We start from the raw sequence: 72,089 nt of genomic DNA, 5'->3' as shown, positions 1-72,089 counted from the left end.
CTAAGTTTGGAAAAAAAAAATATATTAAAATGTACTAAACAGTTATATGAGAATAATGTATTTTTTTTTAATTTTTAACAATATTTTCATCTTGATTTTTATTCTATTTTTCCAATCGTTCTAATGGTTTATTAATCCATTATTGACTAATTAGTGAGACTAACGCTGAAGTAGTTGCAGCCTTTCATGATTCAGAGTTGTTTGCCTGGGTGTCTGCTCAGCTCGTTTGTAATTGTCATTATTAAGATACAACGAAGGGGGAAAATTGCACAGGGAAAGGGCAAAATATAATGAAATCAACAAAAGAGAGTTAAGCATTTAAATCTATAGCAACAGCAGAAAAATTTCTAAATGTCTTATAAATGTAAAAATCATGCTGCTGTGCTTTTCTAAAGGCAGGATAAGAGAAGGGAAAAACATACCAACTGATGAAATGAGATCAGTGTTATCACTTGTTGTTACAGATTATAAATCTGGTTGGAACAAAAACCTGAAGCCACAGTGGGCCCCCAGGACCAGCTTTGAGAAACCCCTGATTTAGAGGGACAAGGAGGGGGTGGCTGGGTTGGTCTGACTTTACTTATCACTCTGAGATTTTCTTGTGACCAAAAACTTAAATAAATTTCCAACTGGAAAAAGGAATCAATCATGGATCTGAATTTTCCTTTGATGATGAATGTGGTTCGAAGGAAATTCAGCAGGTATCATCCTTCAAATAATCAAGGATAAGAGACATTAGCCAAGATGCAAAGCTGTCAATCTGTTTCTTTTTTTAACTGCTAACCTACTCCTGCCCTGGCTAACTGCTGAAGCTGTAGATGAGTATGGTTTCCTATCCAGTAGCGGGTGTCCTTGGCTTAAGGAGCACTCACAGTTCAAAGCGATATGTAAGGGCATACAGACCCCACTGTCTTACTGTAGGGTGATTACTGTTGTTAAGAAGATTATGAGATAATTGCCTCAGACGCCATGGCTCACTGCCATTTGCTTGTATTGTTCCTCCCTTGATTGATTACATCCATCGTCTCTTTTGACACCTTGTAACATTCGCTTAACCAATAATGACCAGTTTGAAAGGCTGTGAGGTCCAGACAGTTGGTGTATCAGCTAATCATCAGTAGCTTAACAGGATAACCTCAGAGTGGCCAATCCCTTCTCACCAATCAAAGTGCTGTAGTATCTGTCTCAGTGGCCAGGTTCATGAACGTTTAAGAGCATCACTGAAAAATTGTTCATTGAAATTTGTTTATTGAAACAAACAGGTAATTGCTAGTTTTTGGAATTTCAATTATCCCGAACTGCGGTGGGCTGGTGCCCTGCCCGGGGTTTGTTCCTGCCTTGAGCCCTGTGCTGGCTGGGATTGGCTCCAGCAGACCCCGTGACCTGTGTTAGGATATAGTGGGTTGGACAATGAATGAATGAATGAATTATCCTGAAGTGGGACATATAAAGTGCATTATGGTGAAGCACTTGTATATATAGTATACAAAATTGGCAACTCAGAAACAGATAAAGAAATAAAACTTAAACTCTTAGGAGAACATGGCAATTGTCTGTTTTTACATGACTTGCAAAAGAAAAACAGCTACTTTTTTTGTGTAATTCATTTGTCCATTAACTGAGACAAGTTAAGTAAGTTTCTATGGTAGGGTCATGAGAAACTATAGTCTGCCCAGGCAACCATTACAGGGCACAATCACACTTTGGAGTTACCAACTGACATGACTGTTGGAGCTAACCAAGACAAAGAAACTGGGAGGACACATCATTTAGGAACTGAACTGGGGTCCAAACACTGTAAGATGGAAATTCTATTCCTGTGGTACTGCTGTTATCTAAGTTAACCGTTCTCTAAGTTAAGTCCATCCATCAGTTCTCAAATGCATTGAATCCAGTTCAGGGTCACGGAAGGGTGACATCTCTCATTCAGCAGTACTGGACAAAAGACAGGACAGGGAGCTATAAATCGCAAAGCACACTGACAATGGCACCCACACTTAAATCAAAAGGATTGATAATCAACGGGAGACCAGAGAATATTAAACATAATAGAACACAAAACTCCAGCTGTGTGTAACATCGGGTGCAACAATCAGCATCTTTTACAATCCTTGGGTTAGATTTCCCTCTGGAAACTTAATGTGAAGAGGATGCAAACTGACAGCAGATTTCTTCCAGTCCTATGCAGGAATCTTCTCTTGTCATGCATTAGTGTGTGGAATTTCTCCTGCTCTAATCCTAGTTCTTAATGACTTAGAGTAATTACTTCAAATGGACAATTTAAACCTGTGAGGCACATTCTTTCCCCACCCTGTTGGCACCTGCTTACTCTCATTGGTACTTGGCATAGTTTCCTCTTTTAACACATGGTCCTCGGTCCTGTGTCACTCCTCTACCTCAATAGCTTGATACAGCCTTTTACCGCACAGGAAGTAAAAGACATTTCCGCATTAGTACTCTATTCTGAAGAGTGCAGTTCTTTCTGACCATGAGCAAGTCATTTGAGCTGCCTGTGCTCCATTTGGAAAACCAAAAGAAAAGAAAATGTTGTAAGTTGCCTTGGACAAAGGTGTCAGCCAAATAAGTAATTGTAAATGTTTCTTTTCTGAACCTTGACCTACATGAGACCTGTAGATGGAATCTCAGAGCCCTGACCCCAGACATAACCACACAGACACAACAATACAGATTAAAACACAGGTCTCTGCCAAACAGATAGCAAGGAAATCCTTGCATTTATGCCATTTGTAAATTAAGACCAAGCCTAAAGAAATGAACGTTGGACTCCAGCTGAACGGCTAATTAATCGCAATGTCCAAAGGACAAAAACTGGGCACAGTTGTGGCAAGAAAACAGCCACCGTTTGCATTTGTTTGCTGTTGTTCAGAGCTCCAGTCTCCTCAGAATATGGACCATATACGAATGTCAACAGTTGGTTGAAACTGCTGTTTTGGTTAAATACTACCATGACCAGAAGAAATGGGGTTTTGGTCTTACTGGACATGACCATAGTGGTTCCCCAGGGTTTTCTCTTCCTCCACTTCAAGGAAACAGAATGAACAAATGTCACTGGCATTGTAACATTTAATTCCTTCACCGTATTTGTCTAGCCTAAAATTGTAAAATGCTTCTGATTCCCAAATGTCCCACATGTCTGACATACAACAGAGGAACATATGGCATTACCTCTGGCTCTAGCATCAGAAGGAATACTGAATGGCAACCATAAAACTAACACTAAACACTCTAAAAAGTTCAGGCTGCGCACAGCACAGGAATTGGGACAGGAGTAAAACTTTCTCATTCCGTTTGACTTTATTGCTGGAACTGTGTACATTGCAGCAGATCACATGACAGGGTCAGACAGTAAGTCAAAGGTGGAAATCAAACCCTCAGTGACCATGTCACACTTCTTGCCTTGATCTTTCTTGGAAAACTACAGGTTACTAGATGTTTATTTTCTTAATATTTCATATTACCTCTCAGATCCAGTTCCTATCCTATTGAATGACCTTAAACATACTATAACAATAAGAGACAGTGGCTGGAAAGATAGAAACAATAGGATGAAGTCAGTTAATAGAATGCTGAGCCACCACATATCACCAAGTGAGTCTACATGTGCCCTGGCACACCTGCATCTAGAATCCTGCACTAGAGACATGGCAACACATTAAGCAATGTAAACATCAATCCAATCATGCCTAGAAAATGCCACCTTGGAGGTCTCAGAATCTCCAGTCATTTGGGTTCATTTGGTGGATAGTGCATAGCTTTGTCATGATTAAAAGAGCAATGGATTTGTGCATGTGTTCTGTCAATAAGGACATTACCTTCCTCTTCTTGCTGGGTAGTAATGTTTCAGCATGGAAAACAGATGATCACTTAAATAATTTTAAGCAGCAATAAGCACTGAAGTTGTCTTCTAACCCAGTGGTCCTTAAATTTCAGTCATGAGGACATCAATAACTGTACAGTAGTTTTGTTTTTTCCCCAAACAAAATGTAAACATCATTCTTACTTGTAATTGACCTCATTGTTTAGTCATCTAGACAACAGATATGTCTGGGGTATTCATAAATATTGGTATTCTGTACTATGGCTTTAAATACTTAATGTTTCTTGTTGATGTTTTTGTTTTCATTTACCCTTTTCTGTTGAGTGTGCTCCCTTACTTCTACCCAAATGCTGATGATTAGCAATGAGCAGTGAAGACTCAGGTACAAACATCATTTAATGCTAAAGGGGAGCAATTATTTCTCTTCCAGATTTCCTTGTCTGCTTGTTTAGAAACATTTTTTACAAATGACAATATTGCACTGAAGTACAGTAACTGAAGATGGACTGCTCTCGTAACATGGAGGAACTAGATAAGAAAGGGCAGAGAAGACTCTTTTTTTCTTAGGAGACTGCTTTCCTTCACTGTGGGAAGTGACATCGTTCACATCTTCTACAACTCTGTGATGGCCAGTGTGATTTTCTATGCTGTGGTGTGCTGGGCTGGTAACATCACTTCAAGATCCACTGAATCAACAGCTAATTAAAAAAGGCAAGCTCAGTTATAGGACACAATCCAGACCACCTAGAAATAAATACTGCACATCCTCTCTCTGACACACTAGCACTGAGAACCTTCAGCCAATGAATTGTTCAGAGGAAGTGTGTTAAGAGACACTACTGGGGCTCCTTCGTACCAATCGCAATACGCATTTAAAATGTGTCACAGTGGCCAAGTCAGAAGTTTCTTTTTCTTTTTAGTTTCTTATAATATTTCTTGAGCTTTTGTAAAACCTAAAATTTACCTTGGAAAATAAAATTCTGTCTTTCTATCTAAATTAATAATTGGATTTCATGTTATCAGCATTTGGATACAAGTAAGAGAACAAACACTGTAGAAAGAGTAAATTAAAGTTTATCTTATGAGAAGAATCTAAGAGTCACAGTGGATTCATTACTGTCCATACCCAGACAGTACAGCATCAATCAAGAAGGATAATAGGATGTAAGGTTCTAAAGCTCAGTGTGTGGAGTGCAAATCAAGGGAGGTTATAATTCATCTTTATAAATCCCTAGTGAGGATTCACCTGGAGTACTGTATGTAGTCTTGGTCTCCTTATTACAAAAAAGACATAGCAGCACTAGAGAAAGTCAAGAGGAGACAGACTACGCTGATGCTAGGAACTGACAGGTATGAGCTATAAGGAGAGGTCGAAAGAGTTAAACTTTTTCAGTTTTATTATTTACTTACTAGCTATGCTAGAATAATTTAAAAATATTTGCTATATCTTGCCCGATATATACATTCAGCACCTTTCCTCTATGTCTGTATGTGTCTGAATGTCTCTTCACAGTTGCTTCCTCTCTTGAGTGCCTTCTCATAAAGCCTGCTTAAGAGACTGTGTCATTATTTTTGAAACACCTATCCCACTTCCTGTCCAGTTTTATACATCTTTTCTTTGAAGACAATGCTCTTAGTGTGCCTCCTATTCTGTTTCTCCTCCTCATGTCTTAAATACGCCTTTTTTTTTGATTGCATCACCAAAGCCAAACTGGCCAATCACACTAAAGTCATACTGACCAATCATATTGCTGTAAGGAACAGGACATACACTCAGGCCATAGTGTTTAATTATATATTTGATGGCTCTAGGGGTTATGAAGGTCAAGGACTTCTATTGACAATATTTTTTTTTTTTTTTGTTTCCTTGTGTTTTTACAAGTTGTAAATATGATTCACATTCTCCTGTGGTGCTATTTTGATTTTCTTATTGGCGCCGCCATTCTGGAATACTTTTATTAATGGTTGTTATGCCTTTGGTAGGTATGATGACCGGTGCAATGTGTAGTATCTTTACCACAATGACAATAAGGTCAGTGTTTTATACTTCCTAGGCATTCAAGATTTGGATTCAGGATCGAATGACCTTTAACGCCTTTCTTAATGTTAGCTTCTGAGTTACTAGTTATAACTACTTTTTCTCCCCTCTGACTACAAATTATATCTCCCATTTTTTTGGCTCTGCTTAAGTGTTGCTTTTATGCCTTGTTACTTACCACTCTGTTCTTTTGACCCAATTCTGGCTTTACATCCTGATCTTTGTTTATGTAAGTTTAGTCTTCCCAATTACGACCCCTTGAATTCTAATCTCTCAGTGTCATCTCCTGAATCCATTCTCTCTCTTTCTCAAAGCTGTTGTCACCTTGTGCAAGCTGTACAAATCCTAATATTATTTTAAAATGAGTTCTTCAACATGAACTAAGGTTCACAGGCTTTGGCAAATGTTAGAAAGTTTGTGATAGGCAACAATACTTTGAGGATCTTAAAAATCTGAATTGATTATATTTTGAAGAAATTAAGTGAACTTGGTCAAAAAACTCCTTGGTGGCAGGGCCCCGGGGGTGGATGAGATACGCCCGGAGTTCCTCAAGGCTCTGGATGTTGTAGGACAGTCTTGGTTGACACGCCTCTGCAACATCGCATGGACATCAGGGACAGTGCCTCTGGATTGGCAGACCGGGGTGGTGGTCCCCCTCTTTAAGAAAGGGGATCGGAGGGTGTGTTCCAACTACAGAGGGATCACACTCCTCAGCCTCCCTGGAAAAGTCTATTCAGGGGTCCTGGAGAGGAGGGTCCGTCGGATAGTCGAGCCTCGGATTCAGGAGGAACAGTGTGGTTTTCGTCCTAGTCGCGGAACAGTGGACCAGCTCTATACCCTTAGCAGGGTCCTGGAGGGTGCATGGGAGTTTGCCCAACCAGTCTACATGTGTTTTATGGACTTGGAAAAGGCATTCGACCGTGTCCCTCGGGGAATCCTGTGGGGGGTACTCCGAGAGTACGGGGTACCGGCCCCCTTGATAAGGGCTGTTCGGTCCCTGTACGATCGTTGCCAGAGCCTGGTCCGCATTGCCGGCAGTAAGTCGAACCCGTTTCCAGTGAGAGTTGGACTCTGCCAGGGCTGCTCTTTGTCACCCATTCTGTTCATAACTTTTATGGACAGAATTTCTAGGCGCAGCCAGGGCGTTGAGGGGGTCTGGTTTGGTGGGCTCAGGATTGGGTCACTGCTTTTTGCAGATGATGTTGTCCTGTTTGCTTCATCAGGCCGTGATCTTCAGCTCTCTCTGGATCGGTTCGCAGCCGAGTGTGAAGCGGCTGGGATGAGAATCAGCACCTCCAAATCCGAGACCATGGTCCTCAGCCGGAAAAGGGTGGAGTGCCCTCTCAGGGTTGGTAGCGAGATCCTGCCCCAAGTGGAGGAGTTCAAGTATCTCGGGGTCTTGTTCACGAGTGAGGGAAGAATGGAGCGTGAGATCGACAGGCGGATCGGTGCGGCATCCGCAATAATGCGGGCGCTGCATCGGTCTGTCGTGGTGAAAAAGGAGCTGAGCCACAAGGCGAAGCTCTCAATTTACCAGTCGATCTATGTCCCTACCCTCACCTATGGTCATGAGCTATGGATAGTGACCGAAAGAACAAGATCGCGAATACAAGCGGCTGACATGAGTTTCCTCCGCCGGGTGTCTGGGCTTTCCCTTAAAGATAGGGTGAGAAGCTCAGTCATCCGGGAGGGGCTCAGAGTAGAGCCGCTGCTCCTCCGCATCGAGAGGAGTCAGATGAGGTGGCTCGGGCATCTGATCAGGATGCCTCCTGGACGCCTCCCTGGTGAGGTGTTCCGGGCACGTCTAACCGGGATGAGGCCCCGGGGAAGACCCAGGACACGTTGGAGGGACTATGTCTCTCGACTGGCCTGGGAACGCCTTGGGATTCTCCCGGAAGAGCTAGAAGAAGTGGCCGGGGAGAGGGAAGTCTGGGCATCTCTGCTCAAGCTGCTGCCCCCGCGACCTGACCTCGGATAAGCGGGAGACAATGGATGGATGGATGGATAAGTGAACTTGTAGGGCTCAAAATTGTCTAATGTTATCAAACAACAAGAACCACAGCAACAAAGCCCGCACATCTATATGTTTCTTTTCTATTTATTGCTATATATTTGGCTGACACTTTTAAAACATCATGGTGCTGTGCTCTTACAGTTGGAAGAGGCAGACTAAGAGACATGCTAATAGTCACACAATGACTTGGAAACAGGTATTGAGCCGGCAATTGGTGTAAAAATCTAGTGCCTTAACCACTGCACCATAGAGTCTGCCATTTAACATACACTCATCTGTTTTGGAGATCACAGTGAAGGATTATTTACACAGCCAGTTCACATTTACCCACAATTTGACACTCCTTTGCCCCATCTCTTTGCACCACTGTAATCTCAAACATGTGTTGCCTTTTCCTTGATTTGTAGAGTTCTTTACAAACTTGTTGATGACACATCCTAATTTTTGCCTAGAATGAAGTCAGCTGATTAGCCCTACTGTTTTGTTGTATAGCTCCAGAGACCAGTGAACCATTTCTGGCTTGGTCATCTTCTGTGTGGAATATGTATGTCTCCCTGTGTCTTTCTGGGTCCTCTCTGACTTACAGGTTAGGTTGATTATCAACTGTCAACTTCTTTGCATTAGAGAAAATATTTATTTGTGAATGTGTCACATGATGAACTGGTACTTGTGCTGAGCTCCATTTCAAGTGGGAAGTCAAAAATTCCTGAGTTCCTAGAAAGAATTTTCAACCGGAACATCCCCTTAAGTCAGTTTTCCAACTTGGAAACTATGGACTGGTATGTCAAGTCCAAGTCTGTCTGACTTCAAATCATGATGCCGGTCCAAAAAGGTTACATAAACCGTACACTTTGGTGAAAGAGCTAGTATTATACTGTTTATTAGCACTCTGCCTATTTGTGTCTCATTAAATCAGTCATACACAAAGTACCTCTATCTGTGGACATGTTGCTGATGTTTGGATTTGCAAAATACTGTGTAATGCATTGTTATCAATTGTTGTTTTTTCACAAGGTGGAAGCATAACAGAGGTTTTCCTGGACGAATCCATATTGTTTTTTTCCGAAAAGTTTTACTAGAATGAAGTCAACTGAGGTGTGATGTCATTCCAAAATCCAACTTCCGAGGTAAATGGAGCACATCATCAATCGAGGGTTTCCTCCTGTCATTCCTCCAATACTACCAGCGCCCTTCAAGATTCTGTGCTGAAGTAAACAAGTTTGGAAAATGAATGAATGAATGATTTGTCAATGGTTAGCACTGTCATTTTACAGCTTTAGTGGTTCAATGCTCTGTTCTGTCAATTTCTGAAAGATACTTGTATATTCTCTCTTTGTCCACGTAAATTTTACTTACCCCATACCTAAAGAGGTTAATAAAAGGTTAAATAAAGACACCAATGGGTGTTGATGCATTGGTGACCATGTTGTGGGACAGAATGACAATTCATCCAGCTTGGGTTCCTGCTTTGCACCCAAAGCTGCTAGCAAAGGCTACACTTTCTTTTTAGCCATATAATGGAAGAATTTGATTATTTAGCCTTACTCATGTGTATTCTTCATGCTGATACACAAATCTTATTGTTGAAATGACATCACTTTAGTGTTCATTTCTCATGAAACATCAGCAAGTTAATTTGTCCTCCCTGTGACTAAAGCTCTTGCCAAATGAGCCCCTTAGTCAGAGAGACCTCACCTTCTAATCAAGTTAGTCATACTTAAGTAACAAGATCTGCCCAGCATTTCACACATGACCTTGGGCATTATCAGATATTAATTGATGAACCACATGAGCGGGAAAACACCTGAACTCAGCGTCCTCTGTGCTGCACATTTACACATTTGAGTCCTCAGGCTGTGCCTTCTGATTCTTTAATTTTGCTAAGTGTTTCCATGTGCTGCTGTGATTTTGAAATTTACAACCAATTATTATGAAAGGTGCTATATAAATATGAATTGAATAGGCAGAATGCCAGGTGGTGGCTGGATTGGTCTTTTGGCCTGGAACCCCTATAGATTTAGTTTTTTACTCCAGCTTAACTGGATTTATTTTCCTCCCCACCCTATTCAACTGAACTTAAAATTGGACTGTAATTTAGAGACTTATAAAAAATGTACATATTTAAGGACTCTATTTCTCTATGTTATATATCTATGTTTTGTAAGTGTGCATTTTTTTGTATATTATGGATGCATTATTATCCTTATTTAATTGTAATTGGTTTTTCTTTGCATGTAACTACTTCTTTGACATCTTGTAAAGAACTTTGAGGTACATCATTTGTATGACAATGTGCTATAAAAATAAATGTTGTTGTTGTTCTCCTTCATTGCAGATGGTGATTTGGAAAGCATATTTGCATATTTGTGTATTTGCAGGTCTAGTTATACTGTTAAGTTAGAACACTTGGAATTATTGTTTCCAATAGAATTCCTGGATATACAGTTAGGTCCATAAATATTTGGACAGAGACAACTTTTTTCTAATATTGGTTCTGTACATTACCACAATGAATTTTAAATGAAACAAATCAGATACAGTTGAAGTGCAGACTTTCAGCTTTAATTCAGTGGGGTGAACAAAACGATTGCATAAAAATGTGAGGCAACTAAAGCATTTTTTGAACACAACCCCTTCATTTCAGGGGCTCAAAAGTAATTGGACAAATTAAATAACTGGAAATAAAATGTTCATTTCTAATACTTGGTTGAAAACCCTTTGCTGGCAATGACAGCCTGAAGTCTTGAACTCATGGACATCACCAGATGCTGGGTTTCCTCCTTTTTAATGCTCTGCCAGGCCTTTACTGCAGTGGCTTTCAGTTGCTGTTTGTTTGTGGGCCTTTCTGTCTGAAGTTTAGTCTTCAACAAGTGAAATGCATGCTGAATAGGGTTAAGATCAGGTGACTGACTTGGCCATTCAAGAATTTTCCACTTCTTTGCTTTAATAAACTCCTGGGTTGCTTTGGCTGTATGTTTTGGTTCATTGTCCATCTTTATCATGAAACACAGCCCAATCAATTTGACTACATTTAGCTGGATTTGAGCAGACAGTATGTCTTTGAACACCTCAGAATTCATTCGGCTGCTTCTGTCCTTTGTCACATCATCAATAAACACTAGTTTCCCAGTGCCACTGGCAGCCATGCACGCCCAAGCCATCACACTGCCTCCACCGTGTTTTACAGATGATGTGGTATGCTTTGGATAATGAGCTGTTTGTTATAATATGTTTTGTTATTAAGTTTAATGTCACTGTTCTCTATGCCCACTGTTATGGACTCATTCATACAGGCAGACCAAGTATGGTACACAGGGGCTCAGCATCAGCATTTAGAATTGCCGAGCCAAGCACAGGACTAGAGAGCCAAAGACAACTGGAGAATTGAATAGTCAGCCTAAAGACAGACTAGTATATTTCTGTCTTTTGTCAGCACACCATCCTTTTTCCTTGTTGGGAGAATGAGAACTGTATGAAGGCATTGCGCTATTCCTGTATTTTTGAAGGTGGGGTTTGAGTCATTTCCTGTCCTTGTTTGGATCCAGGGAAAGAGCCTGCACATGGAGCAACCCGAATATAAGGAAGGACCTACGGCCAACACTTTGAAGCTGCTGGGCGGAAGATTATGTCTTCCGTCCGGTGAAAATCCTTTCAGCGTGGCGACGAAAGATGGCAGACTGCATTGATCAAGACCTCCACATTGCTTGATAGAGTCTGTCATAAGCTTCCCGTCTGTAATACCGCATGAACCCGTCAGTAAAGTGAGCTAGATTATCCTTTGTACTTCTCGTGTAATCTTGTAACCGTCATATTGCATGATGGGTGGGGATAATACCTTTTTTATTTATAATTATTTAAATTCAGGTTAATTAAAATGCCGCAATTGAAAAGAACACATTTCCAGAGAGCTAATCCCTCTTAAGGAAACACTGTTCCACGTCTTCTCCATACTTTTTTCTTGCCATCATTCTGGTAGAGGTTGATCTTGGTTTCATCTGTCCAAAGAATGTTTTTCCAGAACTGTGCTGGCTTTTTTAGATGTTCTTTAGTAAAGTCCAATCTAGCCTTTCTATTCTTGAGTCTTATGAGTGGCTTGCACCTTGCAGTGCACCCTCTGTATTTACTTTCATGCAGTCTTATCTTTATGGTAGAATTGGATATCGATACGCCTACCCTCTGGAGAGTGTTGTTCACTTGGTTGGCTGTTGTGAAGGGGTTTCTCTTCACCATGGAAATGATTCTGCAATCATCCACCACTGTTTACTTCCGTGGACGTCCAGGTCTTTTTGCGTTGCTGAGTTCACCAGTGTTTGCTTTCTTTCTCAGGATGTACCAAACTGTACATTTTGCCAATCATAATATTGTAGCAATTTCTCGGATGGGTTTTTTCTGTTTTCCCAGCTTAAGGATGGCTTCTTTCACCTGAATGGAGAGCTCCTTTGACCGCATGTTGTCTGTTCACAGCAAAATCTTCCACATGCAAGCACCACACCTCAAATCAACTCCAGGCCTTTTATCTGCTTAATTGATAATGACATAACAACGGACTTGCCCACACCTGCCCATGAAATAGCCTTTGAGTCAATTGTCCAATTACTTTTGAGCCCATGAAATGAAGGGATTGTGTTAAAAAATGCTTTAGTTGCCTCACATTTTTATGCAATCGTTTTGTTCACCCCACTGCATTAAAGCTGAAAGTCTGCACTTCACCTGCATCTGAGTTGTTTCATTTAAAATTCATTGTGGTAATGTACAGAACCAAAATTAGAAAAAAGTTGTCTCTGTCCAAATATTTATGGACCTAACTGTATATATTGTAAGCTTGACGCTTTATAGCACCTGACACGACACAGATTGACATGGAGGCATGTGTACAATACAATAAACTATTTATTTTCTTCCCCTGTGGGCACGCGTCTTCCCCGTGGCCCACAAATAATACACAGTCCCAGCACTAATCACAGCAATACAACAAGCACTTTCCTCTCCTTGGCACCACCACTCCTCCCAAGCAACCTTGTCCTCCTCCACCCAACTCTGGCCACTGAGTGGTGGTCGCTGGCTCCTCTCATAGTTCACCCGGAAGTGCTTCAGGTGCTTGATCACCGAGTTCCTACTGCACTTCTGGGTGTGATGCATCTGCTGCCCACACAAGCTCAGGAGTCCCAAACACAGCACCCCCTGGTGGTGCCTGCGGGACCCAACAGGGCTGCACCCAACTCCAATATCCAGGGAGCCCTGCGGGAAACTGAGGCACTGCTTCACCCCAAGGGGGTGGCTATCTAGCATCCAGGGGGAGGTATTGCACTGTCCAGGGCTGCTCCACCTGAATATAGAGTGCAGGGGCCTCCCGGCTGGCACTATATATATAAAAGATCAGCCCAGCTGCAGACAGAGACACAGACCCACAATTTACAGAACACACACTATTTATTTTTCTTTTCTCCTACACACAGCACAAATCACCTCCATTCAGGTTCAATTCCATCTTTCTTTCTTTCTCCACCACTCTTTCATTCTTCTGCCGCCTTCACTCCGCCACACACAAGCTCCGTCCTCTTCCACCTGACTCTGGCTCGTCTAATGGAGTGAGGCGGCCCCTTTTATAATGCCCCGGATGTGCTCCATGTGCTCCATGATGATCTTCCAGCAGCACTTCCGAGTGTGGTGGAAGTGCTGCAATCCAGGACTCCACAATCCTCTGGGCTTACCCTAGTGGTGGCCCCCATGCAGACCAGGATGGCTGCCCTCTTGTGGTCCAGGGGAGGTATTGTCCCTCTCCCGGTCCTTCCAGGCATCCCGTTCTGGGCAGACTCCCCAGCCATCTGCCACAATACATATATTATTTTTGGGAATTCAAAGTAGCCAGCTGTTTCCATCAATATTAACTAAAGAGTGACTCTCTGCAAGCTATCTTCATCAATTTCAATCAACTTGATGACTTTCAGAATTTGAAAGTAAGTAATTTCTAGAATATAAAGCATCATGGACAACAGCTTGGCTGATTTCATGCTTCAAGCAGACACTCAGCTGCCGTGATGGGTGATGAGGACTATTACCAAAAGCAGAAGGAAAATCATAGGTGCGCTCACTTTTAAGAAAAACATGAGCTGCAGCCTACATGGAGGAGTAAAATCTAACAAGTTTTCTTTCTCTAGAAACAGGTTAGCCAAGGACAACACAACATATCATACAACACACAGGCTTACACACACTAATCAAAAAGGTAGAATCAAAACAAATAATGTCCATGATGAGCAAGCAGAGCACAACAAGTCTTCTTGCTGGAAGGTTGTTGCCCACATTAAAATGAGAACTGACTCTTGTTATTATTGTTGCTTTTTTCTTTTTTTTTAATTTCATTTTGCATTTACACTTCAGTTTGAGCTTTTCCCAATTGAGGCCATTCAGCACACACCAGCGAACAGGCATATAGAGTTCAATACTAGTTGCTTCCTTAAAGGTAGCCATAGTAATATTAAAAAAAGAAAGAAATCAATGTCAGAAATGCAGCAACCACAAACCAGTTAAAGGAATACTCCAACTAAAAATGCTATTCTTTTTATATGTTACTTACCCCATGTATTTTGTAGTGAAAATATTTAATATCATGTTTCATGGAGAACAAAAATAAAACATTTATGATATAATACAAGTGAGTGGTGACCAATGCTGTACAACAGCAAACAACATGAAAAGTGTTCAAGGAAAACTAAAAACAAATCTTACGCTACTCGAGTTGAACAATTCACATGGCAGTTATCCAGTCATTTGCTTGCAACGTGCAAAAGACATGCATTCTTTTCTAAAATATTGTTAAATACTGTAAATGTTTCCAGAAAAATTTCCTGTCTTGAATTCAAAAATCCATTCTCATGTGAATACATTTCTTGTTTAAGATGTGTGCTGATTTTTCCACTAGTATCTATATTTGTGAGCAAAAGAGAACAAAATGAAGGCAGCATATATATCAAGACTATGGTAAGAAAAAGAATAATACTTCACAAAAAAAGTCTGCATATGCAAGGTGGTGTTCTGCTGCTGGTGGAATATAGGAAGGACTCATGACAAGATAAAGGTTACTGCTCAAGATCAACTATGATGCGACTATTACCTTTTGACAACAGCTCTGAATTGTCTTATCTCATTTCATATTTAGAACAGACACAGTTTATGCATCCAAATACATCACTCCAGTGGGAGTTAAATACATGTGTTCTCAAGTCTGCATAACATAGTACAGGATCATGGAAGACCAGAACCTCTCCTGGCAGCACTGGAATAGGGTCATGGACCCTGTTTCATTAATTAGTCTATCATACACATATGTTCTGATCTTGGAGGATCACACAGACATGGGGAGAAAGCGTAAACTCCAAATAGTGACCCAGCTTGGGATATGAACACAGCATGTGAGGAAGCAGTGCTTGCACCACTATATTTTGTATTTTGTTTTTATTCAAAACATTCAAACTGTTTATATGTTATCCTCAATAGGATCTGTGATCACTTGCTCACCTACAAGTGTTACGTCTAAAAAGTCTACCATCGACTGCATCCTGGCACTGAGGGTTCTCATTATGCATAAACGTGAATATCTGCAGTATTTCTTTGTTGCCTTAGTCAGCTTTTGCAAAGCATTTGACTCAATTGATTGAGCTGCCTTATGAGACAATGTGAGACTTTGCAGGATCCCCCGAAGTTGTTGGATATCATGGCTGGCCAGTACACTGGTACTGTGAGTGCTGTGCAGAATGGAGGCAGTGCCTCTGTGTTTTTCCCAGTTGATTCTGGGGTTTGTCAGGGGTGTGATCCTTCTCCTACTATGGTCAATGCTTGCATTGACTAGGTGTTAGGTAGGATCGTGGGGTTCAGTAGCTGTGGGGGCATCTGTTGGTGAAGAAAGTTTCACTGATCATTGATGGAGTCAATGGAGGCTCTAATTGGGTATCTTGAGAGAATGAGCAAGGAGTCTGAGTATCTGGGCTTGTGAGTATCCTGGATGAAAACCAAGATCCAGGCCCATAGCAACCACTTGGGCACAGCCATCAGCAGTGTATCTGCCTGTGGAGAGAGTATCAACCTTGTTGAGAAGCTTAGATACTTCAGCAGTGACATTCAAATCTCTGGTGACTCTTCCTATGAAGTCAGTAGATTTTTTGGGAGAGCATGGGGAGTCATGAAGTCATTGGAAAGGGGTGTGTGGTGCTTCCTGTTTTGCTATATGGTTGCAAGACATGGACGCTAATGCAGCGACTTGAGATGAAGACTGGACTCCTTCAGCACTATGTCTCTTCGGATAATCCTTGGGTACTGCTGGTTTGACTTTAAGTCAAGCAAACAGTTGCTCACAGAGTTCCGAATGAGGCACATTACCTGCATTGTGAGGAAGTGTCAGTTACAGCACTACGGCCATGTGGCGTGATTCCTCAAGAGTGATCCGGAGCACAGGATGCTCATTGTTGAGGACCCAAGTGACTGGACCAGGCCAAGGGGATGCCCATGTAGCATTTCTGGTTTGGGGACTAGACCACATATCAGCCAAAATCCCTAGCTATTTTGCCGTGTGGTGGTGGCGGCAAAGCACAGTACCAGTGAATTCTTCCCACCCTGACCTGACGTGTATGTATTTGCTGTGAACAAAATGAATAAGTGATGATAAAGTGGTAGGGTCTTGGAGGATGCCCCATTTAATATCAGAAGAGAAAACTAATAAAGTAAGGTGTAAACACTTATAGGATATAAAAAAATGGTCTGAGTAGAATAGAAGGGAGAATCAAAAAGAAAAATAAACTGGAGGAAGAGAAACCTGAATGAAATGGAGAAGAAACTTGGGTCAGGATCAGGTCGGTGAGTCATTGTTAGACAAAGAATGCAAAGCAGTTAGGATTGTCCCGAGATGGACTGAGGAAAATGGTCCTCCAGGCGTGGGCTGCTTCTGTTGAGCTTGGAGAGCTGTAGTGACTGTGTCCTTCCAGGGTCCTACGTATGTCAAGGCATAGTGGTAGGATGAGAGACCCCAGCTCAGTGGATCTCAGTGGTGACTAGCTGAGGTGACTGGGATTGAGCCAGAGGGTTAGTTATGTTTACCTACATCTCAGCCATGCCATGAGAAAAAGAGCACTGGGGAAATGAACGGGGGAGCAGATCCAAATATTTTTAACTATTTTTTGAACTTATTTATTATTTTTATTTTCCATACCACATTATTTTAAGGATTATTTATTGAAGACTTTTTTCTGCACTGCACTTTGGAGATGGTGATGGTTTGAAATAAAGAGCATTGTGCATTTTGCACCAGATGTGTTGTTGTGTATCCTTATTATCCTGGTCCATCTTACTTATGACTATCAATATCCCAGTAAAAGGAAGAGGCCCAAGTTTGCAGGCACACGGGGCATCACAAACTGGTGATATCCGTGGGATAAAGTAGTGGCAGTGGCTAATGGCCAGTGGCAGTGAGGAATAAAGACATATGGAGAACGGCAAGAGTATTTGGTGCCTGAAGAGGAGAAACCAGGTATCCAAACCTATAAAGACTGAGAATAATAGATTTTTAACTTTGCATTTATTTTTTTTTTTAGTGCAGGACATACAGGGCATCACAAGTTCCTGTTTTGCACCCATAACTTTCACCCTATATTTCCTCAGACGAGAAACTGTTAGACACTTATGAAGTTCACATGTCTGACAGTGTTTTTAATGTATTGTAAAGTATTTATTTATCATATGCTCTTCTAGCTATACAATATTTTAAATTATTATGTAGCTCTTAAGAGCAAGTGCACATATGTGTAAATAATAAATGTGCTTCATGCTTTAGCTTGTAAAGATCAGAGACTGCTTTGACGGCCATGTTGCTTTTCATGCTATGACAAGCCCCAACAGTGTTGTACTGTATCAGTGTTCACTGCATCCTGGGAGGTGGCAGGCAGCAGCTCATCTCAGACAAGCCTTCCCTTTCTCATCATCTCCTCACAGCTTCCCACCTTAGCTGGAGACAATTAAGCTCGCCAGTCTGACACTAATCTACTCAGGGTGCCTGAGTGATTATCTAATAATCTAACAGGATTCCTTGTGTCACAGTAAATTTAAGTCCACAGAGAGAGGAAAGAGTCTGCTTTGGAACAGAAGTTACTTTAGCACAGGAAATAAGCTTATGACTGACGTCAGAAACCCCCAGACAGATAAATAACCCATTATTCACCTCAACAGGCACTAAAGCACATTAGTTAAAGGGTCTGAAAAGTTAAAGGGACTCAGCCTCCAAAAGCGAACAACAGTAAACCAACATGTTGGCGTCACGGGCATTGCTGGCAAAACAGGTGGCAGCTGTTCTTACAAGACAGCCCGTCTGCCTTGTCCACCAGTCAGGAGACTGGGGAAACTGGGGAAACACCAATGTTGCTTTGGTAAGTAGCAATGAATTGATCCAGTTATGGAATCTGAAAAAGAGGGTTGGGTGGTTGGGGTTATAATATTGACATCTAGTGTGTGCCACCATGTTCTCAACAGACAAATTTTCATCTCAAATTTGAGCAACCCAGTCATTAAGACAAGTACCATTTATGGCTGCAACTATGTGTTTCGGCTTGTTCAGGGTCAACCTGGATTTCATATTCAGCTGTAAGAATGTTGTTAACTTGTTATGGTGACGAGTTCTTCCAATAACACATAAAGAAATAGTTTTATTGGAAAATTGAAAATATTCATTCTAAGAGTAAGGTCAGATTCTAATGGTGGCACAATGATCAGTACTGCTGTCAAACACAGCTTTAGCAGACGACGCACTGGCTGCATATTTTCTCTACGTCTGCATGTAATTTACTCCATGATCTCTAGTTTTCCCTTACATCTCAAAGATGTGGGCATTTAGTTGATTTTTGCCTTTATACTGATCCACTGTGGGAGTGTACCCTTGATGAATTGGCTCCTGATCAAAGGTTGAGTCCTGCCTCCTCCCAGATATTTCCAGGACAGAACTGAGTTAAGTTGTTGAAACACTATGGATCTTTTCCAATTGTATGTTCTTTGTGTGTCTTGTGCTGCTGTCCTCTGACAACTTTCTGCTACACTCTTAAAAATATTGGTTCGTTAATGGCACTTTACTGGGTTGTGTGATTCCTTTTAGCATCATTACTTGGCAAAGACCCATTTCATTCTGTGAAGGGTTCTTTCCATATTAAATTGGTTCTTTGGGTTTTGAAAAGGTACCAAACATATGCACAAAATGGAAATCTTTCATGTATAGTAGGCTACCTATCAGGATACACACAGGTCAAGGAAACCTGAACTTAGCCTGTGTTATTGTATGCAGCGAGAGTCCTTTTAAAAATCATGAACCAGTGGTATTTCACAAATGTGTTCTCATGTGTTCATTGTGATTTATGGAGCCTGTTACAGATCTTACTAAAAGGTTCTGTCTTGAACCTCCATGTGGATGGTTTGTTTGTTTCTTTTGGAACCAAAATGGGTTTGCCTGTGGCATCACTCTGAAGAACTGCATTAGCGCTTTAATTTTTAAGAGTGGAGTTCAGCATTTTAAAAGAGATGCAGAGAATGGAAGGACATGACCCAACAGAGATTTAATCTGTCATTAAACCACTCAATTAACTTATCAGTGGGAAACTGTGTATTTTAATGACATACTTTAAAAGAAGCAATAATGACAGAAAATAAATAAAGAGTAATAATACTAAGGTTATGAAAAGGCTTATCTAAGTTGTCCATCTTAATTAACCAGCACTGCTGCTTCACAGTAAAGAGATTGTGGATTCGCTTCCTGGGTCCTCCCTGAGTGGAAAGCACTTTGAGTAATGAGAAAAGTGCTATATAAATGTAATGAATTATTATTATTATTATTATTATTATTATTATTATTATTATTATTATTATTATTATAAGCAAGGAAGACAGAGTGACACCTTTAGCGCCTTAGCCCCAGATCACAGTGGGAAATAGAACAATAGTAAATAATGCATAAGATCTTTATAGCAATTTGTATTGTAGCATTTTAAAGATGAAAATAAAACAGTGATTCATTAAGAAAAAAAAGTTTTAAAACGAGAGGAGACCATTCAGTTTTAATAGATTAGAAAAGATAATCATTTTCTCCAGTACCTCATCTAGACATTTTTAAAGGGTCTCTACTTCATGATTCAACAGTTTTAATGTATGACTTCAGGCTGAGTCTTAAATACAAATCAGCTTCATTTTCACCGGTGTCCTTGTCTGAATGGAGCAAAGTGCTGGATTAACTTTATTGATGACTTTGAGACTTTTGAAGATTTAGAGTTTGTATCCTTCTCTGTTCTTAGTTGAATTCTATTTAGTATGGCATTCTATGCTGAGTACAGAGACTCAAAGCCCTTACACATATTTACAGCTATAAAGCACTAATAGTACGTTTAGACCATTCACTATCAATATACATAAACACACAAATTTGAATTAAATGCACAGTGAAACAGTATCTCATTGATTCACACAAAGAGATCTATAAAGATATAAGATGAGTAGGATATATTCTGTAGTCCAGGGATTCCTCTACAGCTGATGTGTGCTGACATGAAAGGCACACAACATTCCAGATGTGGTCTTCCTTAAGCATTTAAAGAACATTCATTTATATACTGTATGTAATACAGAGGCCAGTGGTGGACTGGTATCCTGACCAGGTGTTCTTCCTGCTTTAAAAATTGATTGATCAAAATAGAAAAAGAAAATAAATGGATGTAAGAATTTAATAGACATTTCAAGAACTCCACAAAGCAGCAACCAAAAAAAAAATTCAAACAGAACTCATCCCTTAACTGGAGTATTTACCAGTTGTTACCCCTTGCTTAAGTGATAGTGATCTGAGTGGATGAGGAATCCGGCTCCAAGCCATGGAGTCTAATGTTGGACTTGTTATTCTAGACCATGTAAAAATGGTTATGGACACCTGTAAATTAGATAGAGCCTTTGATGAATATTAATAACTTTTTATTATGATGGATTGCAGTAGGGTGGCGCAGTGGTAGTGCTGCTGTCTCGCAGTTAGGAGACCTGGGTTCACTTCCCGGGTCCTCCCTGTGTGGAGTCTGCATGTTCTCCCCGTGTCTGCGTGGATTTCCTCCTGGTACTCTGGTCTCCTCCCACGGTCCAAAGACATGCAGGTTATGTGCATTGGTGATCCTAAATTGTCCCTAGTGTGTGCTTGGTGTGTGTGTGTGAGTGTGTGCCCAGTGGTGGGCTGGCACCCTGCCCGGGATTGGTTCCTGCCTTGCGCCCTGTGTTAGCTGGGATTGGCTCCAGCAGACACCCGTGACCTTGTGTTAGGATATAGCGGGTTGGACAATGACTGACTGACTTGACTGGATTGCAGTGTAATGGTCTGCTGAAATTTATGCAAATGCAAATTTTAACAGTACCTTGACAAAAATTCTTATTCCTAAGAAGCTAAAGTTGTGAGAATCTGAACATAATATAATATGACATTCTAAACTTGCTTAATCCAATTCAGGGATGGTGGTAGTGTAGTGGGGATCGAGCCTAAACAGCAGTGTGTCCAAGGCAGATAAAACCATGCATGGGGTGCAAGTTCATCAAATGCAAATCTAAACATTTTTCTTTGTTTTTGATATTTACAACTATTTCAACTGGCATTCTGCTTATTACCAGCTGCAGGTAATACTGGAGTTTTGTTTGGATTGATGTTGAAAATCTGGAATACAAATTGTCAAAAACAAACCAAAATTACCTTAGACATTGCTCTGTAAACACATTTGAGAGGCTCCCAGCTGATCATTAAAGTTGTATGTAGCACAAAATCAATGCCATATGGCGATGTGCATTCTATTTGATGATAAATCATCTGGATTGTATTTTGTGCAACAATCTTAAAGTCTCTATTACCTGCATCAACAGTAATCACCAATAAAAGTCAAACAAGACAGTCACAGGCAACAACCGATCATTACTGTAGATGTTTGCTCAACATGTAAAGCACACATAAAAAAATAACTATGGAAAATAAAATATTTCATATCAAAACCAAAAGAATAATTCAAACACACTTATTGAGTAATGGGAAAAAGCAATTGCCTCAGTTTAGATTCTGTCTAAGCACGACAAGGCTTGTTGGCTGAATGAAACATTCCTTGGTTATCACTGGTCAACGTTTTTGTCTTGCCAGTTAGTATACACCCAGAGGGCACACACTTGTATAGAGTGGTCAAGTTGGGGAGAGTTAGGGTTCTCTTTTGAAGTCTTCATATATAAATGGTTATATGACAAGTTCGAATAGAATTTTGCTTTTTTTTTTTTTTTTTTTTGCTGAGCCTGCATAATGATATTTAGGGGTGTTTGGGAGTTATTATTATTATTATTATTATTATTATTATTATTATTATTATTATTATTCATCATATCTGGTTCAATTGTAAGATAGCCAGCGCCTAACTGAACAGTACCAAGGAGGATCTAATTCTGGACAGCATACCAGTCTATCACACAGTAAAGTGCCTTTCCATGTTGTATTCTATAAATAACACAATAAAATAAATGTTATTTAACTTATACAAGGCCAATTGTTGTCACTTAACGTAAGATGCACATCTTTGGAAAATGGAAGGAAAACTGGAGTACACATTGATAAACCAATGTAGACACTGGAGGAATTTCACAAAGGCAAAAGCCCAAGCCACGATCTGAAGACTGTGCTAACCAGTGCTCTACAGGCCCTCACAGTTCTTTATCTTTTTCCTCTTATTCTTTTATAATCTGTATTATACAATACAATACAGGATCATGAGGAACCAATATTATTATTATTATTATTATTATTTTTATTATTTGCCTATGCGATTCCTGAACTTATGCAATCTAATTGTGAGAAACTGGTGCTCTTCTTACGAGCTGTGCTACCCATCTAAAATGGACTGAAATCTAAGTAATCAACATAGCCCACAGTGTTAACACTTGAAGTGCACCATCTATTGGAATGTATTTTGCAATGCATATAGTATTAAAATGCATTGCATTTTTCATTTTAATAGAAGGTGCATCACAAATGTTTGTTTTAATAAAATGCATTACTACAAATGTTTGTGATACAGCAGATGTTGGAATGACAAATGCAATGCATTTAATTACTACAAATGTTTCTGATGCACCATCTGTTGAAATGCCAGTGACATATCAACGCAGATGCAGAGACACATAGACACTTGGCTTTTTATTAAGGTGGATAAGCTGATTTCTGTCCATACTGCAGTTATTCCCTATTAGATGTATTCAGTGTTAACTTTTGCAGTGCAGTCTGTCCTTCTGGTTGCTATCCCTCTGTTACTTGTCATTTAGTACAGGATTCGTAAAAGCAATGTTAATATTTGCAATGTGTCCTTAGTTGGATGACAGAGGATGAAAGAGATATAGCAACTGGACAGACATAGACACACACGCAGACACATCCTTTTATTATGGCAGATTTTTATCCATCCATCCATCCATCCATCCATCCATCCAGTACTTGAGGTGGCTTAATCAATTTCAGTATTGCTCTGGTGCATACTTTAAAATAAAGGGAAATCTTTTGCCATTTTTTTTGTTTTTACTCATTGAGGAGCACAGTTCATGCTGGTGGGAAATCCATACCTACAAGTCTTTACAACAGCAACAGTACCAGTCTGAAGAATTACCAGCATACCACTATGGTATCGTAATCCAAAGCTTCCTACCTTCTGTTTCACCTCATCAAGTCTCCTTCTGTCTAATTAAATTAGAAGGAGCTTCTGGGACACAGTTGGCTAAGGGTTTAGATTTTACAGAGTATCCTGTGGATTTATAGTCTAAATGTAGCTCTAACTGTTAAAGGATTCCTTAAATCTTCTTTAGTGTCTAAACTTCACATCTCCCTAAGCATTGTGTGTAATATTAAAAATGGCAGCTTAATTTAACCCTGTTTGGTGTAGACAACCTAGCAGTACCAGAAAAGTACCTGAGTAACTTTAGGTTGTTCCCTCATTGATTTTTAAATTGTATTAACTTTTATTGTCTGGCAATGGTGTCTGGAGTTGGTCCCTGCCTTGCATCCAACGCTGCTGCAGTAGATCCCAGCTCCAATTGACTCAAAACTGGATAAATGGGTTAGAAAAGTGGCCTATGCATGGAGTACCCTCTGTCCAGGACTGGTCCATGCCTTTACCCCTGTGCTACCGTGATGGGCTTTGGCTTCCCTTTACCTTAAACTGAACAAGCAGGTTATAAATTGTATGGCTAGATTAATGGAGAATTGTCTGAATGGTTTATTAGGAGCTGATTTTTTTAAAATGAACGTATTGATGAAATCCTAGGTAGTTAATACTGTCATTAAAAATGCATTTGAAGTTTTCCAAAACTTGGCTGGAGAAGTGATCAAGACAAATGGAGATTAGAATGAAGTGGGATTTAGAATTAACAGAAAAGAGCAGAATTGAGATTGATAAGCAGGATATATTGGAGTTGATGAAAAGATCAGTCAGGAGAATTTCAGAGAAAAAATAAAGATAGAAATAGCATAAGAATGAAGTAAAATGAGTAAAGGAGAGTAAACCTGGGAATAATAAAAATTAGATGTTGTGCTGAAGAGAAAAGCAATAACAACAAAAGTAAAGATGGAAGATAATGAACTTAATGATGTATCTACAGCATGTTCTTACAAGAAGTGAAAATTTAGTTTTTGTTAACAAAGTATCTTCTGATGTCCTGTAGGTGTTTTCTGGATGTGGATGGTGGGACGGGACTGATGTTCATGAAGCATCATAGTAAGTATTTTCTTTGTAACACAACTCAACAGAATTCTGAATTTAGATATGTTCCTTACTGTATTTAACATTTAATTTTTAGTGCTTTACAATATTTATTTAACAATATTACACAAAGAACATTAATGGCATCTATTAGTGCAGGGGTTCTCAATCTGTGGGGCGGGCCCCCCTAGGGGGGCGCGAAGATGTTTAAAAAAAGAAAACAAGAATCAAAAATATGAAAAATACATCTATTGAAACCAAAACAAATTAACTTAAACTACATTCTGATACTAGAAAAATAAATATAGAGTTAGATAAATGTTGATAAAAGTTAAGTAGGTATAATAAAATATACATCTATGATATATCATTAATTTAAAAGAAAAAATTGGTATTAGTGGGCTCCTTTCAAAAAAACCTTAGGGGGGCGCGATTAAAACTGTTATGAAAACTCGGGTCGCAAATACTTAAAGGTTGGGAAACACCGTATTAGTCTTTCCTGGTTTCACCATTAACTGTCCATCATGGTCACAGGAATGATGTGCTGACATCTATCACCCTGGAAGTCTTGTGGTCTCTTGCCAGCCCACTGTGGTCATTTTGTTTCTGTAGTGAGAGGGTTAGACACTCCAAGCACATGTCTGGCCACTACCCTTGATGCCCTCTAAAATCCTGGTGAATTTTCTTATCCTTGTTTCTAGTAGGGCAATTTCTCTGATGCTCTGTGTGGTTGCATTTCCTTGGCACCTTTCTTAGGACACCCCCAGGATCTACTAGCAGGCATAGATGCTTTCAGACAATCAGTATAGTGCCTCTCCTAACTGGTCCAATATTTCCCTGTGAGGTTGGTTGGGATTGGTCGCTCCATTACAATATTGCTTAACCTTATTCTGCAACACTAAGACTTTTAACCCAGCACTTTAGATATTGCATAAATCATGAGTATGATTCTTTCTACAAATCTTTGTACCTACAGTAATCTAGATGGTATTGGATAAAGCCTTTGAAGAGGCCTGAGTAGGTCTAATCTGGGATGCTGAGATAATGTTTGGCTCCAGTGGGCTTAATACAGCAGTAGAATCCAAGGACATATTCTGTACTTGCAAGTCCATTATGAAATAAAGATATCCCAGACAGTATGTTTTATTTAAAGATGAAAAGCATATTTTGTTACTTTCTGTACAGGGGGCCTAGCCTTACAAGTCAATTCAAATCTTACAGGTAGAATTTTCAATATAGTGGATGAGTGTTGGAAGGACACACTATTTTTCTCACTAATGAATTTATTAGAAGGTTCAGGCAGATTTGCATGTTTGCTGCTTCTAATTTTACTGTCTGCTCCACTTTATTTGCTTATTTGCTTTGTAAACACTAAAATTTCTTAGGAAGGAATATGTATTGTAAAACTGATCCCATAAAGTGTCTGTACAAGACTGTCATAATTGTACTATTGACATGAAAAATCTGATCTGAATGATCCCACATGTTTGTCTACACTAATAACACTCCTTGGCAGCACATCTATGCTCGATGATTTGAAGTTTTAACCAACTTTAATGTTGCCTGACAGAAGTCAGCAAACCATAAACATTTATTTCTTATAATATTTCTATATTTAATTTATATATTGAAATTCCCCTGGGGACAAATACAGTGCTATCTATTTATGTATCTAACTAGCTAAATGCAGGCAATCGAAGGGACATCACAGAACGGGCTCTTCAGATCTTCTCATTAATGATCTTACACCATTCAAAAATGGCCGATAATTTTAAAAGTGATTCACAGAAAAACTGAATAAACATAAAAGTATAGCAGACCAGCAAAGGTAGGAGACACTGAAAAAGTATTTGAATGAAATTTTAGAACATTTTTACAAACAGGGAACTTTTCCTGTTTCTGTGAATGTTTAGAATATGACTAAGAAATTGTGATTTGTTGAGTTGTTTGTGTGTCAGCAATATTTCCACTCTGGCCACTAGGGGGCCTCACAGACTCCCAAACCCCAGACACAATTGCACAACTCCAGCCTCTGGTTCAAATGAATGTTTTTTTATAAACACCATGCCTTACTACAGTTCTCTCAATAACCAACTCTCTTTCATCTCTTTTGTCAGTTTCTCTTATCTTGTCTTCCCTTACACTGACTCTCTGAGTGAAGTGAGGTGGCTCCTTTTCAACAACACCCAGAATTCCAATGTCAGGATGATGCACAGTGGAAGCATTTCCAGGTTTGGCAGAAGTCCCACAAAGTAGGGACAGCCATTCCCTGGGCAGTTCCCTCTGGCTGGCACTCATGGAACCCAACTAGTCCTCCTCTTGAGACTACAATTTCCAGTACCCCCTATGGGGGTGTATGTGTATTGGAACGCCTAGCATATCAGGGGAGCATACAGTCTTCAAAGGCTGTCTCCTCCTGACTGAGGCAGGGAACACTTTTGTTTCTGTTTCTGTGTTCCCTTTATGTTGGGTTCCCAGCCAGGTAAGGTAACAGGGTTCATCCCAGCCGGGAAACCAGTCAATCCCTGCTGTCCATTACACCACAGACATCACGGTGAAAACTGTCAAAGTATGTTTTGGAATCCCTAAAAATTACGAGTCCGTCAATGTCAAAAGGCCAACCTTATTGGAGTAGTTTCTTATACTAGAGATGGATAAAGTGAAACAAAAAAATAAAAAAATTTCCTGAAAGAAAAGTAACAGTGTTGACATCTTTAGTGACCTTGAGTTAATTGGCCAAAACATTTGACCACTTCTTCTTTAATAACTGTCTCTTGTGGGTGGTATTTTTTAAATCAATATTTAAATCTTTGAGTTTGTTACATTTTCATAATAATTAAACTGGATCATGATATATTTATTGCTTTAGGTTCAATGCCACAGAGTCATCTGCGGATGTTAGAATAGACCTATAGTGGTTACACCTATTTGTATATATTGATACAACTAATATTAACAACAACAACATTTATTTATATAGCACATTTTCATACAAAAAGTAGCTTAAAGTGCTTTACATAATTAAGAAAAGAAAAATAAAAGACAAAATAAGAAATTTAAAATAAGACAACATTAGTTAACATAGAAAAAGAGTAAGGTCCAATGGCCAGGGGGGACAGAAAAAAAAAAAAAAAAACTTCAGACGGCTGGAGAAAAAAATAAAACCTGCAGGGCTTCCAGGCCACGAGACCACCCAGTCCCCTCTGGGCATTCTACCTAACATAAATGAAAAAGTCCTCTTTGTATTTAGGGTTCTCACGGAAGGACTTGATGATGATGGTCATGCAGACTTCTAGATTTTAATCCATCACTGTTGGAACATCACGGTGCTTTGAGTAGATGGTGGTGGCGCCATAACGGTGTATTAAACAAGCAACCATTCAATTTCAGTCTTTGAATCCATTCTATTAAAACATTCATCAGCCTCACCAATATCAATATCTACTGTTGAAACTTTATTTTCAACCTGGGGTAAAAGCTAGCATCTCATTGCTATACCTGTACTTCCAAAAGTGGACACCACTATAATCCATAGACAATGTGGAGACCCTTCAGTCAGATTTTCACATAATGAATGGAAGTCAGTCTTTGATAAAATATCAGTTTGTGGGAAATATGAGTTAATTCAACTCAAAACTGAACATTACATTCTTTTTAACTCCTCAACAATTTGTTCAAGTCAAGACTATAATTGTTGGTGAAGTCATAAGGCAGCCGCCTGTCAAATGTGAGGGGAATGTCTCATAACCACAATTTATTAGGGTATCACGTACACTTGTTTATCTGACAGCTCTGGATTTACAGTAACCACTGTTCCTCTGACAGGTCTTTTTGGAGTAATACGCACTGGGACATCATTACCTATTGACCCATTTATTGTGGTAATACTACTAGCAATAATGTTTTATATGGTTAAATTGCACAAATGCAATGTGAAACAGATTTTATTGAAAAATAATTGCTCCAACTTCATAGTAGTGAAACAGGACAAACTTTAAAAATCAATAAAACATTTCAAAAATTGAATTTGTATTGAGAACAATTTATATTGATAGGTTTCCTATTGATATACAATATTTTGGGTTTTGTTATCATGGCGAGGACATATAGGTTTCTTGGGGAACTAACCCGGGAGAAAGCAACATAAATTTGATCATTTGAAAATCATGGTGAGCTAAGATCAACCCCTGCCAACTTGAGTGTCTGTTGCTGGGCCCTGTTAATCGACATTGCAAAGCAAAGCTTCACTGGGAACTGTAATCTCTTGAACTGAAAGGACATGTCCGTCGTGATTAAGGGAATGCGAGGGATTAAAACCCTCTCATCAATGCCACATCCTGTGATGATTATCACCTCTAAGAGGTTGTTCTGAAGCTGACAGACCTGGAGATGGATACCATTGCAAAGTTTGGGTGGGCTCAGGTTTCTCAAAAGGATGATTGGTGCTCCTACTTTCAATACTAAGTTGTGGGGTGGCATGCCAGGAGGATTAATGGAATTTAAAAATTCTGTAGGATAATGAACTGAATCATTGTGTTCTAAAATGGTATTTATTGAAGTGTATGTCTCTGACAGCGTGTCAAATCATTTGAGCACTAATTGATTAGTTGTATGTAGGGAATCCTACATACATTACATGCTGTAATTCCCGGGAAAACGGGAACGGCCAAGCCCGCATATATAGCGTGTAAAAGTGTAAAAGTGTAAAAATCGATCAAGAAATAACAGAGTTATAGTTGAAAATAATTAAGTGGCACGTTTTTTTGGCCCACGGTGTAGTGTGTTGCTGATTAATTCAGTCAACAACAGACCAGCAAAGTGGACTGGGAGGTGTCTGCACTCTGCAGCTCACCAATGCCGGGACGGGGCAGAGTTCATTGACGTCTGTACTGTTGACAGCTTTGAACAGCAACTTGAAATTGCAACACGTCAGTCTGTTGCATCTGCATTATCTGTGCTAAGAAACTTTCCATCACAGAATGATGAAGAGAAACTGGATGCATCAGTAAAAGTTGAAATGGCTGTGTTTCAGAGCAACGGCAAGCGCCGGCATTGTTTAGAACAAGTGTATCAGTATCTGATGACTGTGTCGTCTACTTCAGTGGAGGCAGAGCGCGCTTTCTCAGCAGTTGGCGTACTCTGCACGAAGGTGCGCTCTCGCCTGGACGACCGCACGCTCAACACGTGCTTTCTACGCTCTTATTACTGCAACTAACTAGATACATGTACTTATATGACAGCATGAACTGCTTGTAGTTAAGGTTAGTCTTTTATTAGTGTCAACATATTGCAGTAGTTTTATTAAAAATAAGTGTTACTCTTCTAAAACCATTCACATTTGAAATGCCCGTGCACTGTGTGATTCCCAGGAATGACATGCAGGATTCCTGAATTCCCGGAAATGGATAAACCCGACCGGGAACTGATTCCCTAGTTGTATGCCACCCCCTCCCCTCAGCCCGCAGCCTCTCTCTTCGCTTAGTGCTTATAAATTGCTGCCACAAGCGAACTATGATACTTAGAGTGATGAGAGAAGTCGCAAAATCAACCAGAATGTTCAAGCAAATTATAGAAAAAAACCCGATCTAAATCCGTTAAGTAGTTCTCTTGTGAAAAGCGGACAGACATACAGACCCGACTCGAGCGGAGGCTGGTGCGTGAGTGAGAATTGCCCTTCCGTCTCCCTACTCCTGAGGTTCCGCCTCCCCCTCCCCTCAGCCCGCAGCCTCTCTTTTCGATATGCGTTTATTAATTGCTGCCGCAAGCAAACTATGATACTTAGTGTGATGAGAGAAGTCGCAAAATCAGCCAGAATGTTAAAGCAAATTATAGAAAAAAAAACTGATCTAAATCCGTTAAGTAGATCTCTTGTGAAAAGTGGACAGGCAGGCAGGCAGGCAGGCAGACAGACAGACAGACAGACAGACAGACAGACGTTGGATTTTATATATATATAGGGATAGGAAAAAATTTTTATTATCATTATGGAGAAATATTAAAATGTTCATATATTTAATAACATTGTCCTCCATTAAATCATCATGCTGACCATTTGTTAATATTTTGGATGCTTCTATACTCTTGTGTGATCACTTCACGTTATATGTTTGTCTTGTTTGTTCTCTAGACGAGTATCCAATCTGATTTAAATTACATGTGCTCCTGCAGGTCTTGGTGACTTGCAACTAACAAGTTAAATCCAAAATGCAATCATACAAAACAGGGGAATAGCAACTGATAGCCTAACATGAATCTTAATATCCTCTAATTTGTTATATTAAAATATAGCATTAACAGATATATTTACTATGAGCTCTATATGTATACAGCAGGACCTGATACCATAAATCAATTAAAAGATTCAGGCAAATGTTATTACAGGTATGTGTGATGTCTTCTCTTGAATCCTATTACACATTTACATCTTACTAAGGAATCCTGTGTTTTTTGGTTTCAGTACCATGTACCATCTGAGCCGCAATGGAGCCAAGTTCCAAATGTTTGCACCAAACCAACAGCAGATGCATGTTGTGGACCACATGAAGAGTCAGCCTATGTCTGGAGAACAAAGGTGAGATTGTCTGTTTGCTCTTATTCCAATCCTTGATTTGGGTGCAATAATCTATTTTGGAGTTTCTATAGAGAATATGTGAAAAGACAGCAACAGACACTTACTGCCTTTAATTGTATTTCACCACACTGATCTTTTCTTTTTTAACCTGTGACAGCTGCCACAGATACAGTAAAACTTAAATCTTTGTATTTTATCTATCAGATTTCCATTTTCTCATTCGTGGTGTACTTGAACTACTTGGAAGGAAATTTCTTTTGACCCCTTCTTTTAAGGCAATAATCTTTTTTCTTCTTCTGTATTTTTCTAATCTTTGAGCTTAAAACACTTCCTTTTTTGTTTTCCAATGTCCAACACCTTTCACTCATTCCTTTCTGGAATCTATTGGTGTGAATTTAAGAAACATTGGTAAGAACTGTCTCTTTGGCCCATATAGGTTACTCAGCATTAAGTCACATAAATATATTTACTTTATACTCTGTACTACAGTAGCTCTCACACTAGTAGGTTACGAGACTCTTGATCCCCTTGAGCAATAAGGCTAATCAGCAGCTGCTCAATAACACCAAAATCCTACTGAAAAAGTGCATATGCATATACGTATATATATATATATATATACAGCATGTATATATATATATATATACTGTATATAAGATGAGGTGGATGTTTGCTGATTGGACGACCAACCACAAGAAGTACCTGGTAGGTAACCACCCAATAAATAGGATTGCGATTCAGACTTAAAAATGTAATACTTCTGTCTTCACTTCTGTCTTCACCCAGTCAGGCAAGCAAACCACCAGCTGTGGTGCAACATCAGAGGCTTTGCCTGAGGCGGTGAGGTTTGATCCCTGTAAGGGGATGCAAAAGTGTATACACCTGGTGAGCCCCAATAAGGGTGAAGTACATGTCATGTACTCTTTGTATTTTTCGGCAGATACTGTATAACATATACAGTATATTTATTTATTTATTTGTATACAGTACCCTCAGTAGTCTGTGAGAGACATGCAGTTGAGAATCCCATTTAACTGTACACATGACAATAAACATAAAGATGAACTACCATGAAGACTGGTTAAGAATGCTGCTTTGGATTTTGGGACTTTGATGTAAGCTAAATCAGAATATGACTGTGCCAGGCTAACAAGAATAAACTCAACCAATGCTCAATTCCTAGACAGTCACAGTCTGTGTGGCATTTACACTTTCTACCCCTGTCGGTGTGACTTTAGGTTTTAGGTGATCTGGTCTGAAATGTGGGTTGGGTTAATTACAGACAAGAAATTACTCCAGCAAGAATAACTGCGCCCTGTATTAGACTGAAAGGCCATCTAAAGTTGGATCATGCTCTGTACCTGATGCTACCAGGATGCACTGGTTGTCAGAGTCCTATAGTGTTAATGTGTAAGATGGTTGGGTGATATCCTCATAAACCATCACATCTGTCAAGTCCTTCTTATATGTAGTAGCCATAGCTCTATTCCACTTACACTTAGCTTTACAGCCAACTATCATTTTGTCTTGAATATACTAATACTTAATTTCTGCCTTGCCTGATAGCAGATGCCCAACTCATAAGATTACCCAATTACCAGTCCATCTCGAGGTCTGGCCCTTTACCACCATATCTTGCTTACAGTGCCTTTCAAATACCAAACTCCAGCATTCTACATTTTAAAGGCTTTGCCAAACCAACACCATGTTCATAGGTTGCACATCATAATGTATATCACAGCCCACTCTATTCTCCAAACAATTATTTAAGATAGACTTCTCTTTCCTTGGTAGGAATGTCATGATAGAATCTGCCCGTCTGGCCCGTGGAAAAATGCAAGATCTTTCTCGTCTGGATGTCAACAGCTTTGATGCTGTCATTTTCCCTGGAGGCTATGGAATCACCAAAAACCTGTGAGTTAACTAAATTACAGTTTATAGATATAGTACATAATTTCATGTGTTTAAAATTAGGAAGGACCTTATTTCTAAATGAAAGCAAATGCTACAGACTCAGCTTCTTCACAGCTTCAAGAGGATGACCGTTAATATTCATCTTGTCACTTTCTGTATGGACTTTGCATGTTCTCTTCTTGTCAGTTCATGTTATTCTCCCATATCCCTGTGATGTGTGTTTTAGTTTTATTACTTATTCTAAAATTGGCTGTGTGTGGGTGTGGACATAAGTGGGACATAAGTGGGTTGATTTTCATCATGAACTTGATATTCCAGGATTACCTACAGTTATTAATGACACTAAAATGGAATATGCAGGTCTGAAAGTAGAAGGATGGACAGAGGTCAAATGGTGCAATAACTGATCATTATTTGACTTTATCAGTTGTTTTCAAAACAGGAGCTACATTTTCTTAGTGATACTGTATTCAGCTAAAACTTGGAATGCACAATTTCCAACCTCCAACTCGGAAAATGTAAAGAAAAAACCCCACGTCAGAATTGCTACTCGCAAACTCGGGTCTGATCTATCAAGTCTGAATTTGTCTGACTTCAGATTATGACATCAATTCAAAATGGCGCTGTATATACAGTATACAGTAACACTTCATAGGTTTAATTTATTTATCAGAAGAATTTACTTTAAATGAGTCACTGCAGTTCATAGTACTGAATATTGGAAGGTAAACGTTAACATTACCAGAACAAACAGAAATGGACTGACTGATGTTAGCTTGATACACTCTACTGTGTATACATTTCACTCAATGTTTGCTTTGTGCAATTTTTTTAATTGCAGATTCCAAGCTGAAATAGGGATATTTAATATTGCTATGAGCATATAAATCTTTTTTAGACATGACAAGATAATTTTTGTGCCTTTTTCCTCATTGTTTTTTCCTTTGATACTAACTATAGAGCTATTAATTAGTGTTTGCTGCTGGAACACCAGCTATACATAAAGCCATCTATGTTTTCTTTCCCACATGGGTAGCTCAAATGCATGGTGGTCACATATGAAGCAATTGTGACTTCCATCTGCCCATCTCCGATGTTTAAATTAATGATTGCAGCTCTATGCTTGCGGCTAATGGAAGGCTAATACTGAAAATTGTATGAAGGGTAATACCATGTACCATTGTGTACAGTTGCTTGAAAGACAAGTTACGTAGTTAAAATACAGGAGTAAAGTGAGACGCATTGTAAGACTGACACCGTTGGAAAGGGACCTACTGTAGTGGTGAGAATGAAGATTGAGCAAAGGAACTCTGCAGGAAGAAGTGATACTCCAAGAAAAATAGTTAAAGCCAAGTTTCACCCTTACTACTTTGAAACAACACAAAATAAAAGATCAGCACCAGGGGATTGTTGGCAAATGTCTCTTCTTGGCCAGTAGGCTATTGCAAGCTATCAGATTAGGATGCCAAATTAGGGAGGAGTTAAAAATTTTGAAAAACACATAAAGGTTTCCAAATAGGCAGTGTGGCACTTCCCTTGTTCAGTGGAGAAAAAGGTTACTTTGCATTGTATGAGAGTGTCCATAGGTATGTACATGAATAAGATCTGTGAAGGACCGGCACTTTGTCTGGAACTCTTAATTGTCTTGCACCCACTACTGCTTTGACCTCTAATCGCCCTAATATGGACTGAATGTGTTTGAGAATGTTTTGTTATGTTACTAAGAAGTAAATGATCAGAAAAACGATACAGTAGTTAATGTTGCTGTCTCACTGATCCATCAATTTGGTTTTGAATTACTGTATACTCATCGTCTGTGTGAAGTTTAGTTCTTTCCATTGTATTTCCTTGGGAGCTACACCAATTTACTCCTCACATTATCAAAGACCTGTGTGTTATGTTCATTGGTAATTCTGAACTGGCCTCTGTGTGTTGGTGTGTGCGTGAATGGATCCCTTTCCTGAGTTGTACCCAGTATTGTTTATAAGATATGTAATACCCCATAATCTTGTAAGTGGATTTGAAATTATTGATGTCTTAGAGAAAAAAAAAACAGGAAAGAAATGACCAGTAAAGCATTTTTCTTGCTTTGTAAAATATATTCCTTACTAACAGATCAAAGAATTGCAAAACATAAATTACATTGCTTGCATTTGTAATCTATTTCGTTAGCCAATAAAAGGTGTTATTTCGCCCTACTTTTTCCTAATACATTACATTCTAAGGCTGAGCTCAGCTTTGCATGGTGGCACATCGCTTAGCACTACTCTGTAACTACTTTAGCAGCCCAAGCCCTGTCTGTGTGGAGACTGCATGTTTTCCAAATGTCTGTGTTGGTTTTTCTCCACGTACTCAAGCTTTCATCTTCCCATCCAAACACATGCAAGTTAGACCTGATGAGAGTAATTCTAGGTGTGTGCTTATGTAAGTGTGCCCTGTAATGGATTGGCATTCCTTTTATTGTTGACCTTCGCTGCTCTGTCCTGTCCCTCTTACTCCATATAGGAGAATACAGGAGCAGGAAATGGATAATAAGTTATAATGCATCACATGCTGCCGACTGTGACTGCTGAATTTATCTCTAATTTTGCGGTAAATAGTTTTTCTTCACCCTTAAAGGTCAACATTCAACAATGATGGAAAGGACTGCAAGATCAACAACGATGTGGAGCGAATCATGAAGGAATTCCACCGTTCCCGCAAGCCTATTGGGTAAGCCATAGACCCAGAAACTTGCAACACGGTTTCTTGTTTGTGAAAGAAAAACCTGAATGTGCCATAAGCAATAAGTGAAGTAGGGTGTGGGGAAGTGTGGGTGAGAATATTCTATTAATTATTGGTTTTGCTTTTCTAAATGCCAATAATTAGTTAGATAAGTGTGGAAAAGGCTCCTATTTTTATTTTTCTTTAGAAAAAGAATAATAAAAGTTATTGATAAACACAAGGATAATAGAGATATTTGTATACTATCATAAAAGAAGGGACACAAGAAAGATGAGACCAACAAACACGGAAAGCAGAAGGCGTTGGTTGCCCTTTGTTTTTTGGAGGTTTTCTGAATTTTCTTAATTGAACCATTAAAAGGTTATAAAACCTAAGAGTTTACCTGACACCACCATGAGCGTGCTACAAAATAACAATCAAACGTGAGATAGCAGGTCTTTGGTTGTCTCTTTACTAGTTACTTAGAGTTGTTACTTATCTTGTAACAGATAACAAGTACACAGTATGAAGTACATCATAGCTCCAGGTTCAAGTGATGAACTTGTAAAAGATAACACAAACACACATAAAGGGATGGGGCACACTCAAGCAAATCCCTTATATTATGAAGCAAAACACAAAAAACATGTAGCATCAGAAATGTTTTTACAGACACGAGTCTAACATCAGATTGGTGAAAGATAGCGGTGGTGCGGCGGTGAGGCAGAAGGGTTGGGTCTAGGAGCCCCAGATCAGGAAGTGATATCACATGACCTCGATTTGTTGGTTTCCAGATCTGCAGGGGAAAGGAGAGGAGAAGTGTTATCAGATAGTGCCAACCTGTGGCTCGAAATGGAATTACAAGTTGACAAGCCCTGAAATTGTCTCACAGGCACACGTGTGTGAAAAAATTCATTTATGGTGTTTTGTTTTTGACATGTGTTTTTTTTGTCCATGGTGTGGTTCTTCTTCTCAGATGAATTTTATGTCCTTTGTCATGTCCTCTGCCACTCTTTACAGGAAAAAAGTATACCCCTTTTGACCAAAGAGTTTTGGTGCTGTAATTCCCTTCTTGAAATAAGACTTCCACTACATGCGAGTGCTCAATGACTGACCCAGAGATACAGCTGAGAAAAGTGGATCTCAAAGCCAGTTCTGGACCCCCATCCCCAAAGCTCTAGAGAGATTAGCCTCAAGATGAAAACAAAGTGCTTTCTTACTCCCAAGAGGATGGGTCACCTTCTACCTTCAAGGAATTGGAAGTAGTGCATGCACGTACAGAATGAGTGTGTGACCTCTGGTGGTACTGGTGCGTTACTTTGCTCATCAGATAAAAAAGTCAGCTTGCGGTTAGAAACCAGCTTAGCAGAAACATCAATGACACCATCAAAGATGAGACAAAAATAATGTAAAACACAAACAATTTACAGGATTTACAAAGACCCCAAGCATGAAAAGAATATTCAATACCTGCTAAAATGGTTTTAAGCATCTGTAATTTCGACATCTATTTCTTCCTGAAATTCCTTCCCGACACAGCTGTAAATTGCATCTGAAAACATAAATGTAACTTTTAAGAAATGATACATGATATATCATTCATGTTTTACACTTTTTTCAAAATGCTCCCACAAAACTTCCGATAATTGTTTCCTTACATATAAAGCTATCATATGTAGTGATGAGGGAAACAAATGATGTGAAATTGTATTCAAAACAGAACTCCGCATTTCACTTTGAAAAAAAAAAGCTGTAAAAGAAATAACATTTCGTTTCCAGCAAACTTCATGCCTTTGACACAAGGAAAAAAATTTTTTGTTCCTGACTGGAAGCATTTTCAGGCATTAATTCTGTAGGTATCTGGCTGTCATTTAGTGTTTAATTGTAATTAAAGGTCTCTAGTGAAAAAAAAACATCACTGAACTCAAATTCCAGTCACAGGTAGACATTTTGTTGAGCCGTCAGATGGGTGTTGTGTTCGTACTGGTAAGAGGACACCCACTTTGCCCATTATGATGACAATCTCAGCAGTTGCAATGCTAAAGAAGAATCAGAGACAGAAAGGAAATCGAAGCTTGGAAACTCAGTGGATTTCCATGTTGTGAGTTTTGCTGTGGAGAAAATACAGTAATGTGTGTTTTGATGTGTCTGAGTGAGGAATATATGCAGCATGTAACATTTAAAAACATGCATCTCTCCTTCTTCTAAAGTGAACTAAAAGTATAGCCAGATTTGATTTTACTGGAGTGCAGGCAATTACCTTCATTATGCAGCTACAGAGAAAAACACAGGTAAACACAGAAATGTGAACAAATTTTGAAGGAGTAATCATCTTTGTTTTCTACCCCAAAAACTTTAAAACCTCCAAAAATATTTTTAGTGGATTTTGCGTTTTGGAAAACAAATCTTAAAGTCAGTTTCACAAACATCCCTGCTTCACTTATCACTAATTTTATACTGTATGTTGTTTCACTTCTGCCTAATCTCATTGGATTGCCTAGTCATTCTCCTTTCTCTTGGATAGCTTGCCTTCTACTTTCATTCTCCATCTTTCTCTTTCTTGTACCATCTTCATCTCCTGTCATACCTCACTCCTGGCCATACAACTTATTTGTTCTCACCTAGCAATAGCAGTGATTGGGTCATTGTCAGTGGTTTGATTGAGATCAGTTGTTCCAGTACTTACATTTTGATATTTGTCTTATTTACTCTAATATCTCATTGTCAACTTTAAGAAGTTTTTCACATATTCTCCTATCTCTTATTCTTCTTTTGCCCTCAGAATGTCATCCATGTCCCCAGTCTTGGCATGTAGAGTTCTACCAAACCTGGAGATTACCATGGGTCATGAGCGTGATGAGAGCAGCCGTTGGGGTCGTTGGCCTTACACCAACATGGTGCAAGCTGTGAAGAACATGGGGGCACGCCATAACAATCGTGAGCCTTACATATCCTTTATCTTGTGTCACAAAACGAGTCTGAGACAGAAAAAGGTTTGGGGCAGCCACCCATATAATCTCAAAATCCTCGGCTGCAAAGTCGTTGAAAGCCACTGAATAGCACTGATGTGCATACAATTGAGTCCAGGATAAGACTGAGGAATTAAGAAAGAGGGCAGGGTTTTAAAGGGGAAGACAGGAAATGAGGTCATAATGATCAGAGATGTGTTCGTTCTCCATTGGACCGAGCCCGGACATGACGTCAGAGGGGCCGGAGCCAGTCAGGTCTCCTTCCATTGGCTCGGTCCCGGAAATGATGTCACGAGAGCCAGGTGGAATCCCCCGGGAACGGTCTGCAGGCAAGAGAGAAAAAGAGTCAGTGCACTCTGCCACCTCCTGGCATGTATCAGAACTGCCGTCCCTCAAGCCCTTTAGCTGCCTCCCATGCGCACGTGTGTGACACTTGGTAAAAAATGGTAATCTTTTTTTCCTCATGTCTTCAATTGCGAAATTATATTTTAATGACATGCCAAGTTTATGGGCAATGCTTTCGCAAGAGACCTAACAAAATAACTGTAGAACGGTCTCACTCAAGTTAATTCTATAAAGACTTATAATAGTACAAAGAAAGGAGGCTTAACATGAGAGTGATCTTTATGCTTAACTTAAATGGAAAGATAAGTTTACTCAGGTGGGAATAGATGGGAGGTCTGAAACTTGACAGTACCCCTTATGAAATTTACCAAGGAGTCACAGTGGACTCATTACTATCAACTTCTGGGCAGTGTTAATAAGCCATTAAGAAGGCTAACAGAATGTTAGGTTATTTAATCCAACGTGTGAAGTACAAGTCCAAGGAGGTTATGCATAAGCTTTATAATGCACTGGTGAGGCCTCATCTGGAATAATGGGGTCAGTCTTGGACTCCATATTACAAAAAACACATAGAGTACTAGAGAAAGTCTAGAGAAGAGCGACTTGGCTGACTCCAGGACTAAGAGGCATGAGCTTGGAGAAAGAGATTGAAGGAGTTCGACTTGTTTAGTTTAAGCAAACAATGATTAAGAGGTGACATGACTGAAGTGTTCAAACTTATGAAGGGAATTAGCACAGTTGATCAAGACTGTTACTTTAAAATGAATTCATCAAGAACACAGGGACACAGTTGGGAAAATTGTTAAGAGTAAATTTTGCACAAACATTGTACTTAACATGATATCAACATTGCAAACTGCACTGAAACTTGCTGATAACTAAAGGTTAAACATTAAAGAAAAGTGAGTGAAAACATTATGAGGGAGAAAATTTGCCTTCTACTTGTGCATATTCCACGGCTTCAGGGCTATGTAACTAAAACTTTGACCTCCCCACTGTTATTTTAATAATTTGTGGAAACTTAAGTAGGCCAGCATCTTGAAATCTTCAATGTGTGCTTAGGTTTGTAAGTAATGATAAGTTCAGATAAGTAGGTAGAACCTTGGCCATTTAATTTTCTATAAATATGAAGGATGATTTCAAAATCACCCTAAAGCTTAACTGTGAACCAGTGTAAGGACTTGAGAACTAGAGTTATCTGTTCATTTTGTTCTGGTTTGTGTCATAATTCTTGTTGAATTAACTGAAAGCTGCATAAAGAATGAGTTGAACAACCAGTGAACACCACATTGCAGTAATCAATCCTACTAGAAATACATATATGAATTAATTTCTCAGTATTGGCTCAGTAGAGGCCAGCTGTGGCTTTTTAAACATTATTTTAATAAAAGTGCATGTACAGTATTTGGGACATTGGGACTTGAGAGCATATGACTGGATGCCTTTACGTATGGATTACGAGACATGGGTAACGAGAGACTTTTTAATGGATATTTTTATACTGTTTGCTGCTGTCCATCATTGGTCACAATAAGTGTCTACTCTATCAGATTTTGTTATTTTCTTTAGTTTTTCGTTGCCTATCACTACTAAACTTATAGGCTAATTAACATAAAAGAAAATGTCATTTTTGTGTAGAGTGTTTCTTTAACCACACTTTTGAACATGGTAAGTGTACATTAATAACTTTTTAAACCTGTATTATTCTGTACTTGTTGCTCTGCCCACTGCCTCTAAGAAAGCTGATACCCCCCCCCAAATTATGAATGTTTGTTCCTCTGAGTTTTTGGCCTTAACTGCTTTTTTTACGAGGTCTATGTGGATGAGAAGAATAAGGTGATCAGCACCCCAACTTTCATGTGGGAGACAGACTACCACTACCACTACATTTTTGACGGCATTGGCAACATGGTCAAGCATGTAATGCGCATGTGTGGAAAATAAAGCCCCCACCCCAGACACAGGGTGGGCAGGTCACTGGAGACTGGGGTTGTCCTGTGAGAAACCAGGAGAAGAGGATCTGCAAAGAAACACAGAAAAAGGGGGGTGGGAAGGGAAGGGGGAGGAACATTTCAGAATGGACTTCAAAATCCAAAACGTAATTGAGGATCACCTGCTGTGAAATTGTATTAAATGGGGTCAGAGAATTACAAAGTGCAGTTAATTGGCTGTCTAATGTGTATGTTCATTTATTTATTTGGGAAATGGTGTTAAACTCAGGCCTTGAGCTATAATGCTTTTTGACAGTACTACGGGTGACATTTTGAAAATGGTGTCAAGCTGGTAGTGTTAATGAAGCGGTCCAAGCAGAAAGAAGCAGCAAACAAATTGCTTCTGAAGATGTCTTTTACCACCCTGCCCGAGTCCCACTGTCAATTCTGGAATTCATGACATTGAATGTTTAATGTTGGATCTCAAATGAGCAATTCTAGCTAGTGGTTGGAAAATTGTTAATTTCATTGTATAGCTGAAGACTTCATCCTGGTCAGCCAGACCGCAAAAAAACAAGGAGAAAAAAAATCCCCATTAGCACTTCACATAAAATGAAACATCCTTGTTGCCACACAAGTGAAAGTGAAGTGTGAAGACAAAACACATAGACGGGGCACTGGACTCAACTTGTGGTAATTGCTTCTGAATTTAATACATTTCCACCTGAAAATGATGTTTTTTTGTGCAGCTCCTCCTCACATTCTATTCAGCAACTCAGTCTCACAACAAAGGTGCTTTAATTAGTAGAGACCACAGTGTGATTTATAGAAATGATGAGTTACAGATATGCAGCATTGTGTAGAAAAGACCAAAAAATGAAATAAATCATTTCAAAAATTAAGCTTGTGTGTGAGTATTTCCATAATTAGAGAAGAACTGCAACATTTACTTGTCTCCTCTAGGTTTTTGCTGTTCTGCCCACTTTCGGTTACAATCAGATTTTTTGTATGTGATGGTGCACATTAAATCTCTCTACCCAATTGGAGATTTCAAAATAGTAAGTTGACTAGAAAGAAAATGTCCAAATAAGAACTAGTCAGACTGTGGTTTGAGATAAATATCTGCATTGTTTTAGTACACCAAACTCAGTTACTATCATTTTGAGATCTACAAGAGGCTCACAGCCATGTTTTTTTTTCCAATAAAACAGTTATGTATTGCCCACTATAACATGATACTAATAAACACAATTTAATATTTTCTTAGTTGTAGCTTCTAAACAACACGACTCTAAAAGTTACATAGTTTTTTGTCAGTGCTTTTGCTGGATTTTGCATTTCTCATCCATGATAACTAGCAGTCAATGATAAACAATGGGCCTTGTGGTTATTAGACTAGATTGCTACAGGGTACTCATTTAGAAAATTATTACGCACACTATACTAATACTGAAAAGGGCTTTATTTTGCTTTCAAAACAGCCTCATTTCTTCATGGCATGGATTTCACAAGATGTTGGAAAATTCCTTTGAGACTATGGTCCATGTTCACATGATTATACCACGCAGTTTCTGCAGATTTATCAACTGCACATTCATGCTGGGACTCTCCTGTTCTACCACTTCCCAAATGTGTTGTATTGGATTCAGATCTGGTGATTGTTAAGGCCACTGAAGAACATTGAACTCATCGTCATGTTCATGAACCCACTTTGAGTCAACGTTTGCTTAGCAACTTGGTGCACTGTCAATCTGGAAGAAGCCAGTGCATCATTAGAAGATGCACCTGGTTAGCAACAGCATTCAAATAGTCCATGGCTTTCAAGTGACAACTGATTGATATTCTTCTTCTTCTTCTTCTTCTTCTTCTTCTTCTTCTTCTTCTTCTTCTTCTTCTTCTTCTTCTTCTTCCATAGCTATTCCCATTTTTATACGAGGTTGCTATTTGCATTTTGTGGCTAAACTTCTCCAATAAAGGATTCTGCATGATATTGGCTGGATGCCTTACCTGATGCCATTTCTCCCCATTTATCTGGGCTTGGGACCTACTCCTAAATGGAGGAAGGGTTTGATAACTGATTGATATTTATGAACATAAAGTATGCCAAGAAAACATTCCTCACACTGTTACACCACCAGCACCAGCCTCGGCTATTGACACAAGGCAAGTTAGGTACATGGATTCATGCTATTGGTGTACGTTCTGGCCCCACCATCAGTGTACCTCAGCAGAAATCAAGATTCATCAGACCAGTATACATTTTTGCAGTCTTCAACTATCCAATTTTGGTGAGCCTGTGCCCACTGCAGCCTCAGGTTACTGTTCTTGGCAGACAGGAGTGGAACCCAATGTTGTTTTCTGATGTTTTAGTCCATCCACTTCAACATTTGACATTTTGTGGATTCAGGGATGTTTTTCTGCTCACCATGATGTACAGAGTGGTTATCTAAGTTGCTGCAGCCTTTGTGTCAGATTGAATCAGTCCGGTCATTTTCCTCTGATATCTCTCATTGGTAAGTTTTTTTCATCCACAAAACTGCTGCTGACTGGATGTTGTTTTTTGCACCATTTTGAGAAAATGATAGAAAGTGTTGTGCCTGAAAAATCACAGGAGATCATCAGTTACTGACTCAGTACTCAAACCAGCCCAACTGGCATTGACAATAATGGCATGGTTAAAATCACTAAGATCACATTTTTCCACATTCTGTTGTTTGATATGAACATTAACTGAAGCTTCTGGCCTTTATCTGCAGGATTGTTTGCATTGTGCTGCTGCCACATGATAGATAGATGATTGGCTGATTAGAAAATTACAATGACAAGCAGGTGGACAGCTGTTCATAATAATTTGGTCAGTGAGTGTACAGCAGTACAATCGCTCTTTTGTAAAACTACCACATAATTGATGTCATAAGGAATTTGACTTCTGATCTCAGGAATTTTTCCTTGTAGCTTTTGTAAATAATTTAGAATCTCTATTAACAAAGCCTGGTCTTTTTGACTAGAGGATTCTGTAAGTGGCAAAAATATATTAAATATATATTATTTAATGAAAGTGAATATACAACAGATTACAACATAAAGGCACAAAGTACAGATTGACATTCTCTTATAGGTATAATGAAGTGAAATATTTGCTTGTAGATGCTAATCCTTTCTAGAGCAACACAATGAAGACAAAAAAGGTAAGACAAAAATATGAAAAACTCTCAGTCTGGAGACTTAAGACATCATATAATTAGACAAGCTTGTGATGCATAGTCTTGCCAATCTATCTATCTATCTATCTATCTATCTATCTATCTATCTATCTATCTATCTATCTATCTATCTATCTATCTATCTATCTATCTATCTATCTATCTATCTATCTATCTATCTATCTATCTATCTATCTATCTATCTATCTATTGTGGAAGATGACCCGGACACAGACAGGCAGACACGTTAAAGTCACCCAACACACGTTTATTTACACTACTCATATTTACAATTGTGCACAACAGCCCCAAAGTCCTGGCCAACAACAATGCCTCAATTTCTTCAGGCCGCATCCTTGTCTCTCCTTCCAGACCTCGTCTTCTTGTCCTCCCGACTCCAGCCTCTGAATGGAGGGAGGCGGCCCCTTTTATCCATACCTGGATGTACTCCAGGTGTCTTCCGATGAGCTTCCGCCAGCACTCCCTAGTGTGGTGGAAGTACCGGCTCCGCACCCGGAAACACTCCGGGTGTCCCTGATCCTCTTCCCCCCAGCACTTCCGGGTGTGGCAGAAGTGCTGAGGGCCAGGGCTCCCAAGGCATTGGGGCGTCCCCTGGTGGTGACCACGGGCCCCTACAGGGTTGAGCTTCAAAGCTCTGCACCCGTGGTCCCCATAGCCACCAGGGCAGTCGCCCCCACGTGGTCTGGAGGAGGCGTAAGCCCTCCTCCGGTCCTCCGAGGCGTCCCGGCTGGTTCGCCCCAACAGATAACAAAGCATTAAATAGAACAAAGGACAATAAACCAGAGTAAAATACTAAATTCAATACTAAAAGAAAAACCTAACAAATAACCTAATTTGTGATATAACAGATACACAAATTATCCTAAGCACCTGGACAGAGAGGTAAACTGAAAGAAAGGGCAGAATGTTAAGTTAAGTTGAAAGCCTTCCTAAATAGATGAGTTTTATGTTGTTTTTTAAAAGAATGAGTGGAGTCAGCTGATCTAATTAATTTCGGAATGTCATTCCAAAGTCTGGGTGCTATGGAGCTGAAGGCCCTGTCACCCATAGAGTGCAGGTTAGTGTGAGGCACAACAAGATTACCAGAATCAGAGGACCTTAGTGGACGAACAGGAGCACAGTGATTTAGAAGGTCACTGATGTAGTCCGGTGCAAGGCCATTTAAAGCTTTGTAGGTTATTAATAGAATTTTATATTCAATCCTGTAAGACCTTTTCTGTAGCTAGTCTCTGGAAATATTTCACCAAGAAATACTAGTCAATGAATCCATTTTTCTACCCATTCCCTGATCCCACATAATTAAGTTGCAGGCTGAAAAGGAGTGAAGTGACAGCAGTATTTAGGTCAAGGCAGGGTGAGGTGTTGGTCTGTAGATAATGCTCCTTCCTACGTCCCAGCCTTCATCTTTCTCCTACTCCTACTACTCCTCCTCACCAGGCAAAGTCTTGCCACTGCTCTTCTCCCTTCTGTAAGCTCATCCAAATGAGGAGATGGAGGCCTTCATAAAGCTACTCCCAGGAGTACTTCAGGTTCCAGTCCCAGCTACTCCAAAGTACTTCCAGGTCATCTTGGCTCTCACAGAGGCTCTTAAAATACAATTCCAGGAAGTCTCTGCAGGAATCTTAACTAGACGCCAAGATAATTATTGCTCTCACAAAGCAGAATAGCAGGCAGGAATTTGTTGGTATGACATCACACAAAGTATATTCTTTCTACAACTTTACTATTACAATATGCCATGGGATTTTTATAGCAGTTCTAATACAATAAAGAACTACACATCAAGTATAATGACACAACACTGATTTTTAATGATGATGTTACGAAGGGTAGTAAGTGTAAACAAAAAAGTAAACAAATGAAAATATCAATTAATAGAGAATCATGTAGAGTGTCAGCAGAAATTCCCAAACTGTTAAGTCAAAATTGAATGTACTGTGAAATTTAGAGTTTAATTTTGTAAAACACCACGGACACAGAAAGAAAGATGTTTAGTTCCTTGCTGGATGTGTTTTCCTCACTAATTCTGCTAGGTCTCCCTGTCATATAGTGATTAAATAAAGTTCTCTAGATAAAAACAAATCACTGGACTCATTTCTTGTCACATGTAGACATTTTGTTGAGCCAAGAGAAGTGTGTTGTGGTTGTTTACATAGCATGACATCCACTGTGTTAGTTATGACAATCTTGGTAATCATTGTCCTAAAGTTTCATTTCACTGTAATTTATTCCTGATACTCTGTATATCCAATTCATTATAATAACTATTCATTCAAAATCTGTACTAACCCCTACTCTCTCTTCTGTTTCCTTTTCCGGTGTCCTGTTGTTGGTGGCGTGCGCCACCACCATCTACCCAAAGCACCATGATGTTCCAACAATGATGGATGGATTAAAAGCCAGAAGTCTGTATGACCATCGGCATCAAGTGACTCCGTGAAAAACCTGAACTACAAAGAGGACTATTTCATTTATGCTAGGTAGAATGCCCAGAGGGGACTGGGCAGTCTCGTGGCCTGGAACCCCTACAGATTTTATTTTTTTTCTCCAGCCTTCTGGAGTTTTTTTTTTGTTTTTTCTGTCCACCCTGGCCATCGGACCTTACTCCTTTCTATGTTAACTAATGTTGTCTTATTTTAATTTCTTATTTTGTCTTTTATTTTTCTTCTCTTCATTATGTAAAGCACTTTGAGCTACTTTTTGTATGAAAATGTGCTATATAAATAAATGTTGTTGTTGTTGTTGTTGATACTTGGTACATTCTTCCATGGTACTGAATGCATATCCCCAGCCTCATCATCTGCAGGAATCGAGAAACAGGTAAGGGAGCATGTTAGGTAAAGGGTTGAGTTCCCCTTGTCACACACATGTGCATGAGAGGCAGCAGCAGGGCCTAGTAATTGCTGAAATGCCAAAGTCGGGGACTAATCATGCGCAATAATACCTTCTCTCCTTCTTTGCAGGAACAAATAACATCTAACCCGCTTTCTTCTGGCTATAGACCACACCCTCAGGTAACATCATTTTCTTCCTCCACCTCGGAGGATTTGCCTCTTCCTCCCCTTCAGCAATAAGAAGCCACTAGATGTTCCCTACAGCAGTCTTATATTGGACTCAGTCATACAAGGTCTCTCCTCACTAACGCTCGCTCTTTCTTTACAGCGAATCTATAATATACGGGGCGACCCCTCCCAAATCTTTATCTGTTGTCCTTTGTGTTTTCTACACCATGTAGTGCTTTTTCCTGTAGAGAAGACACAGTAATGTGCTTACTGGTGGGTTGCAAGGCTGTCCTGCCTCAAAAGAGACAATGAAACATCTCCAGAGAAGAACCGGGAGATATGTGTAAAAGTAAAGCAAAATAAATGAAAATAAAAATAGCAACAAAAACCCAGATGACAGACAAGAATCAAAGTCGAGATCCAGGAAATAAAAGAAAACCAAAAAAAGACAAAAATTAAAGAGTAGCAATTAATGCTTTAGTTTATATTTAAGGTATTGTATGCACAGATTGGATAAAGTAATGAGCACCTAGCCATCCTTTTATCCCATCGAGCTGATGAACCAGAGGTCACAACCTTATAGGCCATACCCTTAGAAACTCAAGATGCAACCATTACAATTGGCCTTTAATTACACAACCTCTTCATATAGAAAATGTGCAGCATGTAAAACTTAAAAAAACATTCAACTGTGCTCACCTGTGGTAACATGAATAAAAGGCATAAAACCAAACTGTTCTGGTGCACTGTGGATTTACCAGGGTTACACAGCTGCAGACAAAATTGAAGGTAAATGTAGAAGTGTGAATCAGTGTTTAGGGATAAACATTCCTAGTTGTCACTACAAAAAAAAAAACCTTTAATAAAACCAAAATGTTAATGAGTTTTGCGTTTTATTGATTGAGTAATTGAATGCAAAACTAATTTGAACATCAGTTTCATAAACCGTCTTTGAGATTAAATTTCTCTGTTTTGCTCATCACTAGTGGTAACATCCCAGCAGTTAATTAGTGATGTGCGTGGACCTTCTAGTGCACAGTGGCTCAAAAGCAGGCAGGATGGACTTTATAGTACAGGATTTGTTCCTGGACCCTGAAATACATCTCTCTATTATAAAAAAAAAAAACTTGGGACGAGACTGTGATGAGACGAGATCTTTTGAAGAGAGACAGAGAGACACTTTCACGTCATGCGAGACGGACAAGTCACGTCATACTTACAACCTTTGGAAGCAAGTCCCGTGATACACATGCAGAGCAGGTCTGAGATAATGGAAGTATGAAAATTCGAAAGTCTCAAAAAAATGAGAGTAAAGATCACATTAGTGCAAACAAACGGAAAATATTACTCAGTGAAATAACGGAATAGCAAAAAGAGATTGAATAGTGTTTGAGGATGTCTGGGGGAGAAGAGAGACAAGGCAGTGACTTTAAAATGTATGAAGCGCCACATGAAATGCAGATCACACCGCACAGGAGCAGCAGCAAGCCAGCAGCTGATCGAGCAAAGAGGAGGTAAAAAAAACCAACTGTTATTTGATTCCCATTGTATCACTGTTAAAGAGGGGTTTTGGAGGAATGACTCCTAGGGTTGCGTTCAGCCCCCCTCTTAACAACGACGCACAGCGATGGTGTTGAAGGTGGGGGTAAGGGGTACGCAAGTGAAGTGCAGCTCATGCGGCACAGCAGCAGCAGCAAGACAGCAGATGATCAAGCAAAGATGAGGTAAAAGAAAAAGGAATTTGTTTCCAATTATATCATCATTTAAGAGGGGTTACGGAGGAGTGGGCACGTCTCCTTGGAGTGTGTTCAGCCCCCATTTTCAAAACGGCGCTTAATGCTTGGTGGTAGAGGTTGGTGAGCGAAGTGAATGTAACAAAAGAAAATGATAATTTCCTGTTGCTCTTCATGTACTGTCAGCTTTTAGATTTCATAGAAATGTGTTATGTGCTATGACTTCATCATTGTTATTATGGATGACTTTCTCTTATGACAGTCCACATTAATTTCTGAGTTTGAACTGAACTAAACTGAGCTTGGTAAACCTTCATTCAGAAGTTGCTGTTGATTCAAGAAGTAGGTCAGAAAGATTTTTTATCAGTTGAAACAGTGTTGGAAACACTAAGGGTGTACTCACACTTAATTTATTCTGTGTCCAAGCACGTTTGTCCACAAGTAACCCTGCAAAGTCTAATTCGTTTGATCAGTGTGGTCACTCTGTGCCAGGCCAACCGTACCGTGCCCTGGCCCGCTTGGAAGAAGTGGGCGCAAGCATGGTTCAGTAGGATTCGGGAACACTGTGATCGCTAAATGTTCCTGAGCATGGAACACAGATGTGACATTGATGATGAGACGCCATTTCATTCAATACCATTTGAGTTAAAAACAGGTTTTTATTCACACCTTACAGATAAACATGAATTATAGTTGGCAAGAAAAGCTGCAAATTCCTTCCTTAAAATCATTTGCCTCTGTAAAAATCTTGTATGTGCAGCACGATTAAATGAGAAACACTGCATTGCACACTCAGTAACTTTAAAAGTCCTACACGACTCCAAAAAAAAAAAACACAAAATAAGAAAAATCATTTTGACATGAATTCTGTCACTCCATGTTTGGATCTTGTTTTGGCTTTACGCAAAGTTGCATGGTGATGACAAAAGAATGCTGGGGCTCAGAATGTTAAAGTGCAGTGTGAGTGCAAACCAGCAGGGGTATCGTGTTCGGACACAGTACAAAACAAAGTGCCTAGTGTACCCAGCATTTCTTGGGCACTTTTCTTTGGACAAGTATATGCAATATACAGTAAAATAATCTCTGTCAGTATGCCAGGATTGATTTACTGCAGCTCAAATGGTACTGCCAAAATAAAATGGGTCTCTACCTTTTCCTGTCAGAGCATGCAAACCCACATGCAGACATGGAGAAGTGCTTTCATTGATAACTTTTGTTTTTATGATGTTTTCCTTGGTTGCAATGCACTTGTGTTGATAGGCAGAAATTGCTGTGTGGTGAAAAAAACTATTTTGTACATTTTTAATACTTTTCAAAAGGGTGCAACTGATAACTGTAGCCAACTAGAAAATCTAGCATTATAAACAAAGTGAATATGTGTAGACATCACTGCTGCCTTAAACGTCATAACATAATACAAACATGACCAGCATACAAATATTGCGTTGAAAAGAACGCAAATTCAAAAGCTTTGATGTCACTCAGTGTTTTTGGTCTGGCACCTCTTGACTCACCAGTATGAGAAAACCCCAACATATCATATACCATTTGTCTCATCTTGATATCTAGTTATGCAAAACATTGGGATTTTTGAGGTTGCCCTTCAGCATATGGTGGGATCGGCAATGTGATAGCAGCGCATGCTTCCAACCTCTCCATCTCTCTCTGCCTTATTTTTGGCTATCTTGCCCTTGTTTCTAGGCCATATTTGGACCATATTGTGTGCACTTAATTACACCCATATGATCAGAAAAACCTGAAGCTGTGGATGCGACATCAATGAACCCGAAATGGGATACAAGGCATCAAAGGTACTCCTTTTCACAAAACCTAGAAAAAATGGGGACTGGCAATATAAGCAATGGAGTGTCATCTTATGCTATTTTGAGGTTGCTGATCATGACTACGATAATATTTTTTACTTTACCTGTGGTCCTAGCCCACTCAGAGCCACTCCCAAAAGACTGAAAATGACAAATTTCAAACAAGAAGCATGTGGGGTGTCCTTTTAGACTATATTAAGACTATATCAAGGTCAGTGATTATGAATATGATGTTATTTTCAAATTTTTAATCATTTACAATCAATAATATTCAAACTTAAATGTTTATTTGATACAAAAATCAAATTCAAATAAAGAGGATGAAAAACTGAAAGGCCGTTGGTCCAGATGACATACCTATGGAAGCATGGAGGTGTTTAGGAGAGATGGCAGTGGAGTTTTTAACCACATTGTTTAATGGAATCTTGGAAAGTGACGGGATGCCTGAGAAGTGGGGAAGAAGTGTACTGGTGCTGACAGTTAAGAATAAGGGGGATGTGCAGGACTGCAGTAACTACAGGGGAATAAAATTGATGAGCCACAGCATGAAGTTATGGGAAAGACTAGTAGAAGCTAGGTTAACAAGGGAGGTGATGTCAAGAAAGAGCACCACAGATGTTTGTTCTGAGGATGTTGATAGAGAAGTTTAGAGAAGGCCAGAAGGAGTTGCATTGCGTCTTTGTGGACCTGGAGAAAGCATATGACAGGGTGCCTTGAGAGGAGCTGTGGTATTGTATGAGGAAGTCAGGAGTGGCAGAGAAGTACGTAAGAGTTGTACAGGATATGTACGAGGGAAGTGTGACCGTGGTGAGGTCTGTGGTAGGAGTGACGGATGCATTCAAGCTGGAGGTGGGATTACATCAGGGATCGGCTCTGAGCCCTTTCTTATTTGCAATGGTGATGGACAGGTTGACAGACGAGATTAGACAGGAGTCCCCGTGGACTATGATGTTTGCTGACGACATTGTGTTCTGTAGCGATAGTAGGGAGCAGGTAGAGGAGACCCTGGAGAGGTGGAGATATGCTCTAGAGAAGAGGAGGAATGAAGGTCAGTAGGAACAAGACAGAATACATGTGTGAATTAGAGGGAGGTCAGTGGAATAGTGAGGATGCAAGGAGTAAAGTTGGCGAAGGTGGATGAGGTCAAATACTTGGGGTCAACAGTACAGAGTAATGGGGATTGTGAAAGAGAGGTGAAAAAGAGAGTGCAGGAAAGGGTGAAATGGGTGGAGAAGAGTGTCAGGAGTAATTTGTGACAGATGGGTATCAGCAAGAGTGAAAGGGAAGGTCTACAGGACGGTAGTGAGACCAGCTATGTTATATGGGTTGGAGACAGTGGCACTGACCAGAAAGCAGGAGACAGAGCTGGAAGTAGCAGAGCTAAAGATGCTAAGATTTGCTCTGAGTGTGACAAGGATGGATAGGATTTGAAATGAGTACATTAGAGGGTCAGCTCAAGTTGGACGGTTGGGAGACAAAGTCAGAGAGGCGAGATTGCATTGATTTGAACATGTGCAGAGGAGAAATGCTGGGTATATTGGGAGAAGGATGATAAGGATATACCTGCCAGGGAAGAAGTTAAAGAGGAAGGCCTAAGAGAAGGTTTATGGATGTGGTGAGAGAGGACATGCAGGCGATGGGTGTAACAGAACAAGATGCAGAGGACAGAAAGATATGGAAGAAAATGATTCTCTGTGGCAACCCCTAACGGGAGCAGCCAAAAGAAGAAGAAGAAGCAGAAGAAACGTTTATTTGATACAACTATCCTTGTTTATGATGTACTTTTACCTCATGAAGTTTTATTTGTTATGGACACCCTGAACTTGCGTGGCTTACACGAATTCAGACTCTTTTATTATAGATTTTTTTGTGAAATTAATAACAATAAATATCATAGCCACTCCACAATGGGCTTAGAAAATGTAATATCATGTGTGACATATTATAACTTATACTTTATTTCCATAAGGGGCAGCAAAAAATAGTCTTCCTAGCTTTAACATGGCATGTTGCTTAATGCTGGTTTTTCATATTCTTGAGCAATCAGTGAGATCGTAACAGGAGAGACAGTACTTGGGCCTTTGATGAGAAATTAGCAGGCTTTCAGCAACTGTAGCTGTGCTCATCCCTGCAGTTAATCAATCAGAGTTTATTTTTACAATGCATTTTACCATCAGCATTATCACAAAGCATAGTACTGTACTTATCAGTCAGATACATTACCAGACAAGATGAGTATAGTACAGTCATAGGGTGTTGTACCGTGTTAGCCGTTATGGGTGCAATGAAAAGTCAAGCAAAATGACACCTTTTATTGGATAACCGAACAGATTACAAGATGCCAGCTTTCTAGGCAGCTAAGGCCCCTTCTTCAGGCAAGTTGTAATACAGAAAATGCAGTTCCTTATGTTTATATAGACACTAGGACAGAGACAGAATTGGAAAACCTTAAGTGCATCATCTTCAATGTAAAAAATTAACAGGCATCTCCAGCTTAAGATTCATTTAGCAGGCGAGGAGAACAATGTATAGTCGAGATCTTTTGATAAGATAACTGTTCAACAAAGACGTTTGAAGTTTTTGATGAGTTTCCCAGGCAATGTGGATCTGTAGTTAAATTGTCTGGGTCAGTCAGAGAGATGTAATTAATCTTCATATCTGATGTATGACCAGGAGACAGTGACTAGTAGGGCATTGCTACCCTAGGTAGCAGGCCTCATGTAACAGGAGAAAAAGCACTTGGGCCAATGAGAGAAAATTATCAGGGCCTTGAGCTACTGTAGCCACTCATCTGTGCTCATCCATGCAGTTAATCAATCAGATTTTATTTTTTAAGTGATTTTTCACTATTAGCATTAGCATCACAAAGCATGGCATCTATGCATGGAATGTTTGCGTTCAGGATTTTGGTGTATGTAATTCACCAAATTAATTGTGTAATTGTGTTTTTCAACAATACCTATTTTGTAAACGTTTATTGATGATGAATAAAGGTGTACTTAATAAGAATAAACTGAATTGAACTTGTTACATAATTATTTTGTTTGGTCATCTTTTTAAGAATATCATATTAAATAGTATCTCTTTTTTATTTTGGAGTGTCCTTTCTGCCCAGGCTTTGCCATACTTGCTTTACCTTCACCCCCCACCTTAATGCTTTGTACTGTTTCTTTTGAGCACTCCAGCACTATAACAGCAATCAACTCCCTTGTGGTTTCAGTGTTGACTATAGCAGTGCCAACCTTGCCATTTTTACACCCTCCAAGCCAGAGTGCCCACAGCAGGGGAGAGAAAGCAACATGGAAATTGACTAGTGATTCTTAATTAAAAATGAGAAGCAAATGAGGTGCCTGTGTTTAATCGGCTTACTCTCCCCCTAAAGCCTCTCTGTGGGAAAATGAGAGGAAATTTCACAGTTGTTATTTTTAATGAAGCATAGAGTAAGAAAGACAAAAATGGCCTTTGATCACAATTGACAAACACTGCTGTTGAAGGAAAAAAAATCTATTTATGACAAGACAACTAGCAGTTTGGTGTATTCAGGAGAACTGGATGCTCACCTCAGTCTTCAGTGTCAACCTAACAAGGGCCTTTGGTACATGAGACGGCTGACAGCAACAGGGGCTATGATATATATATTTTTTTTATTTAAGGGGCAAAACATTAAAACAAACACTACCCACTCAAATAAAAATAACATAGCAAAGGAAATAATAATAATAATAATAATTCATTACATTTATAGTAGCAATATGTCCTGAAGACAACACTTGAAATTCAGGACCCACATAACTGAAAGAGCTTTATGACTAGACAGCCCTTCTAATCTGATTTTTAATATAATATAAACAACAACATTTATTTCTATAGCACATTTTCATACAAATGATGTAGCTCAAAGTGCTTTACATAATAAAGAAAGAGAAAAAAGACAAAATATATTAGAAAATAGAATTAGGGAACACTAATTAACATAGAATAAAAGTAAGGTCCGATGGCCAGGGAGAACAGAAAAAACACAAAAAACTCCAGACGACTGGAGAAAAAAAATAAAATCTGCAGGGGTTCCAAGGCCACAAGACCACCAAGCCCCCTCTAGGCATTCTACCTAACATAAATGACCTCACAACCAGTCCTATTGTATTCAGGGTTCTCATGGAAGAACTTGATGATGACGGTCATGTGGACTTCTGGCCTTTAATCCATCAATGTAGGGACATCACGGTGCTTTGATCAGGTGGTGCCTGAAGAAGGGGCCCAAATTGCCTTGAAAGCTTGAATATTGTAATCTGTTAGTTGCTAATAAAAGGTATCATTTTGCTTGACTTCTCATAATATCAGAACAGCTAAATTTCTTCTGGCTTGTGGACAGGAAGCATGAATTCACTAAGGCTTGTCCCCCACAGATTTGATAACAAGTACTCACCTCACTCAAACCAAAAAGTGAAGTTTGATTTATTTTCCATGATGCTTTTATCTGTCTAGTGTCACTTCTACCAAATAAGCACAACACAGGCTTCTTAACTCCTTCCTGTTTGCTTCAACTGCACAGTACTCTGGGTAATACTATGAAAGGAGCAGGCTCAGTATTTCACACTGGTCACATATAAGACCATGCAAAATGACATTAAATTTAAGTCACTACGACACCAACACATAAGTTATAGATTCTAAGTTTCCTTCCTTGAATGTATTTGCAAGTTTTCCACATCTTTTAAGCCCAATACTAGAATCAGTGTTATTTATTCAAGGGGCTGTCTAATTCAACATTGGCTGCTATAGTATGACTCTATAGCCTCACCGCAGTGTAGTGCAAATGGAGATTGAACAGTGAAGCACACTAAGCATTAAACGTGAGCCACAACAAAGTAATCCGTCAGTGGGTTTACAATGAAAAAAAATATTTTTTTAGACTTACCAGCAGGTTGTTTCTTTCTTGTTTTTTTCAGATGGTCCGCCATTCATTTCAGCTAAGAGCCTTGCACATAGTATTCCACATTTGCTGGCCGGTTGCACCAAAGCTAAGTGCAGTCACAGATATTTTGGTTTAGTATTGGATATGTACCGTAGTGTTTTCTTTTTTTTTGTCTTAATAACCTTGAGGTTATGTATAATTGTATGTTTTATGTTATTTAGCATTCAAACATGTTTATTTTGCTGTTTGATACATTAGTTTTTTGTTTGAGGTGTGTGATTCCCCCTGTAGGATCAAAATGGTGTGTAGGCAAGTTGACCAGGGAAATTAAGATGTCTTTATGAGTATGGTTGTGGCTGCAAGAGGGGGGACTTTTACAATCAATCAGAGAAGACTTGAGAGAAAGAGTTAAGGTGTGCGAGGTGAGCCAGACATGGAGGTGTCTAGATTTTTTCATTCAAGGAATTGCATTTATGGCATGGGCTAAAACAGTCCAGTTTTTTTTTTTTTTAGGCTGCTAATACCCTTTCCTGAAGTAAAAGAGACAAAAGTATCATCTCCAGACAGAGGAGCAGCTTCAGCGACAGACTGCTGTCAATGTCCTGCTCCACTGACAGACTGAGGAGATCGTTCCTCCCCCACACTATGCGACTCTTCAATTCCACCTGGGGGGGTAAACGTTAAAATTATACAAAGTTATTGTCTGTCTGTATACCTGCATTGTTATCGGCATTGTTATCAATCTTTAATTTAATATTGTTTTTTGTTTTTATCTATCTATCTATCTATCTATCTATCTATCTATCTATCTATCTATCTATCTATCTATCTATCTATCTATCTATCTATCTATCTATCTATCTATCTATCTATCTATCTATCTATCTATCTATCTATCTATCTATCTATCTATCTATCTATCTATCTAAACATCAGGGTAAGTGCCTTTGTTTTGTTTTACGCACTCTATTGTTATATTTGTTTTCTCCTTTGCATTCTCACAATTAGAATTGTTTTAACTCTGTTCAGAGAACAGGGTCACCAACGAACACAACGCATTTGCTGCAAAAAACACTTTTGCCGATCAACGCTACTCATGAAGGTTGGGTACTGCTGAGTTAGTTCATGTTAATATATACAGTATGAAGAAGGATTCCTGGCCCCCTACTCATCTACATACTCTTTTGTTGCCATAAAACTTGCAGGAAATAGAAGCCCATTCAGTCTACAATATTTCTTCTCCAAGGATTTACACATAAAAGGTGTGACTAATGGCTCTGTGGCAGCCATACCATATGGGATCTATATGATTGACCCAGCAGCATCAGACAGGGGGTAGAAAATGTGAAGGCTCTAGAGAAGAGAGGCTAAAGTGCATGGTGTAGGCTAATCTGATAAGGCGTTTGTCTCAAGTGAAACCACTGACAAGTAATGCAATCCTGAGAAAGTTGGTTGGTCTGCCATTTGTTCTAGGTATCAATTTGTGGTATAAATGCTAGGGAATGAAACACACTGTACAGAAGAGGAGTTGCTGTTGTGAAAGATGAAAGTAATGGGCTTTACAGACTGAGCTCAAAACAGAACTGAATACTATAGACAAGATGGCAGTTATATGGTAGGAAGGGGTGAGTCCTGATGCACATGAACTGGAAGTGACATCACAGGAACTGGAAATTACATCAGATGACTCAAGTCCAGTCTGTTCATTTACAAAGGGAAAAATAAAGAAAGGATTAGTGAACAGCGCTAACCCTTGGTTCGGCAGGTAAGTATAATTACTAGACCCATAAGGTCCCATGCACACCTGTGTAACCCGACCACCCCTAAGCCCAGACCTGTCACATTGTCAGGAGGTCATGAACCTGTGACATAGCTTCAGTGTTGGCATGAAGAGAGCCCCAACGATGGAGGACAGTAATCCGGTAAGGCTAGAGGTCCAAAAACCGCCTTGTGACTTGCAGTTCGATCCCCTGTGAACTGCCATCCATTGTAAAGGCCTAGGAGGTAACACTTAAGATGAGTAACTGCTCAGTTGATTGCCAGAGCTTCACATTCCACTGCTGCACACTTGGTTTCCTGGGTCAACAGGTTCCAACTCAGGAACAAGATGGACTGTTTAACACCCTTAATGCTTGGCTCAGCATGGCACCAAAGCCTGTGTCCAAAGTGTCGATTTGGAAGATAATAGGCAAAGAAATGTTAGGAGCCATTAAGATTGGTGCTGATGTCAGGGCCTGCTTCAGGTCACTAAATTCAACTTCTGCCTTTGAATCCCATGTCACAATGTATGGGATCTGCTTCTTTGTTAGATTCATCAAGGGCACGGCCTTGTTGGAAAAGCGAGGTATGAACCAGCGGTAGTAACCCACTAACCCAATGAAGGCCTGGACCTGGCTCTTGACCTTCAGATGGGGCCATTTGACTATGGTGTCTATTTTCGAACACTGTGGTTTTACCATGCCACTGCCCACAAGGTAGCCTAAATATTTGGTCTTAGTTAATCCAAAGTGACATTTCTTCAGATTTATCCAGAGCCCAACCTCACCTAGTGTATGGAGCACAGCATGAACCTACTGTAGGTGTTCCTATATGCCTTGTAGGAGCATAGCATTCTAACCACCAGACGATGGAAAGTCACTGGCGACTCATGTAACCTGATTGGAAGGACATGATACTACCAGTGTCCAATAGGGGTGCTAAATGTTGTCTTAATCTTTGCAGAGTCTGTTAAAGGAACCTAACAATAACCTTTCGTCATGTTAAGAGTTGTCAAGTATTCTGCCTTACCGAGATGCTCAAGGAGGTCATCCACTCGTGGCATCGGATAGGTGTCAAATTGGGAAACCTGATTAAGCTTATGGAAGTAATTGCAAAACCTCCAACCTTCGTCTAGCTTGGGAAACAAGACAATGGGAGTGGAGCAGGAATTATGACTCTCCTAAATTACACGTCCATCATATGCTTAATTTGAAATTCTACTTTGGCTCATTTTGCCTCCGGGAGTCGATATTGCATTTTTGAATGATCACCCCAGGTTCATTCACACTGTTATGTGCAACCAAAGAGGTCCATCCAGGTGTTAACCCCTATGCTCTTAAAGGGAATATCAACCAGGGGGATGGGGATTAGAAGAGCACAGTTCTTCCTAGGAATCTGCCTCAATTGGCATTCCGGGCAGGAAGCACAAAAGTGAAGGACCTCCTCTTTAATTGCCAGCCAATGGGATCAGAGAGAAGTGTTTTGTCTGCTCCCAAATGTGTACCTAAGAGATGGGCGTGTTTTTGTTCACAAACTTTCCTCTGGAATGTCTGCGGGACTTGCAACATTGACCTTACCTCTCCCTCATGTTTGGGTACCTGATAAAGAAAGTCCTTTTTCATTAGAGTTTGCTTCTGAATATATTTATTTAGCATCTATAATTAAACCTACAATTAAGTGCAATGTCTTAATTTGATGTACGTTTAATTTCAAGCTACAATGACCATTAATTTTGCAATGTAAATGATGCCGAATATCATTTCAACAATTTATTTATTTAATTTACTTGATTAGACATGATTATCCATTTAAATTGGCTTTGAAAAGGTTAATTAATTGCAACCATTTCTTCTGTAAACCACAGTTGAATACATTAAATTCAAGTATGCTAATGATTTTGGTATGAACCCTAAAACTTTTCACTGGCCTCTCAAATTTTCTGGAAACTCCAGAGGACACAGACCATGGCTACTGGTTCATTTGTGACAAACATTGTTCTGCCAAAATACTTTCAAGTAATTTTTTCTGATGTATCTTAAATGAATGAGTTCATATAGGAAGCATTAAGCCTTTTAATAATAGTAAAATTTAAAAGCAATCAAACAATGTCAGTTAGGCCCCCATACAGTAAATAGTAAAGTGAAGTCCACATAGGGTTAAGAGAGGACAGCAATGTTAGACTTTTATAAAGCTTCCTTTACTCAGATAAAAATGGGACTTATTAAATTAATCAAAACAATCAATCAAAATTTATTTTACTCTCTTCTTGATAAGATGGTGTATTATTGGGCTATCACCCTAGAATTACCCTTTCTTGCATTCTTGTATGGCCAAGATATGTTTTTCAGGGATAAATGATCTCACCAGGTTTGTTCCTATATTGGTCTACTCTCACACCTTACGATTAACGCACATACATAAATATACACATACACAGAGACCTAACCACATAAGTAATGTATGAATGACACATGAATTGCCTGTCACTCCCTAGCACTTCAAGAGACTTATTTATCTTTGGCTTGAACAATGTATGATGTCTTAGATATATCTCAGACCTAAATATTAGTTTAGTCTTCAAGATTATATTTAAACATACAAAGGCTCAACGTCCTTGGCTATAGACCATTTACCAATCAATGCTGTCTTACTTTTACCGTACTGTTCCTTCTATTGGATGGAGCTCCTCTTCTCAGCAGGATAAACCTCTCTGATTGGACAATATGGCACCATCCTACTGCTTCAGGCACTCTTAATATTTACTTGATTACTTCAATCACTCTAGATATAAAGACAAAGTATATAAATTTAAAAGCAACTTGGCATTTATTAAGCAATAATAATACCAATAGAAGAACATATGAATAAAATATGTGAAATAAGAAGCCTTGACACAAAACAAAGGTTTGGGGCAGCCACCCATGTACTTGACCTTGGCTGCAAAATAAGGCAAAGTATTCAGCACAACAATGTACAGAACGGAATCCAAAACAGAACTGATCAACAGAGGAAGGAAGTGGGATTTTATAAGGAGGTTTGTGGAAGTGATGTCGTCCTCAGGGTTGGAACAGGAAGTGATGTTGTCCTTGGGGCTGAGACAGGAAGTGATGACATCTTCAGAGTCAAGGCAGAAGTGACGTCTTCATATTCAGGTAAGCTTTCCAGTGTCTTGTTTGTGGGGACAAAATAAGAGGGTTGAATGCATCCCTCCACCCCCTGGCTGGCCATGGAATTCCCTTCTTTTGGTCCCATGTGCACTTTTGTGACAATAGTCTTTAGAAAAAGCTTACGAAGAATGTCAAGGATTGGAAGTTGTCCTGCGGCGGCTTTTGATCTAGCGATCAGTGTTATTCATAAAATGCTTTCACTGAAATTCAGATGAAATAGTCACATGTGTCTCGGTCTCCTCTTCTCATGTCACCTTTGCCCCATCCTGTTGTTCTTTTTTGTCATTGCTGTTTTTGGTCCATCAGACAAGCCATATTTATGTTAAATCCCATGAGGAGCTTTGGGACATGTGGTGTTATACACATTCGTTTGACTGGATGTCTGTATGATGAATGTCTTTGCTGAAAGTTTTTGATCTTTTATGCACCTCTATTTCTTAAGCCATAAAGCAATCAACAAGACATCACAGCTGTTTCCTGGTCTTCTGCAGCATTTACATAGATGTTTTAAGGTTATAGATTACTGGTACAACTCAGGAAGAAAAGATGTATGGGTACAATTTGGGAATAGAAAATACTTTGATGTTAATTGCCCCAATAAGTTTAGTTCATCTTTGTCATGAAATTGGGGAGTTCTGAAAGCACAGGTGTTAAAACACTTTCAAAAGTTGCCCACTAGTAGGGTGAAAACACAGTCAAATACCCTGACTAGATACCCAAAGGGCCAAGAAAAAATGTTTCTGATGTTCCAGACTGTAATGAAGTGGCAATCTTTTTTGCCGGACTTGGAAAACAACACTGTTATGGATATCTTTCAGGTATCCTCTTTTATATCAGCAGATGGACACTTCATGACTCTGTTTTCATTTCCACTCCCCTCAGCCTGCTCAGGACATGGCTTGACTGCCTTGTCACTCCTTGTGCACTCTGGCAGGGCTTTGGCAATCCTTGGGCACTCCGAAAGGGCTTTGGTGAAGTAAGCGATGTGTGTCGAGGTAATCAGCTCTTTACTTTTAACACAAAGCATTGAGACAGGTATTTCAATAAAGGAATGACAGGCTCAAGACATTCTGTAGCGTAGACGGGGACATAATTACAGGTGCAGAATTACTTGACTTAATCTTATACAAATCACATGGGACACAATTGAAATAATAAAAAAAACACAGGAGAAGCAGGCTCCAAACATTCTGTAGCAAATGCAGGGAAGTTAACAATAGATACATGATAACTTGCCATATCTTTAATCAATATCATAGAGGGCTTGATTACTACACTGGCATGCTGTCACCTAGACAATTCAAAAATCTTCACAAAAGAACAGACGTAGTTGGCTGAAAGCACTACTGAAAGCAAAAACCGGGTCTTTGAATTTGGCTTTTACTTGGGGCTTTCATGCTATGCTTGACTAGAGCGCTGGCTGATGCAACAACAACAACATTTATTTATATAGCACATTTTCACACAAATAATGTAGCTCAAAGTGCTTTACATGATGAAGAAAAAGAAAAAAAAAACAAAATAAGAATTAAAATAAGAGAACACTAATTAACATAGAATAAAAGTAAGGTCATATGGCCAGGGAGGACAGAAAAAGCAAAAAAACTCCAGACGGCTGGAGAAAAAAATAAAATCTGCAGGGGTTCCAAGGCCACGAGACCTCCCATCCCCCTCTAGGCATTCTACTTAACATAAATGACCTCAATCAGTCCTCATTATAATCAGGGATCTCATGGAAGAATTTGATGATGACGGTCATATGGACTTACTGGCCTTTAATCCATCAATGTAGGGACATCACGGTGCTTTGATTAGGTGGTGGTGGTACAGATCACCACCGCAGAAAACCAGAAAAAGAACAGAAGAGAAAGTATGGGTTTGTACGGATTTTGAAGCTACCATGAATAATAATGATAATTAACTGAATATACAGAGCTTCAGGATTAAACTAAAATGAAGTTATGGGAAAGCCATGTTAAAATAATGTGTTTTCAGCAGTTTTTTAAAGTGCTCCACCATATTAGCCTGACGAATTCCTATTGGCAAGCAGATACAATGGTGATAGGCTTATCTCTGTCAATAGCTACATTTCCGTGGCTTTCCACAGTGTGAATAGCACACCATTCCAAAAAGTCATTAACTTCAGTTTCAAACTCGAATACTTCATCATCAGCTCCTAGATAGGGGTAGTCATCCTCCAGATCATAGATGTGGAAATGGAAGGAGGAAGCCTCATAGAGTTTTGCCCTGGATTTCTTTGAAATGGTTAAACGTGTGAAGCCTCACGTTTGGCGTCATGCCCATGTGCCAGGTTTTACTGTACTTGCGCATACAGCCATTGACCATTGTCAAAGACTTTCTTAAAAATCATAATTCAGGCTGTACTTTGCTACAAAAAAGAGGATGGTTTTCTTTTTATTAGACTGTCCATTCTGCCATGAAATCAGGAACTCCTGAAAGCACAGGTGACAAAACATTTTCAAACACAGTCCTAACACAAAAACAAGAGGTGTGGTCAAAAACAGAGCCGAGGTTCAAAAGTTCAGAAAATCAAAAACAATAACAAAGGCACAAAAACTCTCCACTTCTTAGCACGTTCAGTGAACCATGAAGAACCATGGAAGGTCTTCCCATAGATAGGGTGGAGGGTTGTTCCCTGCAGTGATTGGAGAAGCCACCCACAAAGCAGACATAACAAAGGCCTATCCCCTTTACCAACCCACCCATATGAAAACGTATATAGTCAATTAAATAAACATGAATATAAAAAAAATGTATAAAATTAAACAAAACAAATAAGAGACACAACTTTGAACATCAGCCAGGAGGAAAATGCCGGCTAAACCATGACAATCTTGTTTGTCTGAGCTAAATACAACAAAAACATAGGTAACCATTATTTTAAAAAATGATGGATATTGCACACCAGTACATATGGGAATGGGACAGATTGCAATAATCAATCTTAATTTTACAGAGGACTTTTCTTAACCATAATTGGCTAAACCACACAAATTGTTCAACAACTCAAGCAGTATTTCTTTGATATAACACCTTTCTAGCCGTGGAGAGATTTAATTAATAAAACAGTGGTACAGTATCTGGAGCACAGAACACAATAAATTAGTCAATGTTACTTACACCCCCTTTCTCAATCATGGAGGACTAAAACAATATATTTTTTTTTGCTAATACGGTTTATTGAGCTCAAAGGTCACATTAGAATATGTAAAACACAAGCTCAAGGACTAAAACATGAAATAAATCATTTTTGTCTGTTACATCACATTCTCTAGTCTGTGGCACAGCAGGCTTTATTAATCAAGTGATCAATCTTTATTTTATAAAGCTTGTTTCTCATTTAAACACAGGCAGGACAGACTAAACTAAATCATATTTATTGTACTGTATATGTATTCCAAACAGCACCCTTCTGAAATACTGACAATTAAAATAGCATCATAAATCAATCACTTTTATTTCATATTGTTCATGGTGATCATAAAGAATTATAATGATCATGGTGAAACAATTTTTGCTTTTTTAGCATTTTTTTCTTAATCATGTAGAAACAGAATAGAATACATCAATTAGCCTTTATTGTCATTCATTCATCAATTTCTCACACGCTTATTCAGTTCAGTTTCACAGGTTGTCAATGCCAGCACTGATGATTAAAATATCCCTTCCACCATTCCTATATTTCTTGAACCTTCTTTAACAATTGAGGGTCCTTAAGTCAGAGCCTATGCTGGTAGGACCCCCTCCTAAAGGGGATATCAGTTAATTGGCTGGACACTTACACACACACCTACACTCACTCAGGCTGGACAAATTTAAAATTACCAAAAACCCAAACATGCACATTTTTTGAGGTGTGGCAGGAATCCCAAAGTATTCAGAAGAAATTCTTGCAAGGACAATTTAGAATCTCTTTGGGAATGGGAATCTATTTTGAAATATAGGAGTAAAACTGCAGTAGGGGAAGATGGGGCAAGTTGTCTTAAGTTTTACTTAGTCAACTGTGGATGAAGTTATTGCCAAGCAAATGCCTGCATTGATTAGGTAAATTACCATTAAACAGATACAAAATAACAAGCATTATCAATAGAGATACTTAGTATGTAATAAACTAATTTAAACCGAGACACTTGAGATGTGACAACATACTTGTCTCACAAGCAGGGGCATGTTGTCACGAATAGTTAAAGTTGTCATCAAGTAATAATAATAATAATTCTTTGCATTTATATAGCGCTTTTCACACTACTCAAAGTAGGCCTTTAGAACATACCAACTACTACAGACTAACTCAGTTGCAACAGCAACATGTTCCTGTAACAAAACACAATTTTACAGTCATAGGCTGCTCACTGTTACAGGTCTAGTCCAGGCCTATGTCAGCGCCATAGTTGCACAGCAATCATTAACAAAACTTAAACTGCTTGCTGCTTTTGGCAGTTCCGCCAACGTGAATGGGAACAGGCAACTTCATGAAGATATCAGTGGCGTCATGCTCCCATATTTCCTCCTTTTCCGGGAAGATGAAAATGAAGTCTTGTTTTGATGGAATTCGACACATGTGACATGTGACAACATGACCCAATAGAGGTCAGTACATTTCAGTTTTCAGCAGCACCAATGAAGTTAATGTAAACAACTAGCGCATTGCACAATAAATTCAGGATTCAAAGATCTTCAAATCAGTGCTTGAAAAAGTTACCTGTGTTGAAATACTCTCCGGAAATGTGAAACTCTATGATACACGAAAACATGCTTTTTCGTTGACACAAATAGTTTTAATCCATGATGTAACTAACAATCTTACTGTTTACCTGACTGTCTGCTACTCATCATTGTATTGTTTATACACTTTCCAGTGATGTCAGCACAATATAGATATAATAACTTTTGCTAGACGACCCTTGAGACAACATACCCCTGAGACAACCTGCCCTGTCTTCCCCTACCCAAAGGAAAAGCCACACAGACAATGAACAGGCATGATTATTGAATCTAAGAAGCTAGATCCATAAGGCAGCAGTATTAATGTCATGATTTGCAACACAGAAAATGGTGAAAAGTGGTGCAGGCCTCAAAATATCCTATATTAGGTCAGTACACACCTGGGGCCTCATTTAAAAAGCTTGTGTATGCACAAAAAGTGGCTGAATATGTGTGTATTGTGATGGATGGCCGGCAGCTCAACCCGGACGAAACCCCCAGGATGCTAGATGGCGACCTCCCTGCAGCTTAGCAGTGCCCCAGATTCCCACAGGGCACTATGAGAGATGGAGTTCAGCTTCACAGCCCTGCTGGGTACTGTGGGTGCCGTCAGGGGATGCTGCACAGAGGCACGGGGATTTCTGTTTCCAATATTGCCCGGAAGTACTCCCAAGTCATGGGAACGGAAGGACAGAAGTACTTCCGGGCTGAAGAAAAATGTAATTCTCCATCTGACCCGGAAGTGCTGACAAGTCACGTGAACAGAAGAGGAGAAGCACTTCCGGGTCAAGAACTATATAAAGTACTATGGGAGACCCAGCAAGGGAGCCAGAGTTGGGAGGGAGTTTAACAGAGCTGCTGGGAGGAGAGAAGGAGAGAATTTGTTGTGTTTATTCATTGTGTGTTTACTTTGACTGTGGTGCTTTGGAGGCACTATTTAAGAAGAAAATTAAAATACTTCTTAGTGCTTTTAAACCTGTGTCTGCATATGTCTGTTGGGTTTCACGGGGCAACAGCGCCCTCAAGCATCCATTCTCTTACGGTATGCAACTTCAGGATTTTTAAAAGAGAACTTGATGGGAGAACATGCATATATTTTCTATACAGTAACTCTGATCTGTGCATACACAAAATTTCAGACAAACTGTGAAATAATGACACTCTTGATCAAGCAGGGAAACACAAACAAATCAGCTAAATAAAGACTCGCGTATGTAATATCACTGAGCCATCATTCAAATGTGCGTTGATGTGACAGACATATTTTACCTTAAAATGATGAATATGATGTATAGACTGCATTTCAGCTCCCTTTTTCAAATGCTATGTGTTTGAACTGAAGAACGTTTTTCGTTTTTCGTCAGCTTATATCAGTTACCTGCTGTCACTTATCAGGGAACTGGCTGACAGGTCAGGAAAACCTCAGCCAAGCTTCAGGTCATCATTGTGCTGGAAACCATTAACTGACCGGTGAGGCACTACATCTATATAGTGGATGTACAGACATAAAGAATAATATCTTTTTGCTAATATGAAAAGGCAATTTGCAGCAGTGTCCGGTTCTCCTAACCTAATTGGAGCACTTTACTGCACTCATATTGCAATAAGAGAACAAATATCCTCTTATCAACCAAAAGCAGTTACTTTCTGTTAATGCATCCAAGTCATCCAAGATATGACTGGCAAGCATTGTGTCTTTGTCAGCCTGGGTCAATCCATGATTCATTTATTTTGAGACAAAGTAGCTTTGGTAGATGTGATGCCACTGTATGTGGTGGCTTGCTTGTAAGATATCAGTTTTTCATATGGCCTGTAATATTCATTGTAACAGCAATCATGTTATTACATGTGTCAGGTAATAATGGCTACCTTCACAGATGCTGGTGCCTTTTCAGGACCCCCAAAATGCAGATGAGATGCACTCTGATGCCACACATGATCTTGTGTGTTCAGTTTCAGAGCACAGGCAGATACTCCTGAATGTGGGTGACATGGTCTCAGTGCATCAGAAGGGAGATGCTGTACCAGCCAATGAAGTTCTGCAGCGCCATAATCGCATATGTATGAGACTAATTAGCATGCTCCATATATGGATACTTCAGGGCGGCGTTCTATATGTGCTCAAACATATACACACATTTACAAAGGTTTATAAATGATGCTCCCAGTCTGGAACTGAAAAACAGGTTTCAACCCCAAACTAGAAAGGCAGTCCTCTAAGCCTGTACAGGCTTTTAAAGTTTAAACAAAAAAGAAGAAGAAGAAAAGAAAGGCAAAGAAAAGGTAAAAAAAAAAAGTCAAGAAGAGTAACCTGAGGCTAACAAAAATCAGCCAGAATCAAAAACTGTAAAGACAGAAACAAGAAATCATTACGGAAGGAGAAATGGTCCTTCTTCACATTCCTCTGGGCAATAAAGTAGTTGCAAAATACCCAGTCTGTCTCCCCCTCAAGGGTTTTCCACATTTTTTTCCCACTTTCCAGGTATGAAAGTTCCATTTCACAAATATTTTAAATAGTTCGTTCTTAGATACAAGCTCCCTGTCAAACAGACAGCAGAAAATCCTGCGACTGCACCACTTGTGGCCTTTAGGGGAAGGCCCACAGCTCAACCCCTTAACGCAGCTACCCCAAACGCAGTCCTGGTTCCAATAAAGTATTTTATTTAATTGAAATCCCTCCTTAAAAGGCTTTTTTCTTTCACAGCAGTTTAATATTGCTCTTTATTCTCTTTTTTAGCTTCTTTTTCCTATCTTCATAATCTCCCCAGGTGAATGTCGCCCTGTTCCACTCTCAACTCTGACTCATCTGGTGAATATGGAGAGTCTACTTTTCAACTACAACCCTGGAGTTCTTCTACTGTAACAAAATTGCCACCTTGAAGCACTTCTGGGCCTAGCTGAACCTCTCTTTGACAGCAGAGCCTTCCAGCAGCTCCCCCTAGTAGCCCTAGAGGTCCTCAACAGGGCTGGTCACCAAACCTGCAATAACCATACAGCTCTGTAGGTGTCCAAACTGGAGCCATTCCAGAAGGAAGTGTATATAAGGCCCTGGGTGGCTGTGTCCCTCTGTTTGTCCCTTATGATGGCCTCATGACTGGGAAAGGTACAACTAACCAACCCAATTTGGATCCCATCTGTCTGTATCCTTCTTTACAATATATAAATGTATCTCCTGTTTCTTCTTGCTCTGTTTAAAGTGATATTTATTTAAAACAGTTAAAATATTCTCTATTCTTCTTCTTGTGAGAGCATCAGAAATGGAAAATCCACAGTTTCTGTAAAGGATAAACTTGAGAAAAGCCTGCAAGAAGCTCAACAAAATAAAGACATGACAACTTCTGCCAAAATGAAAAAAACTGAATGCGTAGGCAATTGACAAGAAAATCTGAAGGGCAGCTTCATCTGTCTGCCCACCACTGGATTAGTAAGCTACAGTAAAATTTATCACATCTTAACATGCAAATGGAATAAAGCAGTCTTACTGAATAGAATATTTAAACAAGCACAAATTAACATCAACTCATTCAGGAAATGCAGATCTGTTACAGGCAATAATCAGATTAAGTGTGTACATTTTCAATGATATAATTAAGAAAGAAAACAGAATATTTATATTACAGAATTTTTTTTAAATACTAAGAAACAGACAATAATTCTAATACAATGCTCTTCTTCATGCTATGTTTCTTCATTTATTATATGTTTATTCAAATGCATCAATTGCATTTGTTGCACAAATAATTCTATTAATCTGAAAAAGTCCAAAAAGACCCTACTAAATTAGATTTTATGTATAGCAAGGTAGTTTCTGTCAGTCTTATGCATTGCAACTGCACCCTGGGACATTTTTGTCCAATCACCATCTGCCATTTAACATTTACATTTATTTGTTTAGCACTTGATTTTATTCAAAGCAATTTACAGTACTCTGTACTATTCAACTTGTAGTGGAAAATAGTATTTTCTTCTTACCCACAATGGCATTTAAACAGCCTAGAGATGAACATACCAAATAAAATAATCAGCTCATTAACATAGCTACATGTTAATGATCTTGTTAACAAAACAAAACATATTTATTAAAATTTATGATCGTGACTTTCCCACCAGAAAGTTAAATGATAATAAAGAGAGGAACAGGAATTGAATGGAAGTGAGCTTGAGTCCCAGAAATGTTTGTGTCTCTTGGGTACAATGTGAATCCTTAAAAGTAATATGTTCATGCCATTAGATAGATAGATAGATAGATAGATAGATAGATAGATAGATAGATAGATAGATAGATAGATAGATAGATAGATAGATAGATAGATAGATAGATAGATAGATAGATAGATAGATAGATAGATAGATAGATAGATAGATAGATACTTTATTAATCCCAATGGGAAATTCACATGGAGTGATCAATAAATAAAAATAGAAAAATAAAAGTAGAAAAGTACACATTCACATACAGTCATACACGGAGCTGCTGAAAAGGCTGCCACTCTCGGCGGCGCCAGATGTATAATGAAGGAATAAATGTTATATAATATAAACATTATACAATATAGATGTTATATAATATAAACGTTATTAATAAACGTTTTTTGGCATGAGGACTTGTTTTCATTTTTGACACATGCAGCATTTGTCTTGTTGCATGTTAATTATTTGCATCGTTATTTTGGCAAAGCCATTTTGCATTATGTTTTTTGGATAACTGCCTCCTCTTTGTAGATTTTTTTGTATAGCCACATCTTTATTGTTTACAGTCACTACGCCTGTTTTTGGTCACGTGACTTAGAGGTCATGTGGCACCTTGCTTCATCATGTCCTGCCTGTAAAAGAGGCAACAAGCAGTTCCTAGTATCCATGCATTGGATTTGTCTTTAAAATATCTACTTTCTACCTTCTTGCTTGTGTTAGTGGAAGCTTAAATGCACTTCCATGAAGAGTTTAGTGTTTAGACTTCTTGTTCTGATCTTCTGAAATATCAGCAAGTGTGAAAGGGAAGGTCTACAGGACGGTACTGAGACCAGCTAAGTTATATAGGTTGGAGACAGTGGCACTGACCAGAAAGCAGGAGACAGAGCTGGAGGTGGCAGAGTTAAAGATGCTAAGATTTGCACTGGGTGTGACGAGGATGGACAGGATTAGAAATGAGGACATTAGAGGGTCAGCTTAAGTTGGATGGTTGGGAGACAAAGTCAGAGAGGCGAGATTGCGTTGGTTTGGACAGGTGCAGAGGAGAGATGTTGAGTATATTGGGAGAAGGATGCTAAGGATAGAGCTGCCAGGGAAGAGGAAAAGAGGAAGGCCTAAGAGAAGGTTTATGGATGCAGAGGACAGAAAGATATGAAAGAAGATGATCCACTGTGGCAACCCCTAACGGGAACAGCCGAAAGAAAAAGAGGTTCTGCTCTTCTGATCATGATTCTAGTTGCTATTCTGGTTTGGTTTACTAGATTATTTATTATGACACTAGCTAAAAATCTGTGAAGTATTATCTAGAATATTCTATAAACGTCCTCTGGACATTATTAGGTGAGGCAATTTTTTAATGTTTTTCCAAATGACTTTCTGTTCCATATTTGGAACATTCAGAAACAAAAATATGATGTTGATGTTCTTGCTATGAAAGCTTGTTGGGAAGTCTTTTATCATAATGAGAAATGAAAACCTTGTTTCTCAGTGCCCACCTAAAGTTTCCAAACTATTCTTGAGATTTCAAGGTTCCCATGGTCTTGGTAGATTGGTTCATGTATTAATGCCTCTTTGTGTAAGTAACATTCAGCCTTTTTCAATCTGTGATTGTAATTTTTCCCAATGGGAAAGCCAAACTGTTAAAGAACCTTGCCTAAGACAAAGATAAAAATAAAAAAATAAAAATAAATGTGCTGAGATCGATTATAAAAATATGCAGCAAATAACCTTCTTACCCAATTATTCACAAATCCTGAATGCAAAAACAATTTGTAAAACCAAGAAAATATCAAGAACCTACATAGTCATAAAACTCCTTACCTAAAAGGGGAAGCAGACAAAGAACTGGCAACACATTAGAAAATAAGCACTGAAATACATGGAACTTACTACAACAGCTTTGACGAGACCAGGCTAAAATAACATCAGTTTGAGTTTTGAAGGACCATAAAATAATACTGTCTATCACAGCACTTTGTTGGTTTATTCCATCTTATATAGGGCTTGAACTGATTGAATGAATCTGGCACCTATGAGTCCTAATTGACAAAGGTAAGGCAGCAGGAATTGTGGTAAAGGGAGGTCTGCGGATGGTTGGCAAGTTTTTTATAAATAAATAATGAAACAGCCATCTCGTTTTTAGTGAGGTAATTGGGAAGAGGAGCACCTTCATGTGTGAGTGAGGTCTGTCCCAATTGCCTCAACGACTTTTTGCAGTGCATATGGGAGACACTGCACCCCAGAGTTAGATAAGAAGAGCTGCCATGAGAAAAGAGGAAAAAGATGAATGGGAAATTAGGATGAAGACCAGGTGGTGGAGGTTATAGAAAGAGAAGAGGGCAGGAAGAGGTGAGGAAGAGAGAGCACCAATGTAGAAGTTAGCAAGCAAGCTAGAGAGAGCAGGCTCAAGAGAGAGAAGGCAGTCAGCTAGGAGAACAGTCCATGGAGGGGATTGTGTGGCT

General features: G+C 39.3%; 1 protein-coding gene across 1 annotated transcript; it reads left to right on the top strand.

Moving 5' to 3' along the window:
- The first annotated feature begins 18,100 nt into the window (after positions 1-18,100).
- gatd3l (glutamine amidotransferase class 1 domain containing 3, like) lies at positions 18,101-41,994 on the top strand. Its single transcript, XM_028793413.2, has 7 exons — positions 18,101-18,302; positions 24,622-24,674; positions 31,117-31,230; positions 33,025-33,144; positions 35,764-35,856; positions 38,630-38,795; positions 40,971-41,994. The coding sequence occupies exons 1-7, from the start codon at positions 18,183-18,185 to the stop codon at positions 41,103-41,105; spliced, it is 801 nt and encodes a 266-aa protein (XP_028649246.1). The 5' UTR covers positions 18,101-18,182; the 3' UTR covers positions 41,106-41,994.
- Positions 41,995-72,089: the final 30,095 nt, after the last annotated feature.

This window comes from Erpetoichthys calabaricus, chromosome 1 (assembly GCF_900747795.2).
Source record: "Erpetoichthys calabaricus chromosome 1, fErpCal1.3, whole genome shotgun sequence".
NCBI lineage: Eukaryota > Metazoa > Chordata > Cladistia > Polypteriformes > Polypteridae > Erpetoichthys > Erpetoichthys calabaricus.
This window is presented reverse-complemented; position numbering and strand designations above follow the sequence as displayed.

Bases quoted from the DNA above. Each gene is read 5' to 3' on its own strand.
- gatd3l (XM_028793413.2), top strand. From the start codon at position 18,183: ATGTTGGCGTCACGGGCATTGCTGGCAAAACAGGTGGCAGCTGTTCTT. The intron at 31,231-33,024 runs GTGAGATTGTCT...TTTCCTTGGTAG, and splicing joins CCTATGTCTGGAGAACAAAG to GAATGTCATGATAGAATCTG. The intron at 35,857-38,629 runs GTAAGCCATAGA...TTTTGCCCTCAG, and splicing joins CGTTCCCGCAAGCCTATTGG to AATGTCATCCATGTCCCCAG.